The sequence below is a fragment of the Rhipicephalus sanguineus genome, chromosome 8 (assembly GCF_013339695.2).
Source record: "Rhipicephalus sanguineus isolate Rsan-2018 chromosome 8, BIME_Rsan_1.4, whole genome shotgun sequence".
Lineage (NCBI taxonomy): Eukaryota > Metazoa > Arthropoda > Arachnida > Ixodida > Ixodidae > Rhipicephalus > Rhipicephalus sanguineus.
The window spans coordinates 148,909,678-148,981,766 of record NC_051183.1 but is presented as its reverse complement, the minus strand read 5'-3'; the positions used below and the strand labels follow the sequence as shown (position 1 = coordinate 148,981,766).

The window sequence follows — 72,089 nt, the reverse complement described above, 5'->3', positions numbered from 1 at the left end:
CATCCGCAGTAGGCATCGTCGCTCGAGCTAGGATGAAACACGTCACGGTTGCAAACCGCTCCATAAAATCTCAATGGGTGCCCATGGGAGTGCGAACCACGACCACCACAATCTACGCAGGGCAAGGCATCACATGCAAGATAATAGTTTCCCCTCGCGCAAGCCAATGCTATGACTATACACAAGTCGCAAGGGGCCACGTACACCGAGGTTGTGTACGAATACGACAAGCGCCATCCCCTGAGGCTGGTCTACGTGGCACTCTCCAGGGCTACCAGCCTTGAGGACTTATACCTCCAAACGCGAAATCTGATTTCAAGTTTCATCACGTGCGTGGCTCCATCGACAGACAACTTGCGCACGAAGTGACCCGGCTAGCAAAAAGGCGGCTGGATATTGTCCCTGACCAGACTGACGCCTTCGTGCGGCGCCACAATAACAGACAACACATCACGCTCGCCACTCTTAACATCCAGTCTCTGCACGCGCACGTTCATGACCTTGACGAAGACACTGTGTTCCGACAAACTTCCATACTCGTCCTTTCTGAAGGCTGGAGCGATGAGCCCATTTTCATCAGGGGATTCCAACGCGTCGCCCACAGCAAGCGGCCTCATTGCAGATGCGCCGGCGTGGCCATATATAGGAACACAGCAGTGCGCAACTTCAACATTGCCGCCGTCGCACTGTGCCAACCTCCAGACCACGAAGACACAGACACAACCAGGCGAATCGGCGACCTGTGTGTTGTGCGCATAAAATACAACGACAGCGACATCGCGCTCGCCGCCATTTACCTGAGCCCCGGAGCGCAAAAGGACTCAGCGACAACCTTCATATCAGCATTTCTTGGAAATTACGCCACAACCGCTGTGAACACTGGCAACAACAACTCTGCCGAGAGAATTCGCACGCCGCTCATCATTGCCGGTGACTACAAAGTGGATGTCTCAAAACCCAACACCACCTGGTTCACACAGTATATGAAAGACGTCTTCGATGTGCACAGGGCCTGCCAAGATCTCGTGCCCACGACGAGGAACGGAGGTGTCATTGATCATTTGTTCATAAGAGGCATCAACGATTTTCAACAGCTCAACTATACATCATACTTCACTGTACATAGGCCCCTCATCGCTGCAATAGCGGACGGGATCTGATTACAACTCTTCTTCTGCTGGTGGTGCTCACTGATCACATTGATGGTGCCCAGGATAACGAAGTTTCAACAATGCGCTCCGCACATGGACGCGTATTCTTGACGCGTGTGTGCGTTAACTACCATGAAGGACGAATATAAGAACACCGTTTCATCCTACCACTGCTGGTGCTGGTAGCGCCGACGTAGTCGTGCCGTCGTTACGCAACTATGAAAACCCTTGCGTCGTTTCCAGATACGTCAATGCGTATAAAATTTGAAAATATATTTACGCAGTACTACACCCATCCGCCTGATGCTAAGTGGCTGAATGCATGATCATAAGTGGCACATGTGATGATAGTGATATTAAAAGAGCGACATAGAAAACATCCTTATGCATGCTTCGCATAACGTTGATTGCCACGGGACGTGGCATCTGCCAATTTTTTTCTTTGCGCAAGAACAGCGACACTTTCTGTAGCTTATTCATTGAATATCCTTAAAGCTTTTGATAAATTATTCTCTAAAATTACACCATCTCCCGCTAAAGGGGACCATGAGGCGATGCGAAGCCGGAGCACTTGCACGATCGCGTTCCGTTGGCGTTTGTTGTGCATGCTACCGATCTCGCGTCGTGGAACGCAAAGAGGGACGCTACGCGCGTCGTATCTTCCATCTAGCCTGGCCGTTAATTCTCACAGGGCGAGCGGGGAACGCGGTCGACAGGCGGGCGAGAGGGGGCAGCGTAGAAGAGGAGAGAGAAGGGGAGGGAACGCGCATGCGCTCGAGCTCAACGCGGCGTTGCGCAGGAGAGAATTTCGGCATGTCTAGCCCGCGTTTCAGAGGAAGAGTGGAAAGGGGGAGGGGAGAGGGGTATGGGAAGGGGGAGGGGAGAGGGAAAGTGGAGAGGGATATGGGAGAGGGTGAGTGGAGAGGAGGTGTGTGGAGACGGTATGCGCATGCGCAGTAAGGGTGGTCACGCCGCACACCACCACCACCGGATTGAGCTCCGCCTTAAGATACTTCGCATCTAAAATCGTTGATAACGCCCACGCAGCAACGGTTGCATGTGTTGTAATGCGGCCGCACGATCGCTTGAGGCTTCATTCTGGTATAGCCTATTTATTTATACAGACAGGCCAATGTAAGAGTGTTTGTAGCATAGTTCGCCCTCAGGAATTGCCTTCCTTTCATGCAAGAAGCTCGTTTGAGGATATCCCATCGCGGCGACAGCGTGCAATGTGCGCTCACTGTACATATTCTGCGAAGAAATTGCGCTGGTAAACAATTCTGCGCTTCTTTTTGTCAAATATTATTTTGGCTTTAAAGGCTTCCGTCGTTTCAAAGTATTCAAAGAAATGCCCAGGAGGGCTTCCATGTGGTGTTTTCGTAGAGCTCCGGTGCAGCAGATTGGCGTGGCGTTCGCTTTATTTTAGCTGGGAGTCGAAAGGTCATGTGAGGGTCTGTTTCCCGCACACGCCTAGGTCTCGGTTAGACCAGTAAGTTGTTGTGAACTCTCGCATAAGCGATCTTAACAAAGAGTTCACGTGACTTCGCGAATACGTAATTTTTACGAGAACGGCTCTGTCATCCGCAGCGGCTTTTGCTGTACCATCAGCTAGCACGTTGCCTGCCAAGCCACAGTGTCCAAGTGCCCATTGGAAGATGATATAGTGACCATTTCGTTGCGTGATATCTAATGCTTGTATGATTTCGGAAGCCAATACGTAATATTGTACATTTCTTGAGCATGAATGAAGGGCTTGTAATGCGGATTTCCCATCAGAGGCGTCGCCTTCACTCGACGCTACGCGCACCGTATCGGCCGTCCAGACAGCCCGAACTGTGAGCGCTGTCAAGTAGATGAAACTTTCGCCCCTATATTGTGCGACTGCCCTCTGTACGTGTCCGAACGGAAGACGCTGGCTTCAACGTTGGCCGGCATCGGTGTGAACACTCTAAGTGAAACTAATCTATTGTCCGCAATGTCCGACCAGACACCATCAACGACTGCTGCAAAGGCATTTATGGATTTTCTCAAGAGTACAGGACGTGACAATATACCTTAAGAAGACCACTGTGTTACGTGGTTATTGTGCATACGCATCACCTCTTCCTGTCCCCATCATCGTCTTCATTACTCTTTTTCCCCTTCCCCTTTTTCCTGTGCAGAGTAGCAGGCTAGAGCGCTCAAGCTCAGGCCGACCTCTCTGCCTTCTAATAAATTCGCTCTATCTCTCTAGAGCTCCGACGACAAAACCTATGAGGAGCGCGCCGGCGTTATTCTACCTAGCACGCAGCGGCGGGCTCCTCAGAGGTTTGGCTTTTGGCGTTCTACGAAAACAGCACACAAAAATGCTGCTGGACATTTGTGTAAATACTCCGAAACGAGGGAAGTTTTTACAGTCAACAAATAAACTTGGAGAAAAAAAAAGCCTAAAGTTCTTCACATACGCTAGCTCTTAACAGCAAGCATTCAGGGAACGCACATTCCGCGCGGTCGCGGCGATGGGATATCTGCGATCGTATTTTTGCGCAAAAGGCAGGTACACGCTGTGGCCAAAATATTTGACTACAGATGGCTGTCTGAATAACTAAATGGGGAATACCAGAATGCAGCCTCACGTCATCAATCACGTGTTCGCAGCATATGAGCGTTTAGCTGAATACAGAAGCAACAGTTTTTGCGTGGACGTCATCAAGCTTTTCGAAAATAAATTGGTTAAAACTTTGAGGCAATTGGCGCCAACGATAATATTTTCTGGCAAGCTAGTTGGTGATGCATAGTTCATAGGTAAAAACAGCACAAACGAAACGAAACACAAGGAAGACACGGGACACATGGGGCACACGGGAACTTTCCGGAAGGTTCATTTTTTCTCATAGGTTATTAGGCATTTCATTATCATTATTATATAATTGGCGTCACACTGTATATTTATGGGCCGATCCTCAGCAAGCAATTTTGCTGATCTTCTTTTTTTCTAAATCCAATAGAGTCATTGGCTGAGATGAGACGAACACGAACACATGCCGTGCCTCCATTTTTAACCTGATTCCTACCGCTCCTATTCTATTCCAGTGAACTTGCCAGGATCTACAGTATCAAAACGTTCATAAACCGCATCTTCGTGGCTACTGTTAGAAGAAGAAACAGGTTACGAAGCGAAACTTGCGGTATCATGAACGCGAAGGTGGACAAATGTCATATAACAGTGTTCGCTGTACCTGTTCACCAAACGACAGCAGTTGACAGCGACCCGGATGACTAAGTAATAGCGGTTAAAGATAGAGAAGTTGTTCCTACAACTACTTCGCAGCTACAAAGTGGTGTAAAAGCAAGATATAGACACTAGAATGCAAAATTTTAACGCGCCAGCGTTAAAAAGCTCGTTTCCCAGAAATCCTGGTGTCGGCGTCGGTGGCGGCGTCGTAGTTTGTGAGCAAAAATCGCCGTTTTCGTGAGTGAAGATGCAAATAAATAAATAATAACAAATTTTGATCCGAGTGAGAATCGAACTAGGGCCTTCTGCGTGGCAAGCAGGTGTTCTAGCACTGAGCCACGCCAGTGCCTTAAACTGCTTTTTACAAAAAACGCTGTAAGAATTTCATGTAGTGCGAACAGTGTCCTTTACGCATGTAATATTGCCTGCCAGATTCGTATAATCGCACCAGGCGTCAAAACATATGAATTGCACAACGAGTATATGGTTACAAGCTGCCCACCCATTACAAAGTGTGCAGATGTGCAGGTGCACATGGCACCTTAAGTACCCCTAGTGGGTACTTCGCAAGTTCGCTAAAGGAGGAATTATTGCGTAGTAGGCACTTCGCAACTCTACATGCAGTAGGCATTCTAGGATATTTTGAAATGTCCAACGTTACGCGCACAAACATTCCTTTCCTTGCCGTACGGTTGAAGGAGATGCGCACGATGGCCGATTACGTTATCGCGTTCTACTCTAGAAGGCGGAGCCCAAGCGTCCTCGAAGTTTTTAGTGCACAACATTAATTCCAGAGTTCTCCAGCATTTGCAGTGTCAAAATCGTGTATATAACGCGAAAAAGCGTGGCAGCTTTCCTTCAAGAATAACTACGAATTTAATATGGGAATAAATCTATCTAATTTCGGGGTCGATATGGAGGCAAGCTTGCGGCAAAAAAGCATCACTAACCGGGCTGAGTCCAGGGGGAGCGCCTCAGTGAGCGTTATCTGCTGGTCACCGAACGTCGCAGCCCCACGCCGAAGCAGAAATCTTCCTTGCGGAAGTGTGGCGGTACACACGTGCTGTAGCTTATGTCGCCGGAAGGATACAGGAGATTGTGTGACCGCGTTGACAAATCATTTTTCTCATGCGCCACATCTATCAAGTAGCTTTGCACCAACTAGCCCAACAAGGCATATTGTTTGCACCAGGCCCGTAGCCAGGAATTTTTTCGGAAAGGGGGGGGGGGGGGTACTTGCTGAAAACCTCGACTATTGGAGAAAAACACCAATTTTCATTATTTATTATTGGTAAAAACACCTACTTCACCAAACTTTCAAGGCTACGGGCTTGGTTTGCACAATCAAACATGGGCACGTCTCAATTTATGACCCCTAACATTTTATTTCCCAATGCTTGGGTGAGGAGGTACCGGGTGTGCCCCTTTTACGCGCAAGTGTAAATGCCCCATTTGTCAAATTATTGTCATAGTGTGCGTCAAAGCCATCCTGGTTAATGTAAAGAGGCGTTCTAGGGGCAAATCACAAGGGAATAGAACCAATTCGCTTGAACGTCGCCGACGATCACGGAGTGAAATGTCACTGTAACTTCTCGCATTACGAAGCCATCGGATGGTAGCCGCAGTGCATTTTTGCAGAGAAGCTGTAAATGTCTAGGATTCAGGACACTGTGTATCTGCGCCAACAAATAATTTGTTTTTTGCAAATAATTTTTTGCAGCACCGAGACGATTCTGTTTCAAACGGGATCATTGACACGCGTACTTTTTTTTTCAGTTGGTTGGGACCATATGTCACCGGCTATAAACTCAGTGCTGCCGCTCGGCGCAGGCCACGCCAGATTGCATGGCAATATTCATGACACTTTTTGGGCCTTCTGATAAGATTGCGCTTACGACGCGGTTAGCTGATTTAATTGTGGAACAGACGCGAAGACCAATAATGAGGCTAGAGTGTGCGTAGAGACTTGATAAATACCGACGTGTTTACACCCTGATCAAATTGTCCGCGATCGACGATCGCGCTTGCCGCTACCATCGTTCTGCGAGCTTTGTACTGTGAGATATATATTTCTGTCTTCAATTTCCCCTATTAAATACCTCGATGTTTACCTGTATGACTGCACAATTATTCTCCGTCACAACCATGTGCCTGAAGAATGTAAGTGAAGAAATGTTGAAGCTTCAAAAGAGTGCTAAGCCGGGCTAGTTGGTAAGCGTTCATAGTGAATTTACAGCGCGAAAAACGAGAGACAAAAGAAGAAATACTACACAGGACAAGCGCTGACTGCCAACTACAACATTTATTGCGCATAACCCATGCTTAAATAACATCGCTGCGTACCACGTGAACATGAGGGGGCGAAAAGGTAAAAACTTATTACAAAAAAACCTTGTAACCTTGAATTTTTGTAATAAGTTTTTACCTTTTCGCCCCCTCATGTTCACGTGGTACGCAGCGATGTTATTTAGGCATGGGTTATGCGCAATAAATGTTGTAGTTGGCAGTCAGCGCTTGTCCTGTGTAGTATTTCTTCTTTTGTCTCTCGTTTTTCGCGCTGTAAATTCACTATGTTGAAGCTTATCACATTTCGCATATTCCGAGGCAATATAACCCTTGTATTACGTTTATTTGCCTTAACGAGGCAAAGCAATCAATTGCGCTTCAAAGAAAAAAATATATAGGCAAATCTCCTGGTCATGAGTTCATCCAAAAATTTTGCAGGCAAACACGACGACGCGGACATACAGATACTTAGATTAACAGAGAGCTGAGCTAGTTGGTAAGTATGCATTCTTAAAAGACAGGGCGTGGAAACACGGACCCAAGAAAGAAGTGGTGTCCTGACTTCTTTCTTGTGTCCATGTTTGCACGCCCTGTCTTTTTAGAATGCATACAGATACCATGAAAATGGCGGGTATTGCATGGTCCTGATAATCTCCATATTTGCGGCTTAAAGCGTTTCCTTAGTTGTATTTGTTGCGGTGTATTCGCCTTCATTTGCCAATATTTCGAAGCAATATAACTTCTCTAAACGCAGCATAGATGGGAGACCTTCGGCAGACGCATAAGCGGTGCAGTTGACTGCGTTTTCAAGGCTACGTATGGCACAAAACAGAAAATTACCTAAAGCGCAATGATCTTTTTAAGACGCAAGGAATACGCTTATCCCCAAATTACACGTTTAGCCAAATTCCACCTTTCTGCATGAATTGGTGCGCCCACCGATATCTAAGACGGCAGTGCCAGAATTTCCCAATCGTTGTAGGAAACTCCACACAGCCCTATGGCACGGACGCGGTAATATGGAAACATTGAAAGCACCCATGCATTCATATGTTCACATGTTCGACGACATCGATGCCAACCGGCGCAGGGTGAATTGTCGACTGCAGGTAGGCGATAAGATGGCGTGATTGCACAGACTATCCGACAACGCGTAATACCTTTCGGCCGTCGTATCCACACGCTGCCTGACATTCCGCTATAATACGTGCCTTAAAGCCTAGCCGGGCTGCGTGTACACGAAATATCGGACTCGCGCACCGCCGCCTGATCGACAGGACGCAATATTCGCCGGCCTCATGCGCACCCAACTCGCAAGAGCCGCTCTAGCGCAGAGCGAGAGACGACGGTGACTCCACGAAGACGTCGCTATCGATAGCGCAAGACACGCGTCAACGTTCACGAAGCTGGAGCGCGAAGGGTGCAGCACGGGCCACTGGAGACGACGTGCATGTCTTCGTGCGCATTTTATTCCGTTACGCTCGGTCAACATCGGCCGGTCACTGCAACGAATATGCACTTGCGTATTCGTTCCGACACGCAAATGCGACATTTGCTCGTACGTGCTTCCACCGTTGTATACTTTCGCAAGACCATACGGCTAACTGCGGAGGAACAAGACCGAAACTTTTCGCGACATGCAGAAATCGTGGGCCGGCATCACTTCTGTCATTGTGTGTATAAGCTCAACTATATCGGGGGTTTGGGACGTTAAACCCCAACAATTAATAATTATTATTGTGTGTGGTGGCAAATAAGGGTAGCTATAGAAAGCCCAAGAAGACAGCTCGGGCTCGCTCCTCTTGGCCGCTGCCTGCTTTCCCATTGCTCTTGATACTATAAACGCTTTCCATACCTACACCGTTAAACGCACACTGTCAATTGGTGGAGTGCGCTGGTTTTTCTCACCCTGGAACTCCGTAGCAGGACTCTACCCCCAGCCTCGGAAATGCCCGACGACATGGCCCAGCAAACTGCTGCCCCAACCCCCTTTAAGTTTTTTACGTAATGTTAAACTCATATAGTTCTTTCCTTCCTTCGCGAAATTAAGCTCAATCAGTTTCACTTAATCCGCTTAATAGGCTCCGTATTTAGAGATGCTGTAACTGCAGAAGATTAGTTAAGTCCAAGATATATTTGATGGCTAAGCGGTACCACAGAAAACTGCGCAATGTCCGGCTGCAACGAATCAGCGAAGAGCCTTCAAAGCAGTTAACTGCTACGAGCGCGAAGAGCAAAGTACCTAGGCTAGTCTTTGTTTTCTTAAATTCTGAGTTTTACGAACGAAAACCGCGACGCGATTGTGAGACACGTCGTAGTGCAGTACGAGTGTTTTGTTTTAGTGCGAGAGCACTTCAACGCTACCGACGGAGATCTCGCGGGTGCCAGGAAAGAACACGAGGCTTCTGTTTGGCTCGGTTGGGGAGCTGGTCCCGGTCGATACTTTCTCGCCAGGCGTTGCTCGGCACTGCGGCTCTTGTAGACATTTCCTTCGGCCAGTCGGGCATGGCGTTCCACCCCCGTATCGGCAGAGTGCCTGTCACGATTGCACGTGTACTTCAAAATTCCAACGGCTTCTCGCGTTGTCCGCGGCTGTCGAATGCGCTTTCGCACAATGCCACGTTGCTTTCGGAGCCAAACTGTACCATATATATATTTTTTTTTTGCCACCAGGTTTCTGAATGTGCTACTAAATCAAAATATAGGGGCATGTTCGCAATTCCCGACTATGGAGATATGGTAGCCGTGGTTACAAATTGAATCCAACTGCGCCGTCTTGCTGTGTCGTGCAATGCCGTCACCAATCAGACACCAGGACGGCTCTTATGATTTTGTGCAAGACGCACTGTCTTCAGCCAGATATAAGTACTACCTACGCGAAACAAATATTCCTTTCATCTTCTATATAATTTTGGAATTCCTTACATGTTCTTTGTATCAATGGTTCAATATAAAGTTACAAATACTATCTTCGATGTAAAAACTTCCTCTCTTTCTAAGCTGTGTGATGGCATGGTTATTTCTTGCTATAAGCTATGCTAATCCTATATGCCACATTCCATTTGCTAACGTTGATTGTTAAACTGCTTTGTTGATATCTTGGTTTTCTTTTATCTCTGACAGCAGTTCCCACCTATGAACCTCTTCCTTCATGCGTAATCGTAATTTTGTTTCTTCACCTGAACCATAAATGTATAGCGTCGCATTTCGGAAATGTTTTCTTTACTTGCGGTATCATGTACAGTGCTCACTCCATTTTTTGCTCAACCACCATGTAACGTTTGTAAAATGATCTTTAGGCTTCGTCAATAAAAAATAGCACGGCAAACTTTATCGCACTCATTTGAATATACAATATTGACCAATGTTTGCGTCTGTAAAGACGCGACTTTCAAGATCTATGGGCAGATGAACACGCGTATGAAGGGTATCTGATGTATGTTTCGTTTTGTTAGTATTGTTGCTTCATAAACAATAATTTACTCGTTTCTCATCTCTGGATTTCTGTAATGGCAACAAGCAAAAGGAAAAATCTATGCAGCTAAAATGATGCCTTCATCGAAGCCATGGTGCTGTATAGAATGTTTTCCTTATTTATTTATTTATTTATTTATTTATTTATTTATTTATTTATTTATTTATTTATTTATTTATTTATTTATTTATTTAAGTTTGCGCCTGTAGAAGACCTGTATCGTTAACACGTCTTCCTTTATCGGGCTCTTCGCCACGAAATCCTACGTTGTTGGAAGCAACGTTGAAAGCAATCAACAACCTGGGCCCTCTGCGTGGGAGCCCAGTATTCAACCTCTGAGCCATGCCGGTGCTTGAAACTGCTTTGCAAAAAGGTCCTATACAGGCTTCATGTCGGGAAGGAACCACATTAGCATATGCAATATAGCGTGGTAGAAGATTAAAATAAGCACCAAGCGTCGCACAACGCGAATTCTGTAACCAGGAGTCAAACAATTGCGAATTGCGCAACGAGTAGGTTGTTGATTGCTTCCAACCCATTACAAAAGGGCTCTGCCATAATCTTCATCGTCATCATGCGCGAGGAACCCACTACGCTATAAATAATCGTAATTTTTTAGAAGTAGGGCATCAGGCACTGTGCCATTTTTCGTCATTCTACAGAGAGCGTTGGTACCTGCTAAACGCATGTAAGGGATTATGCGCACTTTGTTGATTCTGCGCCTGATGACGATGAAGAATTATGGCAGAGCCCTTTTGTAATGGGTTGGAAGCAATCAACAACCTACTCGTTGCGCAATTCGCAATTGTTTGACTCCTGGTTACAGAATTCGCGTTGTGCGACGCTTGGTGCTTATTTTAATCTTCTACCACGCTATATTGCATATGCTAATGTGGTTCCTTCCCGACATGAAGCCTGTATAGGACCTTTTTGCAAAGCAGTTTCAAGCACCGGCATGGCTCAGAGGTTGAATACTGGGCTCCCACGCAGAGGGCCCAGGTTCGAACCTCGTTCCATCCTGGAATTTTTTTCTTATTAAGTTTTTTTTTCTTATTTCGAGCGATACTGGTTACGGACACCGGCGGCGGCGGCGGCGGCGGACAACTACGGCGCCAAAAACTGCCGGAGAAACGATCTCATAACAGCTTTCGCTGTAAAACGAGGCATAGAACCGATCCTGACTCTTGTTTTAATGCAGCGAAAACCATCTCGGCTCTCAAACAAAGTATTCGCCCACGCGTAAAAGAAACGAATCACCGAAATCTAGAGTCTTTTTCTTTTCTTTTGCTCCAGATTATGGCGAGCGCTAAGTTTTTCTATTGTATCACCGAATATGACACAACATATAGGTACTTGTTATTCGCACTACCGCCATTTATTATTCGAATCTACCGCGACTTCCGCATCATTCGACTGGTCTCCTACATGCGCCACTCGGACGTGAATCTTAGAGAGAACCACTATGCGAGCCTCAACCTGTTACTGGACAAGGAGGCTTCTACAGACCACCTCTTATAATCCAAAGATACTCGAAAGGCAATCGAACCCATACCATGGGCGGTGGAATGGTAGCGGAAGGCGTGTGGAGTGGGCGAGACTCTGTGTATGCGTGCATATCTTAAAGATATATACATATATGCATCGTGGGCGGATAGCAACTCCCGATTAAGAAGTGTTCATAAATTTTCATAACGCTTAACTGATTCTAATGAAGCAAAAAGCACTGAGAGGTGAGAAATATTTCCTACACGGACTGGAGGCAACGTTTCGACAAGCGGGTTTCTCGTCTTTAAGGGTGCAAATGGCTACCGTAGCGCGTGTATGTTCATGTTTCGTACCCTTAAGCAACCTGAACATCCTCAGCCCGAGCGCACTCGATTATGGCCCAGTAGCGTGAGAGAAAGTCACATCCTAAGATAATGGCGTGGGAGCGCGATGAAAGAAAATACTAATAATTGTTGGGGTTTTACGTGCCAAAACCACGATATGATAATGAGGCACGCCGTAGTGGAGGGCTCCGGAGATTTTGTCCACCTGGTATGCTTTAATGTGCACTGACATCGCACAGCACAGGAGGCTCTAGCATTTCGACTCCATCGAAATGCTACCGCCGCGGCCGGGATCGAACGCGCGACCTTCGGGTTAGCAGCCGAGCACCGTAACCGATACACTACCACGGCGGACCGTGATGACAGAACAATGAATGGTATCGTGTATACAACGTTCTGAATGTTCACACGAACTCTTCAGACAGCGTCACTTCAAATGGACTGAGCACTTGCTGTATAAAGCGATACTCCGGAAAAAGGCGCTATAACTTTACGAATTCAGTGGCAAAATTCGGCGTCCATAACTGAAACAGCTGCACCGGTATCGACAAAAGCGACTGTAGCCATATCCTCCACAAGTACGTCAATAACGTTGGCAGACAGACAGACTACGAACTTTTTTTGATCCTGAGGAGTTACTGACAGGACCCCCTAATGGGAGGCCGTTGTAACCTCTGGCCGCGACCACGTAGAGGGCAGAACGCCGTGACGCTCCGCCTTTTCCTGGGCCCTCTGGATAGCCTGTGCTTGCTTTCGGAGTGCCCTGCTTCTGATGGCCTCCTCCCATCAGGTAAAAAAATTCACAGATCAATACGATACTGCCTAATGTGAATTGTGAGCACAGCTTTGTGTTGGTGCAAGGCCAACTGTGTGTGAAGTTTTGGTTTTTCGCAAAGTGTCGACTACGTCATAAATCATAATTTTTGTGAAGTAGGACAGCACCCACTACGCCATTATTCGTCTTTCTGCGGATAAGCGAGGTACCCGCTGCACATCTGTAAGGTACTATGTGCACTTTTCTGATGCAGCATGTGGCTGATGACAATGAGAAATTATGGCTGAGAACTTTGCAGTGGGTGGGAAGCATTGAACGACACGCTCGTTGCGGAGTTACCATTGTGTGATGACTGATTGTTATTTTACTGTTCTTCCACGCTATATACCTAATACATAAGTTAACGCGATTTTTTGCCCGACAAGACGACTTTATAGGGTCTTTTTGCAAATGAGTTTCAAGCACCAGCGTGGCTCTGTGGTAGAATTGGCAGAATACTCGACTGCCACGCAGAGGGTTCGGGTTTAAATTCCATTCGATCCGGGGTGTTTCTTTCTCTTTTGATTTTTTCTTGTCTATCGGTTGTCCCACCGACGGCAACGGCGACGGCGATGCCGCTCAACGCAGCAACGGGCGCCTAATAGCTGTGCTCTAAAATGATGACTTTGGAAAAACCGAAACTTGCGCAGTTCTTGCCTCGGGAACTGCGTCATCTACTTTCCCTCGTCAGTAGATGTGGGCCGTCGACACATAAGGGAAACCGATCAGCGACGCGGGGCTCTAGAGACCGATGTTGTACGCTATCTTCGCGCGGCCAGTGCTGCGCCAGATACTGACGAGATAAGCGACGTCACGTCGCGCAAGTGTATGCATAATATTAGGAAAATGATGTCAAGAAGTTTATGAAGGTGCTTCAATTCAAAGTCTGTGGAGAATCGTGTTCGGACATTCTTTCTGCTATGTCTAACGAAAATGCATGAAAACCGTCAATATGACGTTTACTGGAAGCCTTTGAAGGTGTGTAAAATGGAAAGAGTTCGGAGGATATTAGGATGGAACTGCAGGAAGTGTAAAGGCTGCTGGCAGGATTTGAATTGACCTTTGGTAGGCTGTATAGTAAGGACAATCCACAGACGTTAACTCGAATGTTACGGAACCTGTTTATCGAAAACCATCACAGGAAATTATGCACCTAAATTTCACTACTTCCTTCGCTAGAGAATTCTTTGCATTCCCGCAACATCAAGACTTCTGAATGCGGGTCACAACTTCACGGCTTTCCGCTTGTGCTAACTCGAGACGAAAGATGTGTTGAAGCAAGTATCAACAAGGCCAAAAAATTGGTTCAGTCGAAACATGCTAACGCTCGTGTGCGCAGCAGCCGCTGTAACACCAACACAGCGGCTTACGTGCCACTTTATTTTTTAATTTCCTCGGCTCATACCCTGCCTCCTTACCAACAAGCAGTGATTTATATTCAAAACGACAACGCTTCATCTCGCGCGCTGTGTGAACTAACAGCGTGTGCCTCTTTTTTTTTTCTTTTTTTGCACGCGCTATGCAAATACAGAAGAAGGTGGAAACTACTTCTATAATGAAACTGCGAATACATGCATCAGCAAAAATGCATCTTGCGAACATTGAGCGCGCGTGCGAACGGAAACATACGCATGCGCGAAAAGCGGATAATCCTCATTGCGATGCACGCACACAGTAAGCATACAAACCTGCACTGAGAAACGACTTCGCGCTGATTAAAGTTTAGAAAAATGCGCGACCGTAACGCAGCGCGTTCTGCAAGCAACATCAGATGCCGCGGGTACGCGCGTTATATTGGAAAAGCCAACCCGAGCGAAAAGAGTCAATATGTACTCACAAACAAGGGTCAATTACAGTCTATGTGAGGAACGAGCAGTAGAGCGAAAAGTTGTGTCAGATACGCATATGCACGGACACACAAAAAAAGAAAGAACGAGAAATAAAACTAAAGACGTGCACAGGAAAGTGGTAATGAAGAGAAGGAGCGCACGTTTCAGACTTCGGCGCACCGAACACCTCGCTTCCTGCACTTGATTAAATAACACCACTCCAGGCAAAATGAATGCATCTGTATGTTTTCTTTCAGTATTGTATCGATCTCTGCTGCTTAATTCTTTTACATGTTTACTCACTGTCACCGCCAGAGAATTAGTATCGAAAAACTGAAAAACTTTCCTAATGAATACGATTGGCAGTCGCTACGAAAGAAATCGTACTGGTTTCTCCATAACTATTTATTAAGAGTAATAAACGTCGACCACTAGCGAGTGAGTGAATGCCAGTGAGTTTGTAAGTGGAAGTAAGTCTGTGGGTGCGAGTGAATGAGCTAGTGTGTGCTTACATGCGTGTGTTAGTGGGTTCAGGCCAGGTCACACATACAACAGCTGGCCCGAAAATTCCTTTCAAAGCAAACAATAAGAAATAAAAATACTGACTATAGCACGTAGCGCTTCGCTTTAAAGACGATGAGAAATACAACGCAAGCGATGAATCTTCAGCAGATCCGGGCCGTATGGTCACCCTGCGTAAACGCTGTCATTAGCGGTGTTTTTCGTTGTGCACGCGCGGTTACTGCGCACATAATCGTGCGCAGGGTTCCCCATTAGAGGGCGCTAGGTTTCGTCGACACCCCCCCCCCCCCCCCCTCATTCTTGGTCGAGTCCAAACGACAACATGCCTCACAATGAATGAAAAATTGAAAATGAAGTGGTGGCGTGCTTCGCACAATGGCGCGTCTTTGGGCCCTGGCTTTCCGGCAGCAAGGATGAAAAGTAAATGCTTCTTGGAATGCAAAATCTGCCGCCATTATCATCAAAAAACCTGCGTCGCCATGACCCTGCTGTTTAGAAAATAATGCCAGGACACGTCCAAATGAGTAAAAGTATGCGGCAGACCTTGCGTCCCCGCCCCTCAGGTGAATAAGAGGGGCAGCCGTCTCACTGCTTTTTGTCTATTACCCCCTCATTCTTTCTCTGGAAGGCAGTGCATATCTTACCTAGCTTATTGGTAGCCGTAAAAACAACAATAACGCCGTATCTACTTCCCAGTTTGTTTAGCCTGTGAGACACGCAATGAATGTAAGGAATACCTGCGACACACTTGTTACTATTGCTTTCTGCGCCCACGATCGAACTGAAGGAAACGGGGAAACGGACTTCTTTACACTTTTAGCGACAGTGGCCACAGCCACGCGAGGATAACCTACATCTAACAGACGCGTAAACTAAAGATCGCGATGATTTTGGGCTCACATGACTTAGTGAGAGAAGACTTAAGCAATGACATGGCTATACCGTTTTTTAAAACATTACAATGCTTTGACGGGAAGTTTACCAGCGGTTTAGAAGACCTACGAGAACACTTCCAACACACGTGGTTCTTCAGAAACGTTAAGGAAACGTCTTGAAATTGTATTCCGTCATTCTGAGGCAATTCTTTAATAAAGTGCCTCCCTCCTCTCTTGAATACAAATTGTTCGCTCATCGAGGTGACTACGGATCCGTCACCACTACAAAAAATCAAGTAATTGATTTGGCAGCAGCGGTTGCAGCTAGCGGAACGCTGACTTATATGCACTTCTTTGTACCCGCAGTGTGAATGGCCCCTTTTTGAATGTGAACTTCAAGCTCTCGCTGCCTGGTCAACGCATCTGATTTTGCGCCCTATCGATCAAGCGTGGGACCCTTCTGCCGATCAGCGTCCTGTCGACCAGCGTGGATTACACTTGGATTATCTTCGTGTGTGGTCTGCCTGCGCACTGTCTTATCCCAGGCCACTTCAGTATAAAAGCCAACGCAAGGTTGGCCACGGCTTTCATTTTGCAGCAGCGGTTGCAGCTAGCGGAACGCTGACTTAAGCGCGAAGGAAATTTTATAGCTATGTAATCCATTGCAAAAACCCGCTGTGATGTACCCGCGGCACTGAACTGCACATGAATCTGAAAAACATTGCGAAAAGACGTTGTTAAGAACAGAACAGCATTCTTCGTTGCGCATCGCGCGGCCATTGGAATCAGTAAGTGATATAACGGTTTGTTTTATTGGGTTGACAGTTTTTCAAAATTTCGACGGGTTAGTAGAAAACAACGAGGAAAGCGTAGTGTTGAAATAGTCACGCTTGGCATTTTTCATGGAAAAGCGATACGTGGAAAGAGCTTAGCGATAAGCCTGCCAATGGAAAACACTGTTGTCGAGCTCAGCCGAGCGGAAGAGGCGTTTTTTCTTATTAAGAAGACTTTTCAGGTTTGCAGTGAACCATGGCGATCGCGGCTTTTTTATATAACTTCAAGCGGCACATGCCTGTCGACCAATGAAGCAATTTTCTTCTAAAACAACACCAATTCTGCACGACTGATCGGTCAAAAAAAAAAAAAAACAGGCATTTAGCTATCAATAAGCTGTTCAAGTTCCGTATTTATTGCAGCATAGTCCCCTTTTTTCCAGTTTCTTACGGTCTTGGTAACCTTAGTTCGGGGTGAAATATCAATATTTAAAGTGAATTGCAGGCAGCATTGGTCACTAACACCAGGAAAACAAGTCAGTGAGTTCAGTAACTTTGGAGTCGTAGTCAGGATTAAATCCAGTACATTAGCAGACGTAACGGCTCTTCTTCTTGATTCGGTGACCATTTGAGTTAAATTGAAATCTAAACATAAATTAACAAATGATTTATTCTCCGCTGTCGCCTCTGTGATAGGAGGACTGGTACCCGACCAATCAATTTTAGGAAAGTTAACTGTTGTTTGTGTTATTTTTTTTGTTCTGTGTTGGAGTGCCCTTGATCCTCGTCTCCCTAAGATGGTCATAGGGGTGGTCGTCAGGAAGAGTGCGTAGAACATCACGAACGACCATAGTAGTATGAGGCGGAAGCGCTCCAACGACATGGTCACACATGGTCACCTGCGAAGTGAGCCGATGACGGCGGAACAATGATTCTACGGTGATGAACTAAAGTTCCGAGTCAGACGACCAGAGCTCGGAAAGCTTGAGAGCGAAAATCTCGCGCTCGCGCGGTTTTGGCGATGATGACGGTATCTGATGGGAAGTCATGACTTTCTGGCTTCTGGAAAGACAGCGAAGACTGTGGTGCTCGAGATCCTGGCGCCTGAATCAAGTGAAAATTCAGCAAGCGAGAGTGATCGGGCGAAGTCAAGGCCACAAATTCGTGGAAACAGACAGACAGACGTCGATGCTGGGAGTCCAAAAATTATGCATCTTTCTCAGCCCTTTGTTCAGATGCGAACAGCAATAGGCGCAGCCATCTCGTGCTTGCTGTGTCGTCATCGCCTTCTCCTGTTCGGATTCTAGTGGCACGTACTAGCACGCTGCATATTCTATGAACACCCGTTGTATTCAATCAATCAATCAATCAAATCTTTATTTCAGTTTGTACATACAAACTAGGGATGGCGAGAAAAAAGCAGCGAATTTTACGCCGCTTGACGAGCCTGGCCATCCTTACATGTCAGCAGTAGGCACAAAGCAGAAACAACCACTGTACAGAGAGTTCGTGTAAGTATCCGTGCATGTGCAAAAAAACTAATAAAAAACTAAATAAAAATAACGACAAAAAGACCTATGTGTCATAATTGGCAACAGTACTGTGAGTGTAAAACAATAACATAAATTGATACAATATAAGAAGACATGAAAACATTTGATATTATGGTGGCACAGATTGCCGAATAATGCTACTGCGAATGGCAGAACGAGACATAGTATTTAGGCAGTCATAAAATGAGGTATTCAAGAACTTTGGCACAGTATAACTCAACATAGAAAAACCATAATTTGTTCTACACTTTGGTAATACGTAACTACTTTGTACTCTGGTGTCATATGATGAGTGGCGAAACACAAGTGGAAATACCTCCAGCCACAAATTCTTGGAGGAAACCCGACGTTTCGAGACCGGCTTGGTCTCTTCTTCAGGGGTGACTGTGCTGATCAGGGGGGCTTCGTCGCAGCTTGTTTTTGGCTCCGCCTTTCTCTTTCCCTCACGTTCCGGAGGCCGTGCACGTAGATCGGAGGCATTGTTCCGAGGGACCGGTTCACATTCGCAGGTGTGTTCTGGATGTGCCACGACTCGAGTAAGAGCCTCCTTCCCAGATTCCTTTCCGTTTCTATGATGGAAGCGCCCTCGAAGTCAATTTTGTGGTCGTGCTTCTCGCAATGCTCTGCAAGGGCACTGCGTTGTATTTCCATCTTTCTGACGTCGTTTTTGTGTTGGCGCATTCTTTCCGGGAAGCACTTACTCTCGCCTATGTAGCTCGCTGGACAGTCAGCACATGACACTTTGTAGACCACGCCCTGGTGTTGCTCCCGGGATGGTCGATCTTTCGGCCGCGGTAGTAAGCGAGCGAGCGTTGAGGCCGGCTTGTGAACCACCGTGACCCCCGCTTTTCCGAGAACCCTGGCGAGCTGTCCGCTAGTTCCCGGAACATACGGGATGACGACTCGTTGGGCTGGTTTCTTCGATACCATTGTATCCGGTGGGGTGGCCAGCGTGGGAGGAGGGTCACGTGTGTTGTTCGCAGATGCGTCTCCGCGGTGGGGAAGCTGATCTCTCGGCATGCGGCGTGCCACACGGCGGATGAAAGCTGTCGTGTATCCGTTCTTTCTTAACTCGGCCACGACCCTCTCTTCTTCTCTCTTTCTCTCTCCTTCTGATGTGCAGATGACTCTTGCTCGTGAAAAGAGTGCCGACACCACGGAAGCTTTGTGGGCAGTGGGGTGACTCGAGGTGAAATGCAAATACCTGCCGGTGTGCGTTGGTTTTCTGTACACCGAGAAGGTCATGCGTTCGCCTTGTCGTCGTACTAAAACATCGAGGAACGGTAGCGCTCCGTCTTGTTCTCTTTCCACCGTAAACTGGATTGCTTGGTCGACGGAGTTAAGATGTTCGAGGAAGCTGTCTACCGCTGTCCTCTTTATGATGCAGAAGCAGTCGTCCACATTCCTCACAAATACTTTCGGCCTTTCAATAAAGGAACGCAGTGCCGCCTCTTCTACGTGCTCCATTGCGATGTTCGCAGCTGTAACGGAGACGGCTGCTCCCATCGCGGTCCCGTTGGCCTGTCTGTAGAAGTCCCCGTTGGCACTAAAGTATGTTCCCTTGAGGCAGTACTCCAGTAGGCGGCACAGCTCATCGGTGCTCAGGCAGGTTCTTTCACTCAGGAGTTCGTCGTCATTCAAAGCTGCCCGTGCGCAAGACACCGCTAGTGTTATGGGCACGCTGGTGAACAGGGACACGACGTCGAACGAGACGAGGCACTCATCACTGCTCGCGGTCACTTCCTTCATGCGCTCCACGAAGTGGCTGGCGTTGCGTATGTGGGTTGGTGTTTTTCCCACGAGCGGCGCCAGAGTCCGGTGGAGATATTCGGACAGCGCACGGAGTGGAGAAGATGTAAAATCCACGATCGGACGTAGCGGGATGGTGGGCTTATGGATCTTTGGAAGCCCGTAAAATCCTGGTGCAGAGCCGTTCCTGCAGATGAGCTGGAGATAGATGGTTCTTGCCTCTTGGTGTCCTTTGAAGATATCCGCCAGAAGCTTGTTCAGTTCCCTTTGGACTCTTGGTGTGGGGTCTTTCGTGAGCTTTTCATAGGCCGGGCTTTGGAGCAAATCCTGAACTTTGTCGTCGTACGCCTCCCTATCAAGCAGGACCATCGCGTTGCCTCTGTCGGCCGGGAGGATGACAATCTTCTCATCCTTTCGGAGCGCACGGATCGCATTGCTCTCCTCTCTCGACAGGTTGTGCTCACGGCGTTTTTCTATTTTTGATAGTACACCGATGGCCTTGAGACGGATGTTCTCTCGAATTCCACTGTCGAGTCTCCTGATGCCTTCCTCGGCAGCCGCAATGATCTTTGGTAGTGGCGGACACGTCGTGGTCGTGTTAAAATTGTGTCCCTTTGCCAGCACGTCGTGCTCGGTCGGGGAGAGTTGTCTGGAGGACAAGTTGACGACGAAATTTCCGTTGACCGGACTGCGGTGGCGTTTCCCTTGAAGCGTCGCAAGCTTGCCTTTGTGAGCTGCTTGTTGCTTCCGAGCTGTTGTTGCAGCCACATCCCGCGCGAATTCTTCCAACGACGGAAAGATGTTGGGCATTCGATGTTGTAGCTGTCGTCGAAGGAAGAACAGGTCTAATTCCTTCTTCTTGATCACGCTGTGGCACTCATGGATTCGGGCTTTGAGCAGGCGTCGTTCAGCTTGTGCGACGATCTTGATGTTCTCCGGAACGTGAGGGAAAGAGAAAGGCGGAGCCAAAAACAAGCTGCGACGAAGCCCCCCTGATCAGCACAGTCACCCCTGAAGAAGAGACCAAGCTGTTCTCGGAACGTCGGGTTTCCTCCAAGAATTTGTGGCTGGAGGTATTTCAACTTCTTAATTCTTCCACCCAGCCAGACAGACTTCCGTCGAAATGTTTACATTTAAACACAAGTGGTACAATTTTAGAAAAAAAGGAATCATTTGTTGTTGCGATTGTTTTCTAAAAACATGCAAATCTGCAGTCGAATAATTGGTTTACAGGTACTATGTTATATTGTCGGAAGATATGCTTTGTGGGCGAATCATACGACCCATTTACAATTGTGCGGAGCATTTTCTTTTGCAGGGTTTGTTTGACAACGTTGTATTGCACCAGACTAGCAGGCAATAGCTGATGTGGGAATAAAACAATGCATAGTACAAAGTAAGCTTAATTTTGGTTGGAAAAATATATCTGTTACGCGAAGCGATTCCTGTTATTCCAGAGAGTGTTGAAGAAAGATTATTAACATGTGCATCCCATGACATTGTATTGCTGAACGTTATCCCTAATGATTTAAAGGTGTCTACGTACTCGATGACGGTGTCGCCTAGGTATAAGGAGGGCCGTAGAAATACTTGTTTTCTTTTAGGAAGGAAAAGTACTGCTTTCGTTTTCTGTTTGTTTATTTTGAAAGAGTTAACTGATGACCACATGGCAAGTTGTGAGAGCGCGTCGTTTGCGATTTCTGCTAAGTGTTGTATATTATTGGAAGAAAAAAATAACCTGGTGTCGTCTGCATATATATAATGTATTTCGCATGAGTGCTGATGTTAGGAACATCATTTATATATACATTGTATAGAAGTGGCCCCAAAATGCTACCCTGAGGGACGCAATTCGGAATGCTTAGAATCTGTGAGGCGTAATAGTTAATGACTACGTATTGAGTGCTGAAGAACGGACACGTCCTATGCTATCGTGGCTTAGCTGACAGAAGAGAACTAGGAGTGGGGCTCCTTATTCATAAAGATATAGCTGGCAATATAGAGGAATACTATAGCATTAATGAGAGGGTGATATGTATCGTAATTAAGTTTAATAAGAGGTACAAGATGAAGGTGGTACAGGCCTACGCGCCTACATCCAGCCATGATGATCAAATGGTTGAACGCTTCTACGAAGACGTAGAATCAGCAATGAGTAAGGTAAAGACACAGTATACTGTACTGATGGGCGACTTTAATGCAAAGGTAGGCAAGAAGCAGGCTGGAGATCATGCAGTTGGGGAATATGGCATCGGCTCTAGAAACGCCAGAGGGGAATTACTAGTAGAGTTTGCAGAACGCAATAATTTACGCATCTTGAATACCTTCTACAGAAAACGGGCTACTCGTAAGTGGACGTGGAGGAGTCCTAATGGCGAAACTAAAAATGAAATAGACTTCATAATGTGCGGCCACCCGGGCATTGTACAGGATGTGGAAGTAGTTAACAAGATCCGATGCAGTGACCATAGAATGGTAAGATCTAGAATTCAACTTGACGTGAGGAAGGAACGGCAGAAACTGATACGCAGGAAGCCGATTAATGAACTAGCTCTGAGAGGGAAAGTTGAGGAATTCAGAGTTTCACTTCAGAATAGGTACGCGGCTTTAACCGAGGAAACCGACCTTAGCGTTGACGCAATGAATGATAATCTGACTAGTATCATCAAGGAGTGTGCAGTGGAAGTCGGGGGTACAGTTGTTAGACAGGACACTGGTAAGCTATCCCAAGAGACGAAAAACCTCATTAAGAAACGTCAAGCTATGAAAGCCTCAAATGCAACAGACAAAATAGAGCTGGCGGAGCTTTCGAAGTTAATCAATAGACGTAAAGTAGCCGACATAAGAAAGTATAATATGGAGAGAATTGAGCATGCTCTAAAGAACGGAAGAAGCCTCAAAGCTATGAAGACAAAACTGTGCATAGGCAAAAATCAGATGTATGCATTAAGGGATAAGGAAGGCAAGGTCACAAACAATATGGATAGAATAGTTGAGGTAGCGGAAGAGTTCTACAGAGATCTGTACAGCAGCCGAGCCATTCAGGATGATAACGTAAGAAGGAGTAATAGCGCAGAGGAATCTGACATCCCACCAGTATTGACAGGAGAAGTAAAGAAAGCCCTAAAGGGAATGCAAAGAGGCAAAGCAGCTGGTGAGGATCAGGTAACATCAGACCTGTTGAAAGACGGTGGAGAGATTATGTTAGAGAAACTGGCCACCCTGTATACGAAGTGCCTCTCGACGGGGAGGATACCAGAATCTTGGAAGAATGCCAACATCATCTTGATCCATAAGAAAGGGGACGTCAAAGACCTGAAAAATTACAGGCCCATAAGCTTACTGTCGGTTGTCTACAAGCTATTTACAAAAGTAATTGCTAACAGAATTAATACGACATTGGAGTTCAATCAACCAAGGGACCAGGCAGGATTTCGTACAGGATTCTCAACAATAGACCATATTCATACTATCAATCAGGTGATAGAGAAATGCGCGGAATACAACCAACCCCTATACATAGCCTTCATAGATTACGAGAAGGCATTTGATTCGGTGGAGACATCAGCAGTCATGCAGGCACTGCGGAATCAAGGCATCGACGAAGCCTATATAAACATAATGGAAGAAATCTACAGCGGATCCACAGCCACTATAGTCCTCCATAAAGAAAGCGACAGAATCCCAATAAAGAAGGGCGTACGGCAGGGAGACACGATCTCTCCAATGTTATTCACCGCATGTTTACAGGAGGTTTTCAGGGCCCTAGATTGGGAAGAGCTAGGGATAAGAGTCAATGGAGAGTATCTCAGTAACCTACGATTCGCTGATGACATTGCATTGATGAGTAACGCGGGAGACGAATTGCAGCTCATGATTACTGAACTGGATACGGAAAGTAGAAGAGTAGGTCTGAAAATTAATATGCATAAAACTAAAGTAATGTGGAACAATCTTGGTAGAGAACAGCGCTTTGCGATAGGTGGCGAGACACTGGAAGTTGTAAAGGAGTACGTCTACTTAGGACAGGTAGTAACCGCGGAGCCGAACCATGAGAGTGAAATAACTAGAAGAATAAGGATGGGTTGGGGCTCATTCGGCAAGCATTATCAAATCATGAATGGTAATCTACCACTATCCCTCAAGAGGAAGGTATATAACAGCTGCATCTTATCGGTACTTACCTACGGAGCAGAAACCTGGAGACTTACAAAGAGGGTTCAACTTAAATTGAGGACGACGCAGCGAGCGATGGAAAGGAAAATGATAGGTGTAACCTTAAGAGACAGGAAGAGAGCAGAGTGGGTCAGGGAACAAACGGGGGTTAAGGATATCATAGTTGAAATCAAGAAGAAGAAATGGATATGGGCCGGGCACGTAGCACGTCGGCAGGATAACCGGTGGTCATTAAGGGTAACTGACTGGATTCCAAGAGATGGCAAACGCGTGAGGGGGAGACAGAAAATTAGGTGGGTAGATGAGATTAAGAAGTTTGCAGGTATTACGTGGCAGCAGAAAGCACAGGACCGGGTTGATTGGCGGAACATGGGAGAGGCCTTTGCCCTGCAGTGGGCGTAGACAGGCTGATGATGATGATGATGATGATGACGTATTGAGACCGTGAACCCAGGTATGACTTTAATAGGTTAAGGGCGTGTCCACGTACACCATAGTGCTCTAATTTCGCAAAAAGAATGTCGTGATTCAAGCAGTCGAAGGCTTTGCTGAAATCAACAAGAATACCAGAGTTAAGAGCTGTGTCTCAAAATTTTTTAATATATATTCCTTTTGAACAAGTAGCGCATGCTCCGTAGATGTGTTTTGCGTAAAGCAATATTGACCATCAGTTATTACGGAATGTTTAAGAAAAAAGCCGTTGAGACGAACGCGTATTAGTTGCTCTAGCCCCTTAGAAAAATACGGAAGAATAGACACTGGCCTGCAGTTTCCCGAAATGTTCATGTCTCCTTTTTTATAAATCACGGTCACCCTGGCTAGTTGCATATCCGCAGGGAAGTGAGCTGTTGTAAGTGCGGTGTTATATATGTATGTTAGACAAGGAGTAATTATATCCAGAACATACTTCACTGGCCGACTTTCAATATTGTGCGCATCAAGACTAGAGGTATCTTTTAACTTTCTGCATATCAAAAAACTTCCGTTTCATCCGTTGGGGCAAACAACAGGGATGGTATTAGCTTGTCGCCTAGAAAACTAGAGATTCCAGCATTGAAATCACTGTGGCCTACCTCAGAGAAAAAATTATTAAATGAGTTAGCGAGATGAGAGCCGGACGTTTCGTTGCCTTCAATTAGTAACCTTGTGATATTCCTGCCATGCGTGTTTCTATTTAAAAGTATGTTTAGGCATCTCCATTTTTCTTTTGGCTTTTTAGAAAGATTTTATGGAATAAATTATTGTAATAAGCAGTTCTAGCTACCCTAATTTCTCTATTGAAGCGGTTACGCAGCGATTTGTACTATGCTAGTACGTCTGCGTCTCTTGTTTTAATGAACATCGCAAATATCTTGTGTTTTTTTTTCACTTGTCGGGTAAGCTGACTGGCCATCCAGTGTTTACGAGCATTCTTAGATGCATTTATAGCAACAATGGGAAAGCACTCGTTGTATAATAAAAGAAAAATTTCTGGGAATTTGCGGTAAGCACCCTCAGCTGTGGTTTCTCTGTATACGGGAGCCCAATCTACTAAAGCAATGCGGTTCCTGAATTGTTCGAGCCTCTCTAAAGATATACGTTGCCGCTGAGCCTTTGCATTTGCTTTTGAACACATTTGCTTTTCCAGAAACAAGAAAACAGGCAAGTGGTCACTTATATCGACTGCAATGAGGCCCGAAAGGAGCGCACTATCGCTATTAGTAATTATAAGGTCTAGCACCGAAGAGCAAGTAGCAGTGATTCGTGTAGGACTATTAATTACATTGTGAAAACCGGTAGCCTGGATGAGCAATGACAACTGTTGCTGCGCTGGGCTGGAAGTGCTCATATCTATGTTGAAGTCTCCAGCTATACAAGAAGAAAGTTTTTCTGAATTGAAAAAGAACATCTCGCGTTCAAAGTAATCAAAAAATGTGGATAAGTTTCCCTGAGGGCGGCGATAAAGGACAGAAAATGTTTGACAGGCCGACTTCACAGTTAGCATTTCAATATCTGCGTTACAAAAGCAGTGTTCAGATAACAGTTGACACACTTACTTGTTTTTCACCAGTAGGGCGACGCCTCCCCCACGTTTGGCTGTACGGTTAACTTAAAATTATTTATAACCGGGCATGCGCGGAACATCAGTTTCCTGGCGATGTCACGTTTCGGTTAAACAGATAACGTCAAACGAGGTTGTTAAGCCTGCGAAAAAATAGGTCAATTGATCAACTTTGTTCACAGGAGATTGCATGTTGAAATGTATTATTTTCAACTCATTTTTCTCTGTTCCAGCATGTGTATTAAGCTGTGAGGGCATGAAAAGAGGTGTGGTACCCGGGCAATTTTCCAGAGGCGAGAAAAGAACAAACAAGTCATGCATGAGTACTTTGACGTCGGACTACGCCATTCTCAACAAATCGGCTTGACAGTTGATCAGAATGACATCGGAAGTCTCCGTTTTGCGTACTAGTATGCTGCCGTTCTTTGTCCACACGTATTTCTAAGACTACCATTCATGATTTGATAATGCTTGCCGAATGAGCCCCATCCCATCCTTATTCTTCTAGTTATTTCACTCTCATGGTTCGGCTCCGCGGTTACTACCTGTCCTAAGTAGACGTACTCCTTTACAACTTCCAGCGTCTCGCCGCGTGACGGGAAGACAGAAAATTAGGTGGGTAGATGAGATTAAGAAGTTTGTAGGTATAACGTGGCAACAGAAAGCACAGGACCGGGTTGATTGGCGGAACATGGGAGAGGCCTTTGTCCTGCAGTGGGCGTAGACAGGCTGATGATGATGATGATTTCCAAGACGTTTCCCTTTTCCTTCCGATGGCTGCGCCAAGAAGGCGTTTGTTATGTGGTGCAAATTGTTCATTGACGTAGATCCGCTCTTTGGGCCCCGTGAAGCCAATATCAGTAGTTGACAGGTTTGCTTTCTTTGCTGCCCCAAGAAAAAGGTTTCGTTTCGTTCGGGTCGTGAATCTGTAATTAGATTAGCATCATTACTGCTTTTGGTCTTGACGCTATGGGCGATGTCAATGTCTGCTAGGTCGAGAGGAACCTTGACAGTCTGGGCAATTTTCAAGGCCATCTCAGCGGCTCTGTCCTTAACGATGAGTGGCAAGCCCTTTATATTTATATTGTTGAGCCTGCTGTATTGTTCTAGTTCTAGGATTTTGCTTTCAGCTTTAGTTAGCCTTTCAGCTAGGTCCTTGTTTTCTTGCCTCAAAACAGCACAGTCCTCTCTCCTCCTCTTGACCTCAGCAGTCAAAGTTTGTAGCTCTGCCAGAGCGCTTTTGAAATCATCAGCTGTTCTAGAACAAAATGTTATGCTCTTATTCAGCGTGCGGATTTCGGCGCGCATTTCGCGCTTGAAGTCATCAATAGCCTTTACAACATCGGCCGTAGAAGGCATGGTGAGCATATATTACAAAACAAGCACTCAGTCGGCAGTGGCAAAGACAAATGAAAAAAAAAAATGAAGACTTCAAATAACAGTGGTGTACACCTGTGTACTGGTGCACTCACCTATGCAGCACAAATAGCATGGAACAGTTAGTCGCTTGCTCAACGTGCCACCGCCACTTTCCCTTCTGTAAGGTTCAGTGTTGCTTCATGTGCCTGAAAATAATTTTATTCTCGTACTCCAACGACTTTGCCCACCGATACAAAGCCGTGACGGTAGGAGTTCGTTGACAAGCGATAACACTGTTGCCGATAATTCCGACGCATCCTAATGCCGGGCCAACAGATTACTTCGTACCATGCAGCCTTCCTGCCATGTCAACACGTCCTTTGTAAAACGTGCTATGAGCAGTGCTTGATCAACAAACTTTACGAATGTCCACTCGACAGTGTCCAGTTTCGTGAAGACGCTCAATGCATAGGCTTTGCTGTTGAAATTCTGCTTACGTGGAGGATACGCATGTCCCGTTTTCTATTCAAAGAGCTCGTCTTTGTATGTTATGCAGAGACAGTTGTCGTGATTAACTCTAAAGAAGGGATGCGCGATTTAACGTAGGTGGCTCGCTTCAGAAATATTATCAGCTTGAGAGCATACAGCACTGGGAGTGTCGGTAAATATCCTTTCCAAAAGAAACTGTACACTGAGATAATGCAAGAAGAGACTGGACAAAACGCTTTGTCTTATCTCTTCGTTTTCTTCGTGTCAATTTCGCGTGCACATTCTCTCCGTAATGATTACATTGCTACTAGAACGGTGCACACATTGTACCAGCGGTGTTAGAGACGTGAACGACAAATAATAAATGGAAATCGAAACACTTGATAACTAATTGGTTAAATTGTGGAAAGCGTCAAGCGCATAGACGTAGCAGCTGTTTAATGTTGAACGCACCTTCTTCAAAGCCACTGTCAGATGGTATTTCGCAGAATTCCAAGGTGTCGAAACGCAAAAGAGCGAAATGTGAGAATCTGTTGGTGTAGCTGTACTATTTCACGGAATGTGGCTAGCGATGCAGAGCACCAATAGAAGTACTCGTACTCTCAGGGCGGCACTCATGTTACAGCAACTTCAATCAAGGCCTCCAAAATTTCATAGCGCAGAATTTCACTTTTTGGAGTGTCCAGAGCTCGCTGGTAACTGCGCATTTTTCCCGCATAAACATTAACAACCATTACGAAGATTATTATTTAAATAATAGACAACTACCGGCAGCTGTCATAGGAAAATAAAGAACAAAACAAAAACACGTTTTTATTTTGATATATATGGCAGAAACTTCGAAATGCCGCGTTTTGCCCCTTGCCCTAATTTGTTCTCAAGGAAAAATTGTAGCGCAAAGGAACACACGGACAGACAAAGAGCAAGATTGTTACTTTGCGCTACAATTTTTCCTTCAGAAGTCATGAACCAACTGGCCCAACAAAACGTTTTGCTAAGCCTTATTTTGGCCCGTCTTGCCGTTATCTGTTTTTTTTTCACCGACCAGCTTGGCTAGCTGAAAACCTCCGTATTCCACGGGGTTACATCATACTGAATTTGAACCAAACAAGGTATAGAATGTCAGTTCTTGCCATTATAACGCATCGTCTACAGCAGGGGTCGGCAAACTTTTGAGGAGAGGGGCCGAGTTGCATAAAGTGGGGGAAGGGAAGAGGGCTTTGCAGGGAAACAAAAAATATTCGGCGAATTGACAATAATGATGTAAAAAACTTGAATAGAAATCACGTTTGTGTTCTGCTCGCATGTCACAATGTCGGGTTTTATAAATATAGCAAATAATATACGCTCTTTGAATGCGAATTTTGGTGCTCAACATATTTAGCCAACTCGCAAGTTTCTACATCAAGGTTGCTCACCGACAGACGCAGGAAGTCGCGGAGGTGTTTATCGGTTAGCAGGGAAGTGTTCATGGATTAGATAGAGGACGTGAAGGGGAGGGGGGGGTCCTGGCGTTGAGCCGGGGGCCATATAATACCGCCCCGTAGGCCGCAGGTTGCCGAACCATGGTCTAGAGGATATATGAAAACCAGGGGTCGGAAACACCCCTTGGCTTGCGGGCTGCAGTTACGTAATTGTCCTTTAAATACACCAGAGATATTGCGTAATTCTGCACCGAATGCTGAAACTTTTATGAGGCCATACGATGATATTAGAATGTAAGAATTGTACTAATTAGGTAATGAAGTATACGAATATTTTATTTTTTCAAAACTGGAAGGTGTGGAATATGTTGAATTTAATCACACTGTCATTCGGCAGGAATTGTTATATACACAAGGTATAACGTACGCAAACATACGCGAACGCAGCCGATTTAATATTTACTACGGTGTCGATCATTGTACTGTAAATACAATTTTTATTTGTGTTTTGCGTTGTCACTTTATATATTCTTTTGATGTCATATGTGCTGCGAATGGTGCCGCCTTGACTGAAGTTATGTCATACCTGTGTGCGAAGCGAAACTGAGTATTTATAAAAACAGAGGTTATATTTTTCAACTCAACCAAATGCCACAATTATGCCAAAATTTGGATCGAAGTAGTGTCTGTACAAGTTTTAATGCTGTGGTGCGCAAAGGAACGAAACACGAAGGAAGGCAAACGAAACACGGCGTTTGCCTTCCTTCGTGTTTCGTTCCTTTGCGCACCACAGCATTAAGATGAGTTACCAACTCACCCAGCAGTCCGTACTTCTCAAGTGTACAAGTTGATGAAATTTCCATCTATCTAAATCGCAACAAATTCGACCACAGTCGGTGAAGCAGTAGTTTTATAACACCTTTTGGCATTTTGAACTTGTTCGTGCATGAAATTTTGAGTTTGATCCAAAGTGTGTGCGTTGTCAAGTCTAATTCCCTTTTTCGTGAAGTAATAGTTGAGACGCGAGAAATCACATTTAAAAAACCAGCATCTTCTATTACACGACGAGTGATTGCAAATTTTATGCAATTTTTGGATACTTTCATAGTAACTCGGTACTCCTACAGCACATTTGCTCTATTCCAGGCAAAATGCTGGAACGAGGACAACGGCTGCGAGACGATAACGAATCGTTCCGACATACTCAAACACTTTGACGAAGACTGTGTCCATCGCTCAACGCGTTGCGGTGCCTTCAATTTACACATATGCGTGGATGAGCGTGTGGTGCTGCTTTTACATTTCGCCGCACCCCTGAAGTCTGGAGCTGGTCTCGAAACGTCGCGACGTCGCTCTGTATATCTCCGGCGTAGACATGGCGCTGCGTAGCCAACGGCTGGGAATGGCGTCAGAGAAGACAATAGGCCTATTTGATCCGTGATTTCAATCTGACTCTGGGCACCAATCGGCGCTGGAATTTTTCACAACTAAGTGATCGCTCTTTATTCTGCCGTATCTATCGCGTGAGCGAAACTGATCGCCATTGAAGGTGACGGAATCGATTGCGTCCTATATACCGCGCACGAAATGTACCGCGAGGGCCGGCTTGGGCGTCAGCTCAGCTGTGATTTGTGACCACCTGGATATAGGCCGCCATTGTCGTCGGCCGCCCGGACGCTCGCTCACCGAGGATTCGCCGTGGTGACGAGCTGCGAGCTCGCGATATTGGGCAGAGGCCTCACCGCTGTTCTTCGGCTCGTCCAAACGCATTGCGGTCGCCGGCAACGAGATCGATTGTATGTCGCGTGCTTGAATTGCACCGGCATGGGGTGGCGGGTGCTTTAGCTAGCCGACTATATCTGCGCTTCGGAACTCTGTGGAAACTGGTCGGCATTAGCGTCGGCTTCCTCGTCGCTTGCTCGCAATCTGCTCGGCGCCGTTCAAGGCGGCGGCCCCGCGTTCGCTGGTTCATCTGCTCGAGATTCGCTGGCGCTAGCGGCGGCTGACGGGCTTGTTCTAGCTGTGCGATCAGGCTCGTAGAAAATTCGCCGACTCGTTGGCCGCACGGTGGTTGGCAGCGCCTTGGCGTGATGGCTGCGGCTGCCGCACTTGAGTTGTTGCGCTACGTGGCTCGAAATGCGTCTGTGATGACGTATGACATCAAGGCGAAATTATTTGTATGCCATAATTTAGGCGCGTGTTTTCCTTTCACCTCGCACGTAAGGCACTTTCACACCGAGCGCGGATCAGGCAAGCGGAGAGGGGGATCCGGAATGCGGACGCGGATTATCCTCAAACGCGGAAAACCCGCGGCCGCATGCCCTGATCTCTCCCGGGCCGATTTTCTCCGCGCGTATAAGTTGGCCGCTTTGACCGCAGCCAATCAGGGCCCCCCGAGGCGCACACGCGCAGTATTGCGTAGTCTCGCAAGATGGCGACACGTACACCGTGGATTCGTGGCTTGCTCCCTCCGCACGGCGCAACGGGCTGAAGGCAACGCGGTCGGTCTGAACAGCCGCGCACCCTCGCGGCCTCTCCGCTTTAAAAATCCACTTGCTCGCTTGCGTGCTCCGCGCTCGGTGTGAACGTGCCTATATTTGCCATGTGCGTGCGTTTTCATGCTCTCTGTGTCACGTGTGACTAACTATTTGCAATCATTTACAGCGAAAGCTGTTTTGAAATCATTTCACCGGCCGTTTTTGGCGCCGTAGTTGTCCGCCGCCGCCGCCGCCGGTGTCCGTAACCACTATCGCTCGAAATAAGAAAAAAAAACGAAATAAGAAAAAAATTCCAGGATGAAACGAGGTTCGAACCTGGGCCCTCTGCGTGGGAGTCCAGTATTCAACCTCTGACCAATGCCGGTGCTTGAATCTGCTTTGCAAAAAGGTCCTATACAGGCTACATGTCGGGAAGGAACCACATTAACATATGCAATATAGCGTGGTAGAGGAGCAAAATAAACACCAAGCGTCGCACAACGCGAATTCTGTAATCAGGCGTCACACAATGCGAATTGCGCAACGAGGAGGTTGTTGAATGCTTCCAACCCATTACAAAGGGCTCCGCGATAATTCTTCATCGTCATCAGGCACAGCATCAACAAAGTGCGCATAATGCCTTACATGCGTTTAGCAGGTACCACGGCTCTCCGAAGAATGACGAAAAATGGCATAATGCCTGCTTTCCTACTTCTCAAAAATTACAATGATTTATAGCATAGTGGGTTCCTCGCAAGTGCACTTGTATTGGTTGCCAAGGAAGCCCATAAGCGCATGATCCATTTCCTCGGGGTCTCAGTAAAGTTCTTCGCCCCCCCCCCCACCTCTCTCTCCCATGACAACGTATGTTATACGGCGTGGCGGGAGAGGAACATAGCGACCGGGCGTCACCTAATGCAAATTACATAACTGGTGGGCCGTTTAAAGCTTCCACCCCATTACAAAGGGTTGAGGCGTAATTCTTCATCGTCATCAGTCGTCGCGTCAACAAAGTGCACATAATGCTTACAGGCGTGTAGCTGGTGCCTCGCTTCTCCGCAGAATGACGGATAATGGCTTATTAGGTGCTTCCGAACTTCACAAACATTGTGATTTATGGCGTAGTGAGTACCTTGCTAGTGTACTTGTATTAGTAGCCCCAAGAGAGCTTACAACGGTGCTTTAGAAACGCCGCTCTTCCAGCTTCCGCTGTGACTGTGCTGCGGTTTCAGCGCAGGCCTGGCGTTTTTGTGCTTTGCAGGATGAAGCCGTTGTCCAGAACATGCAGGATGATGTGTGCGCTGCCGTATGCAATACTAGTTATCTGTCGCTTCCGTTGGAGCAGCTACACAAAAAGGACTGTACGAGATATGACAACGCGGCTGGGCCTGTAAGGGACCTTTTAAAAAGAATTAAATGATAGAAAGCAAAAACTTCATATGCATAGAGAAAAATAAAACGTTTCATTGTCTCACTTTTGTTTCTCGTTTTTGCTTTCACTGCGGATTCAGTGATACACGCATGACTAAATGTCTTTTTAAAGGCGAAACATTTCTAAGCGAACTTCTGCGACTTTGAGCGCATCTATCTATCTATCTATCTATCTATCTATCTATCTATCTATCTATCTATCTATCTATCTATCTATCTATCTATCTATCTATCTATCTATCTATCTATCTATCTATCTATCTATCTATCTATCTATCTATCTATCTATCTATCTATCTAGCCGCCTACGACATTGTGCTCTCCTGGTCGTTACGTTAATGGGATGTATAGCAAAATTGGTATGGCATAACATGACTATGAAGAACCTAAATGACTGGCCATAACATGAAAGTTATGACATATATGTCATGTACAGTATGATTTACATGACGTCGTCTGGGGGATCTCGCGGGTGTTTAATTAAATGTATATATACCAAAACTGGTATGACAGAAGATTGCTGTATGACAAACATACAGGAGGGGTGGTAAGATGAAAATCATGACATGCATGTCATGTTCCGCATGACGACGCTGCCATGCTTATGGTGCGCTTGCGGCTGTTTCGCTAGCATGACATGTCCCAAATTTTGTATTGCGTGGCGTGGCTGAATTACGAACATAAATCACAGGTGGTAACATGACGGTCATGACATGCATGTAATGTAGGGCATGATCTACATGCCACACTCACGGTGCGCTCGCGGCCTGTACGCTCGCTTGACATACACGAAAAATGCTGTTGCGTGAGGTGACTGTATCACGAACATGAATGATAGGTTGTAACATAACAATCATGACATGCATGTCATGTACACCATGATTTACATACCACGCTCATGGTGCGCTCGCGGCTGGTCCGCTACGTTAGTATACCCAAGGATTGGTATTTCGTGGCCTGACTATATGGCGAAGATAACTGACAGTTGGTAACATGAAAATCATGACATGCATGTCGTGTAGGGCTTCATTTAGATGCCACGCTCATGGTCTGCTCGCGGCTATTTTGCTAGCTTGACATACACCAATATTGGTATCGCGTGACGCGACTGTATGGTGAACACTTAAACAGAAATGACAGCGTTTAAGACGCAAATGATAACATGCATGTCATGTACGGCATGATTTACATGACACCGTCTTGTTGGTATGCTTCCGGCCGTTTTGTTAACTGGATATACGCCAAAACTGATATGGCGTGACATGAGTGCGTGAAGAACGACAGGTCATGCATTGTATATAACAGAATATACGTTGCATTATATAAACTATTCTACATGAATGCATGCATGACAAACATGGGATATATAGTGATCTCTGCTGGCTGCTTCGCATTACATCGATTCCCACAGTGCGTCGGATCTAGGTGTACATGTGAGGACCTAATGTCAGTCCATTGAGGTAATTTCTGGGGACTAACAGTTAGCTGCTCGGGGACTAACGGTTAGACCCGTACCGTTAGCCCTTAAAGGAAATAATGGATGTGGTAGCCCCATTAGTCCAGAAAGGAACGAACCACACACACTTTTACCGCCCTTTTGCCTTTGAGTGTGTCCTCGGTGTTCCTGGGTAGAAGTGTCAGTAACCCGTGGCGCATACCCGCATACCGCGACCCGTGGTATACAGGTATTTGCCAAACGTGTCTGGAGGAAGGGGTTTGACGACGTAAACGACGGGGTTTTCATATTATTCATGTCATGACCACACAGGCATATTCGCCAAACGTTCTTACCCCCATATAGATATGTGCGCCGGACACAAAATCACCGGCGGCGGGGCGCCGGTGTTTCGATCTCCAGCAGCGGCGCGTGAACGGCGCGGGGTTCATCGGACCGGCGGCGGCGCGGGGGGGGGGGGGGGGGGGGCTAATCAGTGAACGCGATAAGCACACGCCGTAATGTTACATGAACGAGGGCTAGCAGCTAACTCTTTTTGATCCGATCTCACTTAACTCTACAAAACGCTAGTGTATGGCACTACGGCCGCTTCCGGGAGAGAAGCGGTTTGCGGTCAGTTTGTCGTATCAGTGGTCCGAGTGCGAAGCAGTCAGATCACGACGCTCACAGCGTGTAGAAGGTATGTCTGGGGGATGTCTGCCGAAATAGCGTGCGTGCCAGCGCTCTTGACCGCGCCCGTATAGTCAAAGTTCACAGTTGCTGCTCGAGTTACGCAGTCCCTCTCCCCAGACATCCCTTCCTGCTCCTTCGGCCAGCAAATGACGGGCGGGGCGTTTCCTTCTGCTTGAGGGGCAATCAACGGCAGGCCTCGCAGGCGGGTTGATGTTATTCCGTGTGACGAAGATAACCAGCTTGTTTCATCTCAGCTTTAGCCATGTTCCTTGCCAACGCTCGCTAGCTTTCATTCGCGGGTAGAACATACAGCAGTGAAGTAGAGAGGAGGGCGAGTTGGAACTGATGCATTTTGAAAATTTTTCAGCGCTCGTCTTGTGTCCTCTTCTTCGTGCTCCGTCCCGTTCGCGCCGAAAAGTTTTCAAAATAGAACATACAATGCGCGGAGCGATGTTATCGATTTAGAGTTTATACGGAACATGAAGGCGATGGTGAAAGCCTGTCCTGAGTGTCCATACAATTGCTAACGCAATAAAATATATACGAAAAACCGTCGAAGCGGGCTCGCCCTTTTCCTGGAAAGCTGCATCGTCTCCGCTGTAAAGAGTTCGTCCGTTGGAAGAATCATATAATCCGTCACATTTTCCATTGGTTTCGTTCTCGCCTTCAATACCCTTCTTACAGAGGACATCTTGCCACTTATTGCTTCCTAAAGCAGGCGTGCAATAGTCAGCACTAAGCGTTGAACCTATCAGGAATTCGCGCTTGTCGGCTACAATCTGTTATCTCTGCATGCGCGGTCACAAACGCACAAAATGGAGCGAAATCAGTTAATCGCGCACGATAGCCGTGCGAGAGAGGGAAGAGCGGGTGGGCGGCTGCATAGCAAAGCAGTGTGGGAGAGAATTCACAACTGTTATTTCTTGTATATGGACCAGTCGAGTGTATGTACCCTGATGACATCACGTGAATCACTGTTCTGGCATCACGATATGCACCAAAAGACAAGAAACGCCAAGAGAGAATAACGCGCTCGTTTTTTTTTTTTTTTTCAGAGGCTGTTAGGGGGCCTTTTACAAAAACAGGCCGTGCAAACACGGACACAGGAGAGTAGTCAAGACACCAGAAACGCCGCTAACAACTGAAAAATCACACAGCGGCGGAAACGAAGGTAGACACAAATATTTACCTGCGCATTCCCACGTAAGAGGCCAGGGGCGTGGCCAGAAATTTTTTTCGGGGGGGGGGGGGGATTCAACCGTACTTTATGTATGTTCGGGCGTGCGTTTGTATGTGCGCGTGTATATATACGCAAGCAAAACAGAAAAGTTTCGGGGGGGGGGGGGGTTTGAACCCCCCCCTGGCTACGCCCCTGTAAGAGGCCGTATACCTATCAATCAAGTACGAGTAGTGGTCTACGTGAGAGATAGCTATTCGCTCTCTCGAATTTTCTCCTATGTCCGTGTTTCCACGTCATGACTTCATAACATGAATACCTACCAACTAGCTCAGCTATATTCTAAGTTTGCCATTCACTTTACTTCTGTATTTATTTATCAATTTACTCGAGTAGGAATGAAAGGAAAAAGTGTACTAACGCACCGAGACATATATATATATATATATATATATATATATATATATATATATATATATATATATATATATACAATATTAATGAGAACTAACAGACAATAATGCCAAGGAAAGTATAGGGGATGTTTTTTTAGTAATAAATGTAGGGTAATTGTGAAGAAAGAAAAGTGGACGAAAAGATAGCTTGCCGCGGGCAGGGACCGAACCTGCGACCTTCGAATAACGCGTCCGATGCTCTACCAACTGAGCTACCGCGGCGGCCATCCCCCCGTCCACTTTATAGGGTATATGTGTGCATTTAAACGTGGGAGCGTCAGTCAGCGCCGCCAGTAGCCATGACGGCGAGTGTGGAACACTCTTTTTCTGCCTTGTTGGCGTCACGTAGCACGTGAACTTATTACGAGCTGGCAGCTGACCAATAATCCCTCGCATACTACCTGAAAGCATCAAGTCTGCCAGAACGAGACCCTCGCTATGAATGAAGGAAAGAAGGATTAATTTCAAGGGCTCGTTTTCTTTGTTATACACAATATTAATGAGAACTAACAGACAATAATGGCAAGGAAAGTATAGGGGATGTTTTTTAGTAATAAATGTAAGGTAATTGTGAAGAAAGAAAAGTGGACGAAAAGATAGCTTGCTGCGGGCAGGGACCGAACCTGCGACCTTCGAATAACGCGTCCGATGCTCTACCAACTGAGCTACCGCGGCGGCCATCCCCCCGTCCACTTCATAGGGTATATGTGAGCATTTAAACGTGGGAGCGTCAGTCAGCGCCGCCAGTAGCCATGACGGCGAGTGTGGAACACTCTTTTTAGGGGCGAAGCTCCTTATAGCGGTACCCGTTCGTCCCTCGTAGCGTAGTATGTAACCAGTCTTACGCTTTGACCTGCAAGGTGGTGCCGGTGGGAGATTTTTCCTTTGCGTTGTTGAACAATAAAAAATTCGCAGCGTTAGCTAAAAGCCGACTTCTTCTGTCTCTCATTCCCATTAGCAGCCATTCTTTACCTCCAAGGTAGTGCCTGGTGAGATTTCTCCTGTGCGTGATTAAACAATAAAAATTTTGTTCAGAACGACGTTGATTGATGAAATAAACCAACAAAAGACGCCAGATGTTTTCTAAAAGCAAAACGAAAAAACGCCAGATGTTTCTAAAGCACAACGAAAAGACGCCAGCTGCTTCACGAAAGACGCCAGATGTTTTCTAAGCAATGGTGTTCTAAACAATGAAAATTCACAGCGTACATGTAAAATTAAAGTGCGCTGCAAGTCGTCATAACTCATCGAACCTTTAGTATAAACGCGCCCGATCCCACGTCGGTGATGTTGTACTGGGCAGAATTCAAGGAAGATTCGCGGTTTACCGAAGAACCTCCGCAGCTTCGCCCACTCATCATCATTCACTCCGTGGATATGCTGTGATTTTTTCTGCCTTGTGGCGTCACGTAGCACGTGAACTTATTACGAGCTGGCAGCTGACCAATAATCCCTCGCATAATACCTGAATGCATCAAGTCGGCCAGAACGAGATCCTCGCTATGAATGAAGGAAAGAAGGGTTAATTTCAAGGGCTCGTTTTTTTGTTATACACAATATTAATGAGAACTAAAAGACAATAATGCCAAGTAAAGTATAGGGGATGTTTTTTTATTAATAAATGTAAGGTAATTGTGAAGAAAGAAAAGTGGACGAAAAGACAGCTTGCCGCGGGCAGGGACCGAACCTGCGACCTTCGAATAACGCGTCCGATGCTCTACCAACTGAGCTACCGCGGCGGCCATCCCCCCGTCCACTTTATAGGGTATATGTGTGCATTTAAACGTGGGAGCGTCAGTCAGCGCCGCCAGTAGCCATGACGGCGAGTGTGGAAAACTCTTTTTCTGCCTTGTTGGCGTCACGTAGCACCTGAACTTATTACGAGCTGGCAGCTGACCAATAATCCCTCGCATAATACCTGAATGCATCAAGTCGGCCAGAACGAGATCCTCGCTATGAATGAAGGAAAGAAGGGTTAATTTCAAGGGCTCGTTTTTTTGTTATACACAATATTAATGAGAACTAACAGCCAAGGAAAGTATAGGGGATGTTTTTTTATTAATAAATGTAAGGTAATTGTGAAGAAAGAAAAGTGGACGAAAAGACAGCTTGCCGCGGGCAGGGACCGAACCTGCGACCTTCGAATAACGCGTCCGATGCTCTACCAACTGAGCTACCGCGGCGGCCATCCACCCGTCCACTTTATAGGGTATATGTGTGCATTTAAACGTGGGAGCGTCAGTCAGCACCGCCAGTAGCCATGACGGCGAGTGTGGAAAACTCTTTTTCTGCCTTGTTGGCGTCACGTAGCACGTGAACTTATGACGAGCTGGCAGCTGACCAATAATCCCTCGCATACTACCTGAAAGCATCAAGTCTGCCAGAACGAGGCCCTCGCTATGAATGAAGGAAAAAAGGGTTAATTTCAAGGGCTCGTTTTCTTTGTTATACACAATATTAATAAGAACTAACAGACAATAATGCCAAGGAAAGTATAGGGGATGTTTTTTTAGTAATAAATGTAAGGTAATTGTGAAGAAAGAAAAGTGGACGAAAAGATAGCTGGCCGTGGGCAGGGACCGAACCTGCGACCTTCGAATAACGCGTCCGATGCTCTACCAACTGAGCTACCGCGGCGGCCATCCCCCCGTCCACTTCATAGGGTATATGTGAGCATTTAAACGTGGGAGCGTCAGTCAGCGCCGCCAGTAGCCATGACGGCGAGTGTGGAACACTCTTTTTCTGCCTTGTTGGCGTCACGTAGCACATGAACTTATTACGAGCTGGCAGCTGACCAATAATCCCTCGCATACTACCTGAAAGCATCAAGTCTGCCAGAACGAGGCCCTCGCTATGAATGAAGGAAAGAAGGGTTAATTTCAACGGCTCGTTTTCTTTGTTATACACAATATTAATGAGAACTAACAGACAATAATGCCAAGGAAAGTATAGGGGATGTTTTTTTAGTAATAAACGTAAGGTAGTTGTGAAGAAAGAAATGTGGACGAAAAGTTAGCTTGCCGCGGGCAGGGACCGAACCTGCGACCTTCGAATAACGTGTCCGATGCTCTACCAACTGAGCTACCGCGGCGGCCATCCTCCCGTCCACTTTATAGGGTATATGTGTGCATTTAAACGTGGGAGCGTCAGTCAGCGCCGCCAGTAGCCATGACGGCGAGTGCGGAACACTCTTTTTCTGCCTTGTTGGCGTCACGTAGCACGTGAACTTATTACGAGCTGGCAGCTGACCAATAATCCCTCGCATACTACCTGAAAGCATCAAGTCTGCCAGAACGAGGCCCTCGCTATGAATGAAGGAAAGAAGGGTTAATTTCAACGGCTCGTTTTCTTTGTTATACACAATATTAATGAGAACTAACAGACAATAATGCCAAGGAAAGTATAGGGGATGTTTTTTTAGTAATAAACGTAAGGTAATTGTGAAGAAAGAAAAGTGGACGAAAAGATAGCTTGCCGCGGGCAGGGACCGAATAAAGTGGACGGGGGGATGGCCACCGCGGTAGCTCAGTTGGTAGAACATCGGACGCGTTATTCGAAGGTCGCAGGTTCGGTCCCTGCCCGCGGCAAGCTATCTTTTCGTCCACTTTTCTTTCTTCACAATTACTTTTTCTTGAAATAAACATTCAGTTGGCAGTCAGCGCTTGTCCCGTGGTCTTCGTTCCTTTGTCGTCCTTGTTTCATTGGCGCTGTTACTTTATTTGTTCTAATTATGAACCAACTAGCCCACATCAAGTTGTTACTATTCCGGTAATTTGCTCCGGTACAGCTCCTACTACACTTGACGCTGCAACAGAACCTCTCCACTCAGCCTGTGTAAAGAAGAACGTGCTGGTGCCACATTGCTTGGTGTCGGTAGTTGACGGACGCTCTGGAATATGGACGATGAATTACACGGCCCAGCCCATACTTCTACCTTCTGGTATGAAGCTCGCACTCTTCACAGAAGAAACACCGGCTTTACTGGCTGTACTCGAGGCTGCTGCAGACAAGTCCTTCCATTCGGGCCCCTCCGACTCGCAACTACTACAGATGGTAAGCAAGTCTCTTAGCACGAGTGAGCGTCACAAGTTACTGGCCATTTTATCCAAGCACTCGCAAGTCTTCGACTTCTCGCAGAATGATAAGGCGTCCTCTATTCCAGCGTCTCGAATACGCCATCGTATCAACACCGGATCAGCGAACCCTATATGACAGAAGGCGTACCGGGTATCACCGACTGAACGCAAGATAATTAGCGAGCAAGTTGAAGAAATGCTGCAAAAGGGAGTAATTCAGGAGTCTGCGAGTCCTTGGGCCGCACCTGTCATTCTCGTCAAAAAGAAGGACGGAAGTTGGCGATTTTGTGTCGATTACCGTCGGCTCAATGCCATTACTAAGAAAGATGTCTACCCGCTTCCGCGTATAGACGATGCGTTGGACTGTCTTCATTCGGCTTCTTACTTTTCTTCCGTCGACTTGAGATCTGGCTATTGGCAAATCCCGATGCATACCGAGGATAAAGAAAAAACGGCGTTCGTAACACCCGATGGGCTTTTTGAATTCAACGTTATGCCATTCGGCTTGTGCAACGCGCCCGCCACTTTCGAACGATTCATGGATGCCATTCTGCGGGGTTTAAAATGGGAGATATGCATGTGGTATCTAGATGATGTTATTATCTTTGGACGCACATTTGACGACCACAACGAGCGTCTAGGCATTGTGCTCAGCTGCATACAAAAGGCTTCTCTTGTGCTCAACTCCAAGAAATGCCATTTCGGTGAACGCCAAGCCTTGGTGCTGGGACATCTTGTGGACAAAGACGGCGTCAGGCCCGACCCTGCAAGGACAGAGGCTGTTGTAGCCTTTGAGCCACCTCAGTCGGTCAAAGAACTGCGCACCTTCTTGGGGCTATGCTCCTACTTTAGGCGATTCATCCCTCACTTTGCTGACGTCGCTTATCACTCGACAAGCCTCCTGCACAAGAATGCCCCATTCGAGTGGACGCCCGAGTGTTCAGCTTCATTTCGGCAGCTGAAGTTCTTGCTGACGTCACAGCCGATACTCCGGCACTTCAATCCTACCGCGCCAACAGAGGTCCACACAGATGCAAGTGGCGTCGGTCTTGGTGCTGTGCTGGTCCAACGCTTGGATAACAGGGAACACGTCATCGCCTACGCAAGTCGGTCATTAAGTAAACCCGAGCGCAACTACACGGTAACTGAACAAGAATGCCTCGCTGTTATTTTAGCTGTTCAGCGGTTTCGGTCATACCTCTACGGGCGTCAGTTTACGATCGTCACGGACCATCACTCTCTGTGCTGGCTCGTCAATCTTCGGGATCCGTCGGGACGCCTTGCACGATGGGCTCTGCGTCTGCAAGAGTACAACTTCACTGTCTCATACAAGAGCGGGCGACGACATGCTGACGCTGACTGTCTTTCCAGGACGCCTTTCCGTACAACGGAATGTGATGCAGATAGCTTCGACCACGTAATCGCAACCGTACGCCGAGATTTCCCTGACGTCGCCACCTTCGCGAGACTGCAAAATGAGGATCCGACTCTAGAGCCTCTTTTCTCTGCCGCGAAAGACTCAGGTCGTTTTTGTGTCCGCGACGGGGTGCTTTATAAGAAGAATTTCTCCGCGACAGGTGCACGCTACCTTCTGGTGGTGCCAGAAGCCCTTCGCTCTTCTGTCTTACGTATCGTGCACGATGACCCAACTGCAGGTCATTTAGGATCCATGCGGACACTCCATCGTGCCAAAGAAGGATTTTACTGGCCTCAAATGCGCAAGACCACGGAGACATACGTAGCCAGTTGCGCTGAGTGTCAGAGTCACAAAAGACCTGCCAACGCTCCCTCCTGTTGCCTAAAGCCTGTAGCACTTCCCAGCTCACCTTTCGAACAAGTAGGCATCGACCTGATCGGACCGTTTCCACGTTCATCCAAAGGCAACCGCTGGATCATAGTATGCGCCGACTACCTGACTCGCTTCTGCGAGACGGCAGCACTACCCTCTGCAACTGCTGGTGAAGTGTCGCAGTTCATGCTGCATTACATAATACTTCGTCATGGTCCCCCACGTGTGATACTTAGCGACCGTGGCCGTCAGTTCACGGCCGATGTGGTTGAAGAACTTCTACGTCTGTGTGCCTCCAACCTGCGGCATTCAACGCCTTATCACCCTCAGACCAATGGCTTGACTGAGCGCACCAATAGAACACTATGTACGTTAGCTCGGACCACAAGAACTGGGATGCAGTGCGTCCGTTCGTCACATACGCCTATAACACCGCGCAACACGAGACCACTGGATACAGCCCGTTTTTCCTTCTTTACGCTCGTCCAACGAGGTACACTTTGGATACTATATTTTCTTTCTGTAGTCATGACGACGCTTGTATCGCGGAGACCCTTTGCCGGGCGGAGGAGGCTCGGCGACTCGCTCGACTGCGTACTCTGGCTTCACAAGAACGGTCGAAATCGCGATACGATAGCAGACACCGGGAAGTAACTTACCAGCCTGGCGACTTAGTGTGGTTATGGACTCCTGTGCGTAAACGTGGACTGTGCCAAAAACTACTCGCCGACTATGTTGGACAGTTTGTCGTGACTGAGCGTCTTAGTGAAGTGAATTATAGAATTGCACGCCTCACTGCCAGTGGAAGACGGTAATCTAAGACCGAAGTCACCCATGTAGCCCGTCTAAAGCCGTTCACTCAGCGACTACCTCGCTGGCTTCTCGACGGGCGGGCACTTGCCGTCCATCCCCTGTAAATAAACCTCTATTTAACCTCGTTTACGAGTCCGTAACAATATATATATATATATATATATATATATATATATATATATATATATATATATATATATATATATATATATATATATATATATATATATATATATATATATAATATATATATATATATATATATATATATATATATATATATATAATATATATATATATATATATATATATATATATATATATATATATATATATATATATATATATATTACATATATATATTTCAATTATTTATGCACAGTGTACTAGGTCCAAGACTCCAAGAATATGTTATCCAGCGAGTTGGGTCGTCGCCTTTTAAGGCTCCAGGACGCGGCAGCGTCAAGGTCCGGCAATATATACTCGTGATATTTCTGGAGAAGGACAAGATACTAAAACTTCTGGGGAGCCAAAAAAACGCCAGGCCTGCGCTGACACCGCAGCACAGTCACAGCGAAAGCTGGAAGAGCGGCGTTTCTAAAGCACCGTTGTAAGCTCTCTTGGGGCTACTAATACAAGTACACTAGCAAGGTACCCACTACGCCACAAATCACAATGTTTGTGAAGTTCGGAAGCACCTACTAAGCCATTATCCGTCATTCTGCGGAGAAGCGAGGTACCAGCTACACGCCTGTAAGCATTATGTGCACTTTGTTGACGCGACGACTGATGACGATGAAGAATTATGCCTCAACCCTTTGTAATGGGGTGGAAGCTTTAAACGGCCCACCAGTTATGTAATTTGCATTAGGTGACGCCCGGTCGCTATGTTCCTCTCTCGCCATGCTGTATAACATACGTTGACGTGGGAGAGAGAGGTGGGGGGGGCGACGAACTTTACTGAGACCCCGAGGAAATGGATCATGCGCTTATGGGCTTCCTTGGCAACCAATACAAGTGCACTTGCGAGGAACCCACTATGCTATAAATCATTGTAATATTTGAGAAGTAGGAAAGCAGGCATTATGCCATTTTTCGTCATTCTACGGAGAGCCGTGGTACCTGCTAAACGGATGTAAGGCATTATGCGCACTTTGTTGATGCTGTGCCTGATGACGATGAAGAATTATGGCGGAGCCCTTTGTAATGGGTTGCAAGCATTCAACAACCTCCTCGTTGCGCAATTCGCATTGTGTGACGCCTGATTACAGAGTTCGCGTTGTGCGACGCTTGGTGTTTATTTTACTCCTCTACCACGCTATATTGCATATGTTAATGTGGTTCCTTCCCGACATGTAGCCTGTATAGGACATTTTTGCAAAGCAGATTCAAGCACCGGCATTGCTCAGAGGTTGAATACTGGGCTCCCACGCAGAGGGCCCAGGTTCCAACCTCGTTCCATCCTGAAATTTTTTTCTTATTTCGTTTTTTTTTTCTTATTTCGAGCGATAGTGGTTACGGACAACTACGGCGCCAAAAACGGCCGGTGAAATGATCTCATAACAGGTTTCGCTGTAATACTAAAACTTCTGGGGAGCTATTCTCGATGCGTTCATCCAAAGAAGATGTCCACAGTCTATTTCGGCAGAGCGCATTCAGTGATTCGGAAAAGCGGTGAGCAGTGATGTCACCTCGCTCTTGACCACGTCGCCACACCGAACCCGCCAGCACATTCCTAGAGTAAGAGAGTGGACGAAATGCACAGAAACAGGAACTTTTCAAGTCTGAATTTGCATATGAATGTGTCCCAGATGTTTGAGAACGATGCAGGGAATGCGTACCGACCTTACAGCTGCGTTAGACGGGCGGCCGCATTAAACCTAAATCGATGGCTAACACGACCAAAAGACATGTGCACCGAAAATCGGATCTCTGAGGGCTGCGTTCGTTGCATTGAAGCGCATTCCGTTCCAATCATTTGTGCCGAGAGTGTTTGAAAGCTTCATGATGGCATGATGGCGCTGCAGAACAAGAACCGGAAACAGGAGGCACGCTTCTCGCCGAGCTCCCGCTATGCAGCGGCCGCTGAAATTGACAGTCCATTACATGGACACATCGAAAAGAGCTCCTCCGACAAAGTGCTGTATTTTAGTTCCAGATTCCCCATTTGGATTAAGAGAAAAGACTAACGGCGGGCCACCGCAATTATTGCGCGGCGGCGGCGGCGACGTGATCTCTCTTGGGACTTCGGCGGCGGCGCGAGCGGCGTGACCAAAAACAGCCGGCAGCGGCGGCGGCGGCGGCGGCGGCGCGGCGCGGCGCGGCGGCGCACACCTCTACCCCCATATACCAATTTTGGTCTACGCCAAGTTAAGGAGACGATCATGAGAGCACCCAGACGTAGGCAGATAGATAGATAGATAGATAGATAGATAGATAGATAGATAGATAGATAGATAGATAGATAGATAGATAGATAGATAGATAGATAGATAGATAGATAGATAGATAGATAGATAGATAGATAGATAGATAGATAGATAGATAGATAGATAGATAGATAGATAGATAGATAGAAACGCTGAAAGTGCCTCAGGTTCGCTAAGAGACGCTTCGCATTTAAAGAAAAGAAAGAAAAAATTCGGCAGATCCCACGCCATGTGGGAAATGGTGTTATGCGAAGCAATCAGCGAGTAGTTGTCTATGCTGCATGTTTGGCTTGAGTCAAGTGTTAGGAGGTGGATCGACGTGTTTTTGTAAGCGTAGTAGTTGGGTGCTCATCGGGGCCTTACCAGGCACGCCGACTACACTGGCGTTTAAAGCGTAACTTAAGGTCTGACGTAATGTCAGCACTCGCTTTAGGGCACAGACGTGAGTATTATCGAAATGAAGTGCGCTTTGCGGAGCGATGATGTGAATATCATACGTAACTTTCGTTAGCGTATTTTCCGCCGTCGAGCAATGCTTGTATACAGCTTGCTGAATCATAAGAATACACGCGTAATGTTTATTAGACTTCTATGAAAGCGCAACCAAGACAGGAACCACAATTGACGTTAACCCGGCATGACGCCTTTGTCATTTGAGTACATATGTAATGTTTACTGCTTTGTCATAAAATTAGGTAGCCAGCACTGCAACAACAATTGACGAAGCACCAATATTAGGCCTGCATAGGGTCTTTTTCTAAAGCACTCTCAACACGTGGTGTGGCTCTGTGGTAGAATACCTGACTTCTACGCAAAATGCTTGGGTTCGATTCCTGTTGGGACCCTGATCTTTATTCTTTCCATTCGTCGGGTCAACGCTTCCATTTACCTAAATGTAACACCAACTATGGCAAAATGACGTCCGCCTTCGCGGTCATTAAATTGTGGAATAACCTGCCCTGTACACTAAAATCATCATCATCTTTTCATGCATTCAAACATGAACTTAAAAACCTCATCTTGCATAACTAGGTTGATAACTATAATTATTTCTCATATGAAATCGGAAAGATTTTGCAAATTTAGGTTTTTGTCTTATGGCGTGATTATGTCTACTTGTATATCTTATTACTATGTTCTTGTGTTGCATTTAGGATGCTTTTTACAGCGAAAGCTGTTATGAGATCATTTCACCCGCCGTTTTTGGCGCCGTAGATGTCCGCCGCCGCCGGTGTCCGTAACCACTATCGCTCGAAATAAAAAAGAAACGAAATAAGAAAAAATTCCAGGGTGGAACGAGGTTGGAACCTGGACCCTCTGCGTGGGAGCCCAGTATTCAACCTCTGAGCCATGCCGGTGCTTGAATCTGCTTTGCAAAAAGGTACTATACAGGCTACATGTCGGGAAGGAACCATATTAACATATCCAATATAGCGTGGTAGAAGAGTAAAATAAACACCAAGCGTCGCACAACGCGAATTCTGTAATCAGGCGTCACACAATGCGAATTGCGCAACGAGGAGGTTGTTGAATGCTTCCAACCCATTACAAAGGGCTCCGCCATAATTCTTCATCGTCATCAGGCACAGCATCAACAAAGTGCGCATAATGCCTTACATGCGTTTAGCAGGTACCACGGCTCTCCGTAGAATGACGAAAAATGGCATAATGCCTGCTTTCCTACTTCTCAAAAATTACAATGATTTATAGCATAGTGGGTTCCTCGCAAGTGCACTTGTATTTGGTTGCCAAGGAAGCCCATAAGCGCATGATCCATTTCCTCGGCGTCTCAGTAAAGTTCTTCGCCCCCCCACCTCTCTCTCCCACGTCAACGTATGTTACACAGCATGGCGGGAGAGGAACATAGCGACCGGGCGTCACCTAATGCAAATTACATAACTGGTGGGCCGTTTAAAGCTTCCACCCCATTACAAAGGGTTGAGGCATATTTCTTCATCGTCATCAGTCGTCGCGTCAACAAAGTGCACATAATGCTTACAGGCGTGTAGCTGGTGCCTCGCTTCTCCGCAGAATCACGGATAATGGCTTAGTAGGTGCTTCCGAACTTCACAAACATTGTGATTTATGGCGTAGTGGGTACCTTGCTAGTGTACTTGTATTAGTAGCCCCAAGAGAGCTTACAACGGTGCTTTAGAAATGCCGCTCTTCCAGCTTTCGCTGTGACTGTGCTGCGGTTTCAGTGCAGGCCTGGCGTTTTTTTGCTTATTTGTTGTTCTTTTTTCTAAGTTTACTGCTCATTTTCACTTGTGTTGCGTATTTTACATGCTGTTATAATTAATCCTTTTAATGTTATTGTTAACCGAGGGTCCCACTGCAGTCGCTTGGACCCTCGTCTGGATACTAATGTCTACTAATTTTGTATTTTGAATGAATAAACTGAAACTGAAACACTGCCGATGTCAGTTTTTCTTTACGCTGTCGCATGTAAATTAGCAATGTCTGTTCTCGCCTTTCCTGGGAAGATATAAACTGTCAGTCTCCTGTGGCGCATACCCGCTTACCGTAAACGAGTGTGCGCCACATGTGTCTGGAGGAAAGGGTTTGACGACGCACGCGGCAGGATTTTCACGTTATTGATGTCATGACCAGAAAGTCATATTTGTCAAACCCTCTTACCCTCCTATTCCAATTTTGGTCTGCATAGCGTTAAGGAGGCGATCATGAGAGTGCCCAGACGTAGGCGGCTAGATAGACGGATAGATAGATACGTAGATAGAAACGCTCAAACTGCTCAAGGTTCGCTAAGGAATGTTTCGCAATTAAAAACAAACGGGAAGGAACAATATGCATTCCTTCAATTCTGTTTGCCGTGCTCATCGTGCCTGCGCTGTGAAGCGAGTGTCCGCAGACATTTTATGTTACACTTTCTTCTTTATCTGCGCCCGCATGACATCGGGCTTACCAACTAGCTCAGCTCTCTGTTATTCTAAACATCGGGCTTGTTAAAATAACAGAGAGCTGAGCTAGTTGGTAAGTATTCATTCTAAAAAGACAGGGCGTGCAAACACGGACACAAGAAAGAAGTCTGGACACCACAAACGCCGACTAACAACTGAAGAGACGCACAACGGCTGAAAAGAAAGAAGGCACGAGAACTTATCTGCTCATGCCCAGGCAACAGGCGAACCTGTCAATCCGGCACCTGTGGCGGTCTACGTGGAAGATAACTGTTAAGGCATTTGATTTCATCTTTATGCAAGTTAATCGACGGTTGGCTCACGCATGCGTTACCACTATTCTCGATATGCCATGCTTCAATCATCAGGCGCATTTCTTCATTTCTATGCCGATACAACACTGCGCATTCATCAAATTTTGGCATGCACTTACAATCTCGACAATGTAAAGATAGATTAGAAGGTGAGCCTCCTGTTAGCGATCTCTTATGTTCCAACAATCTCTGGTTGATGCATCGGCCCGTCTGTCCTAACCGAATTACCTAAGGCGCCTTCCAAAAGATTGTCAATCTTGCTAAGGTATAAATCACTAAGAACCGGAGCAACTTTAGAACCAATACAAATCCCTGATTTCTACACATAAACGCCTTCCTTCCAACCTACCAGCGTCGACTTTAAGTACATGGAAAGGATTTCTAGAAATGCCCCGGTAGAAACGCCACATTTTTAGGTGAAAACCGTCTGGTGCTCTTGTTCATTAATACATTCATTAACACATTTTAACAAGTCCTCATGCGCCAAAGAATAATACAGGTCTTCAATATCCATACTAAAGGCCTTACAACAGCCGGGGTTCTCCTCTGAGAGGAACTGAACTAGCGCCTGAGAATTACGCATACGAAAACGGTCTGAAAAACTCAAAGAGGTTAAGCGATAGGAAGAAACGTGTCGTAGGTATACCGTACATTCATCTGCGTATCTCACAGGCTAAAGAAAGTAGGAACTAGACACGGCGTTAATGTTGTTTTCACGGCTGCCAATAAGCTAGGTAAGATTTGTGCCGCTGTGCAGAGGAAGAATGAGGGAGTAAAAGACAAGAAGCGGACCGATATTTGTTTCGTAAAACACACCAACAAAGTCACTGATTGCCGTACGAGAGTGGTGTATAAGATCCCTTTCAGCTGCGGCCGCTTCTACGTAGGACAGACGGGCCGATGCATCAACCAGAGGTTGTTGGAACATAAGAGATCGCTAACAGGAGGCTCACCTTCTAATCTATCTTTACATTGTCGAGATTGTAATTGCATGCCAAAATTTGATGAATACGCAGTGTTGTATCGGCATAGAAATGAAGAAACGCGCCTGATGATTGAAGCATGGCATATCGAGAATAGTGGTAGCGCATGCGTGAGCCAACCGTCGATTAACTTGCATAAAGGTGAAATCAAATGCCTTAACAGTTATCTTCCACGTAAACCGCCACAGGTGCCGGATTGATAGGTTCGCCTGTTGCATGGGCATGCGCAGATACGTTTTCGTGCCTTCTTTCTTTTCAGCCGTGGTGCGTCTCTTCAGCTGTTAATCGGCGCTTGTGGTGTCCTGACTTCTTTCCTGTGTCCGTGTTTGCACGCCCTGTCTTTTTAGGAGGGCTTTTTAATGTACCTCATGAACATTTACTACAATATATAGAGTCAAGAAAGATCTGAAAGACAATTTAGTGTGCATAGACCTGGAGCAGTATTTACCAAACAATCTGACGCCGCGGAAACTTAGATATAGCGCCAACTTTCCAATATTTAGGGCGAACACATTATCGAAGGCCACCGAATAATTAGGAAACGCTGTCTACGATTGAAAACTTTGGTAATTCGACCAAAGAATATTTTTATGCTCTCGTACTGGCGGTTAGAGCAAGTGTTTTGAGTGCAGTCATATCTTGTACGCACGGCCAAAAATGCTGGGACTGCGGCTCTGCTTACGTCTCAGCTGATGCAGAGCCAAAACTGGCACCCGACGTGCCATACAGTGTTATAAAAGTACTCTACAGAGAAACCTGGCTGTAGTTTCTATCGCAGCTGCAACGCATGGCGTTTCAGACAGCTTGGGAATAATTAGTAGTGCATTGATTTGCTCAAGCTTCGTTCTTTCGGCTCCGTGTGGCTCTGTGTGGCCTGCAGTGCCTTTGTAGCGAGACGAAGTACTGCAGGTTTTCAGTAGTCCCACTTCACCACCTTGACCCTTGTAGGCTTCACAACTGAAATCAGCTCACGGCGTTCATAACGAGTCATTATTTTATCCGAAGGTAAGCCAAAACACGACAATAAACAAAGCCACAACTGTGTTCAAAGCCGCAAGCACAAAGACTAGGCAAATCCATGTACTACTCGTTCTTTCCATTGTGGCTGGGCGATCGCAGAGTCACAGTTCCCTGTAGTAAATATTGTGGGAAACTTTATGGCGATAAGGACAGGCCGGCCGCTGTAGTGTTTATTCGTTCCACATGACGAACAGCACCCTTTCAAAAATGCCCGCCTTTTCAAGCGACGAAAATTCTGGTCAATAGCTGTCTCGTACAATCTTATTTCTGTGTATGTATGATTTTGTCATCGAACGAAATTGACTTTTCTGTACCACGTTATCGTGAGGCTGGCGAATACAGCAGCCAAGACGCGAGTTTGAAACTGAATTATTTGACGGGCAGCTTGTGCCTATAGCAAGTAACACTAACAGTACGGCGATACCAGCGAGCACGCCCGACGGCTGTCGTAAATCTGATTTACAGCTGATATGCGTCAGCTATGTATACGCGAGCAATCGTATAAATTACAGCGCAAGTGATCCTGATCACGTACGCTCCGGAATAAACACCACTATTCGCGTCCCGCATGCGATGCCATCTGATTACAAAGAAGATTGCTTAGGTATAGAATCGGCGATAGCATACGAGAATGCTTCAATACATGAAATGCGCATCTCGCACTAAGCATTATAACACTTAACAAATGTCAGTGTATAAGGAGGAGAAAGAAATAACTTTATTCAAAAAATATTTGAAGCCTTTGTAGATGGTCGCTTGCCTGCGGTGTCCTCTTTCGCCCAGGCAATGGTTGCGTTTTGTAGTTTTTCTTCGGGCGACCGCATTGAAATCTCCCATGTCGTTTTTCATGGAGCCTGCGAAAGCCCTCAGGGAGGGGTAAGGCACTCGCAGTCCCAGAGGATCAGTATTTGGTTTACTATAGAATTTTCATCGTAGTTTTCGCATACTGGGTGAACCTCTCCGTTTCTGAAGACCGCTGAGCGGAGAGTGGTAAGGGTGTGACATAGGTCACTGGGAAGTATAAAGAAAAGCACACCATGTAATTATAAAGCTTAACAAGCTTCCGCCCATTAAAAGGGCAATCGGACTCGCACAATATCGTTGCGCAATGAATATTGCAGGGCCCCATGCAATATGCTCAATCGAGGCAGGACGCCTGCTTGAAGCATGCATTATTTTTCTTCTATCTACTTAACTATGACTGACAATAGTAAGACGGGGCGTCCTTGCTTAAACAGCTTACAATTTACCTACATCTTGCTCTGTTTTCAAAACAACCATTAGATGGCGTGCATTTAAGGCCTATCTTGCGATAATGGTGCCGTTGCGCATATTCGCAGCTATTGATGTTTAGATTATATGCAGCGGCCCCTATATGTGAATAATGGCTGGGATGGTGCTACATAAAAACTCACTGCCTTTTAATCCCGGTGGCGACAGACAAATGTCACATATATTGTGCGTTCTTTTCATCAGATCGAAATTTAGCATTTCGCCAACAGCATCTTTATCTCACAGTCGGAATCAGAATCAATTTTATTGTGATTGGTACAAAGATCACATAGTGATTAGACCGTTTTGATTAGACCGCTAGTGATTAAATCGTTTCCATTTCTTTTTCAACACTTCTGTTCGCAGAAATACTCTAATCGTCCCGCTTCATCATACTCAGCAGCAGCATCCTGACTGCGCCCACTGCAAGGCAAAAGCCTCTCCCATTTTCCGCCAATAAACCTGTCCTGTGCTTTCTGCTGCCACGTTCTACCCACAAACTTCTTCATCTCATCTGCCCACCTAACTTTCTGTCTCCCCCTCGCGCGTTTGCCTTCTCTTAGAATCCAGTCTCCACCCGCCACGGTGGTCTGGTGGGTATGGTGTTCGACTGCTGACCCGAAGCCCAGAAATTCAATAAGCCAAAAAGTTTTAACATGTGTATTACCTATCAGGGCCATATATTAGTACAGGTCAAGACCGTGAAGTTACTTGGTTTGTGGTTTCAGGAAGACTTATGTTGGAATGAACATATAGCAAATTTAACGGCAGAATTAAGTAAAACATCCGTGCACAACCGTTCACCGGCCACCCCGCATATATAGGCACTGGATCCTGACCTGCATTGTAGTGCCGGTGGAAGATTGTCCTTGTGCGTAGTTGAACAATAAAGATTCGCAGCGTGCACGTTAACTGAAAGCGGACTGCGGCTCTCTGTGTCTAACATCGCTTCTGACTCTCATTGCCCATTAGCAGTGATTTTGCTGTGTGAAACACCGGCGCACACAGCATGCTTCAGCCCTTCACAGGTTTTACGTTAATGAAGCTGAAACACCCTTCCTTGCATGCTTCGCCAATGCCCAAACTTTCTTTCTCGTTCCTATAATTTGTATTTGCAAATTGTTTCTGATGGCCTGCGTGGCTCACTGCATTTGGAGCAAAGGCCTTTTGTCAGGCTGCTAAGTCTTTTGCCTTTGCTCCATTTTCTGTAGCAGAATCGCGAGTTCGGCTAGTTGGTGGATGTTCACACGGACAGAAAGAAGAAAAGGACACCGCGCGGTGTCCTTTTCTTCTTTCTCTCCTATTTTGACCCGTTGCGCTGTAAATTATTTTACGATGAACCATTTTCTGTTCTTGTACAAAAAGAAAAAATAAGGAATGAATGAGCGAAAGGCCGCGGCATGGAATCCCGGCAGCTGCGGCCACATTTTCGATGGAGGCCACTGTGCTTGAGGACCGTGTATTTAGATATATGTGCACGTTAGAGAACCCCAGGTGGTCAAAGTTTACAGAGCCCTCCAGTACGGCGTCTCTCGTAATCATACCGTTGTTTTGGGACGTTAAACCCAAATGTTAAACCCAGTATGTTACACCAATGTTTATCTTGCCTAAGCTCTACATGCCCTGCCCATGCCCATCTCTTCTGGATTTCGACTAAGACGCCTTTAACACCCGTTTGTTTCCTGACCCACTAGCTCACCTCCTGACCCTCTAGGTTACATATCTATCATTTTCCTTTTCATTTCTCGCTGCGTCACATTCAATTTAAATTGGACCTCCTTGGTAAGCATCCAGGTCCCTGCCCCGTAGGCAAGCCCCTCTTACGCTGCTTCAACTCTTTAGACCTTACCCGCCACGATGTTCAAGTGGTTAGGGTTCTCGACTGCTGACCCGAAGGTCACAGGATCAAATCCAGGCTGCGGTGACTGCAGTTCGATGGATGCGAAATGCTATAGGTTCGTGTACTGAGATTTAGGTCACGTTAAAGAACAACAGATGGTCGAAATTTCCGGAGCCCTCCACTACGACGACCCTCATAATCATATAGCGGCTTCGGCGCGTTAAACCCCAACAAATGTTGAACACATTAACCCTCTTTACTGATAAATTCTTCAAGAGTAGCATGTCATAGAACGGGTCAAAAGATAAGCAGTGAGTTCACATATTTTTGCATTGGACAGTGGAGACGCGCAATGCAAAATATAGGTAATCAAATATGCGAGTCATAAATAAGTTTTATACAGTTATGTCGCTGACCAAAGGCTCTTTGTCGACAGCACCCTGTTCTTCAATGTCTTCATGGAATAGCTACGAGCGTACTTCAAATTATTTCATGAATTGTCTGTTTTATTTGAGTCGAAACTTAAGAACACGAACGCCAGTGATGAGTGAAGCTAGGTTAACACAGGGCTAGGCTAACGACGTGAGGCTAGGTTACCAAACATAAAATATAGATGTATATATAAAGAAAACGGAGGACTGGAGGACTCTATAGAGGCGCTTCTCCGGGAACCAATTAAGCTGTCACTCGGCTCCTGTCGACATGCCTAAGGGTGATCCGTCACTTGGAGCACTTCAGTACCGAACAAGGGCAAAGTCAAAGTATATAGTAGATCACAGCAACAAAACGAAAAGAAAGAAAGCGTTGAGAGACGAGTTACCTTAAGAGGACGACACGATCTAATGAACCAGTGAAAAGTGCCGTCTTATCGTCTCCGACATTCATTGTTTAGCTGAGGACTGCGTGAGCCCGCAGACAGAGAACCATTGCACGACGTTGAATAAAAGAAAAAAAAACAGGAAAAGAAATTTACCAATCAAACGTCCAGTCACTAATGCCTTTATTTCTTCCTCTCTCCGAAGTCTTTGTTATTCCCTCTACTGGCTTGTCGTAATGAGCTAAAGACGAAGCCAATCCACGATTAGTCGGGGCCGCTTTCCGTAACCCCAATTTCTTAGTGAATTTATTCCTCGCGTACTCTTTACTACCATAGCTATTCAGGCTCCTATGCCACTCGCATTATGCGCACGGCTGGCTGCCCACGTTACTTCAATGGAGAGGACTCGGGCCTCTCAGTATTGATCGTCCATGTTTTATGCTTTATCATGCTTTATCCATGCTTAGTCTCGGTTTCACTGCTATTTCTTTAATGCTCGTCTCCTGCACACTTCGCTTTCACTTTGTTCCGCAGCATCGCATGTCTCACTGACGGCACTCGCCACACAGCCAAAGATGAGCCGAAGGCAAGGAAACCTTTTCTTCGGCCTCATGTGCACTAAAAAAAGATACTACTTTACATAAATCATAGGTAAAAATTTGCGGGAAATTTTCTTAAGGGGTACGGTCGCAGTGTGCGGAACATTTTATCAGCGCGATAAAATCGTGACAGTAAATTATAGGTAGGTTTTTACGAGCCGCAACCACGACATGATTACGAGCCACGCCGTAATAGGGGACTCCGGGTTCGTTAGACCCCTTGGGCCTAAATTGACGAGCCCACAAATCTAAGTTGACGGGTGTTCTTACATTTCGCCTCATCGAAATGGGGCCACCATTGGCGGAAATGGAAGCCGCGTTCTCGCGGTTAGCAGTGCTGCAGCTCGAGTAGCTACCGCAGATTGTTTAGATCGTCGCTTCCAGTGTATGCCCTTATGCCTAATTAGCGAAGACCTTGGCTCCAACACAGCATAGAGGAAGGAGCAACTTCGACAAAAAAAAGGAGTAACTTTCACCTGATTAACTTGTTTGTTTAACTCCTCTCGTAGCAGGCACCGCTCTTAAGCAACGGAAGATTTACAACAATATACTGATTACCCATGGCAGAAACTTATTCTCGAAGATACTTCTTTTTTTTTTAACTCACTCAACAACGTAAGCCGAGCACAAGCTCGTATGCGCTACAAAATAGGCGCTGCCATTGGGTGCGCCCACACTCGCCATTCCCATCTTCCGCCTGTGATATACGCACCCACAATCTCCCGCTATCCATTCGTCTTTTCACGTGTTATCCCGAATGCTCTGACGAAGTGCGCGAATTCGGTGCATCGGACAATGCAAACATCCCTTTAATAGTGAATGTCGGATTTCCACACCTCTAAAACCTCGGCCGAATTCGCAAAGCCATTCAATTACGAAGCAGGGAACATTGCCAGCGCAGGCAGTCGTTTCTCATATCCTCACTCCCCACCCGTTTTCTTTGTTTCTTTTTTATTTCATTTTTTGGCGCTCGCACGCATCAGCGCGCGCAACGACTCCCCGCGAAACGCAAAATGCCGGTCGGTGGCTGGCGGCCACCTGCCACTTGCAGGCAATAACAGAGCTGTCTTAATTAGGCGCCAAAATAAGAGAGAATACTGCGTACATACGGGCAACACTGCAAAGCCCTACTAATGAGCGGCACTCCAGCACCGGCATGCCCAGCTGCGTCCAGCCTCCAGCAGCTATACAGAATGGCGCAGATATGCCGCTGCTTCACATAAGGACGGCTGGCCGAAAACACAACACTGAGCACGCGATACACACGCACCTCGACTTGCCGACGACGCTGTTTTCGAAGAAATGCGCCCGGGGCGCTTCGAGAAGTCATCGTTATAAGCAGCAGCCTTACTAAGCGCCATTAACACGGCGGCCCACACAAAACGCGAGCGAAATGTTTTCATACCTGCAATGGCGTTAGCCCTGTAACGAAAAAAAAAAACACACTGACAAAAAAAACAAGTATACAAAAGAGGGGTGCGTACCACTCCTCTGCACAAACTTGGTGCCTCAGAATCCTGGCTTGAGCTAGTTGGTACTGGTTCATAAATGACGAAACATTTCAGCGCAAATTCAACGACGACACGTTGGCGCCCGTCCTGTTTCTTTTTCTTATGTGCCGTCGTTGAATTCTCGCCAGAGAGTTTCCTCAATTGCTGCCTCAGTTCATAGCCTTAAACTGTGTGCGCGTGAGGAAGTATGAAAAACTACTAACCAGACCCTTCGAAACATTAAAAATTACGTACACTGAACAATCAGGATCTCGTTTCCTGGGCGAGTGAATATTGTACTTTGAAGGCGGCACCGCGAAATTATTTATGTTTCCTTAGCGTCATTTGTGCTAGTTTAGCGCTGGCTTCTTCAAAAATATGCACGCGTTTTACTGTGAGCACTGTCGCAAAATAGTGCGGAATAGAGGAACCTGGAGTGTGGCACTATGTCGAAGAAGAGGAAACCGAGGAGGCATCGTGGGCACGCGCACGTGGGCGGTGCGGCAGTTCGCCTTCAGCACTGGCAATAAACAGACGTCTGTCTTTTACGTCCGGGGAACCAGTCATTTCGCAATATTAGATGCGAAGTATCTTAAGGTGGAGCTCAGTCCGGTGGTGGTGGTGGTGGTGGTGTGCGGCGTGACCACCCTTACTGCGCATGCGCATACCCTCTCACACACATCCTCTCCACTCTCTCCCCTTCGCCTCTCCACTTTTCCTCTCCCCATTTCCCTCTCCACTTTCCCTCTCCCATACCCTTTCCCCTCCCCCTTTCCACTCTTCCTCTGAAACGCGGAATAGACATGCCGAAATTCTCTCTTGCGCAACGCCGCGATGAGCTCGAGCGCATGCGCGTCCCCTCCCCTTCTCTCTCCTCTCCTACGCTGCCCCCCTCTCGCCCGCCTGTCGACCGCGTTCCCTGCTCGCCCTGTGAAAATTAACAGCCAGGCTAGATGGAAGATACGACGCGCGTAGCGTCCCTCTTCGCGCTCCACGACGCGAGGTCGGTAGCATGCCCATCGAACGCCAACGGAACGCGATCGTGCAAGTGCTCCGGCTTCGCATCGCCTCATGGACCCCTTTAGCGGGAGATGGTGTAATTTTTTACTGGTGCAGAAACCCGGGACCGCCCCTCGAGAGACGCCTTCACACCACGTCCATAACGAACTCGGATCAGCTGTCGAAGGAGCGTGGTGCGCCCGGGACTGGTGTTACGCGACCTCTAACACAGTTAACGGACCTGCTACAGCAAATGGACCCCGACCTCTCGGAAGTTAGCGTGGAACTCAATTATCTCAAGGACAAGAGATCAACATTGTCGAGACTGGACGACGCAATTGTTGCAGTAACAGATCAAGACAAGCTTGGCCACGATGTCGAAACGGCACAGGATTATAGCGAGAAGATCAGGTAACCCTTCGCGGGCGCCGAGCACTGGCTGCATAACGTCAGCAGGCTACCAGGACGCATGCTCAAGCTAATGTCTCCGGATCGAGCAACCTAGACCTGCCGAATTCCGTCGATGCTCCGGACCCGGTGATAGAGCGGCGTCAGCGATCGGATGTGCTACTTAGACTGCAGATTCCATTAGAATACAGACTACATTCGACGGCAATCTGCGTGAATTCCAGGACTTTTGGGACCATTACGACGCTACAACCTACCAGAATAACGAATTGCCCCGCATCAAAAAGCTGAAGTATTTGCTTATGTACTTGATCAGCAGCGTGGAGCTGTTCATTGAAGGCATCCGGTTAGCCAAGCATAATTACGACCTCACAGTCAAGACGCTTACGGCTCGCTTCGGATGGCGAGATCTTCTCATTATTGAGCATGTGGATCATCTTTCGGCATTGATTCCCGTGAAGAGCTCGTCAGATGTTGCCAAGCTTCGCGCACTCCCCGACAGTGTGCAGTTCCGAGTGAGCGGATTAGAAAGCCTCGGAGTAACACTTGTACTTCCAAAGTGTATATACTAAAATTGGAACGATTCAGAGAAGATTATTGATAACATTACAAAATAAATGGCTTGCCAGACGTAAAAGAAAGACGTCTGTTTATTGCCAATTCTGAAGACGAACTGCCGCACCGCCCACGTGCGCGTGTCCACGATGCCGCCTCGGTTTCCTCTTCTTCGATATAGTGGCACACTCCAGGTTCCTCCGCTCCGAACTATTTTGGAACAAGCACATGTTTCACAGCGAAGCCGTATATGCCTAGAGTCTGGCAGATCGCAGCGGTCGTCAAAAGACGCGTGGAACAATTTCCTGCTCCCTTCGCGCATTACCCCCTCGCCACAGGTTCACCTCACACCTGTCTCCTCGCCGTTGCCGATCGATGCCCCCTTCACAAGAGTGGCGATACTGCCGGCTACACTTCCCACTAATGGTTGTGCCCCCTTTTCTCGTGACGTAGAGATTGCACTAGCTGTGTTATCAGCTCTTACCCCTTTTGACTCTCTATTGGACGAATGCGCGTCGTTCGCCCTGACGAAGAACATTAGTTATCGAAGGAGCGTTAACATGCAGAGAAGACGTACGAATGGGCGCGAACACGACCTGAACCTGCTGCCGCAGAATGTGCAGCTGAAGGTAAACATTAGACAGAAGTCTGTCTGGTTGGGTAAGTAAACTGAGATAACTGATATTTATTCTCCAACCAAAGTTACGAAGACACGTAAAAACCCGACGTTTCGGAACCAGCTCGGTTCCTTCCTCAGGGGGGACTGCGGCGGCTTGGCAGCGGCCTCTTTAAGGCACTCTCGCGGCGGTTAACGACCCCACGCATTACCGAGGAGCGTAGCCCATGCGCATACACCGGGGGGAGAGTTCCGAGTGAACGGTTGATATTTTGAGTGGTCCTCTGTATATGCCACGACTCCAGTAGTAACCTCCTCCTCCACTTGGTTTCACTTTCGAGGATGGAAACATCGGACTCGCGATCTCGGCGCCGAAAACCGAGGCCCTCGTCGTCCACCCTCGTGCTGAAGCCCGACGACGTCTTCCGTGCCTTCAGCTGGATGGTGCACCAATAGTTTGGAGTAGCAACGTCCGCTACCTCGGCCTCACGATAGACAATCGCCTCCGATGGTTCCCGGCGGTGCGACGTGTACGACAGACGACGCGTCGCGTGGAATCGGCCGTGCGCCAACTACTCGCAGGCGGCAACGGCTGCCCCGCTGCCTTCGCCTGCACCATCTACGAGGCGATGGCTCTGTCTGCCATCCACTACGCACTGCCGATCTGCAAACTCCAGGCGCCACAGTGGCGACTGATCGACCAGGACCACCGCCGAGTCATCCGCATGTGTCACGGAATGCCTCGTGGCTCTCGTGTGGCCGAGACCCTCGCGGAGGCTCGTGCGTGGCCTGCGTCGCTCACGGCGGACCTGCGCGCATTGTGCCACTTGCAGCGTCTCCACCGAGCGCCTGATGCAGGTCCCCTCCTCTCGCAGGTACGTGCTGTGCCAAACTCACGTGTCGGCCAACTTATCGACGTGTACGACGGTGTTGTGGCTGACGACCCCGCACGCCTTTCGCGCTGGCCACCCCCTCACCGTCGAGTGCCCCTTCGAGTGAACTTGCACCTGCCGGGCATTCGATCCAAACGCCACACCCCCATCAGTGCCATTGCTCAGGAGGCCGCGGCGCGGATGTATGAGGACCTGGCCGGGAGGACGCAGGTGTTCACCGATGGGTCCGTCCTGCAGGATCGCTCAGCCGCGGCCGCCTGCATAGCCCCTCAGCTCAGCTCGGAACGACAGTGCCGCTTGCGATACTGTGCATCCTCAACAACAGCTGAGCTAGTCGGGCTCCAGCTGGCTGCAGACCTCCTGCGCAATTCGCCGGCCGTCACGAGCGCAGCAATCTTCTGCGACTCGAAACCTGCACTCCGCCAGCTCGCGAGGGAGGAACGAGGCCCCCTTCTTGCTCAGCGTGCCGCTCTCAGCCTGCTGGCCCTCCAGGAACGATGCTGTGATGTGGTCCTTCAGTGGCTCCCTTCACACGTCGGCATCGCGGGCAACGAGGCTGCAGACGAACTCGCAAAACGAGCACACTCCGCCGAGACTTCGCTGACGGATTACGCCAGCTCGTTCGACTCGGCACGCAACAACCTTCGCCGGGAGCTGGTGCGCGAGCATCCTGACGCACGGGTCGCCTCCGGACACCCCCCTCCTCCCATCCCAGCCACTGGTTTCACTCGCCGCGAGCGCGCGCTTCTTCTTGCCCTGAGGACCGGTTCTGTGTGTCCCGCGGAACGCAGGCATCGTCTTCGCGGCGCCGCTGCACCGAACTGCACCGATTGCGGCGCGATCGAAACCCTGTGCCACCTATTGTTTGACTGTCCGTCTCTCAACACTGCGCGGAAGCGGCTCGCCATGAAGTACCGCCTCGTCGGACTGCCGTGTGCGACCCTACAGGACTTGCTCCATCCCACCGGCCACGTACACCGTCGCCGATCAGCCCTTGCGGCCCTACTAGCTTTTCTCGAGGATGCCGGCCTAGTCGAACGAATTTTCTAGCCGCTCACCACGGTGACTCGGACGCCCGTTCTCCTGCCCCCCCCCCCCACCCCCTCACTGTTTTTTTTAAGTGCGAATGCACTTTATAAGCGACCCTGAATCCGCCGTCCCATAGCAACGGCGCGAGGAGCGGAGAGGAGCGTCTGTAGCAACGGCGCAGCGACGTCACGCCCCACGTGACTGCGCGCGCTCCGCCCTCCGCTCGGTGGCTGCGCGCGCCCCGCGCATTGCCTGTGGTGATGAAGTCCGGCGGCGAGACGCCGAACGAAAGCGTGCGAAGCGAGCCGAGCACCCCGAAGCCGATCTGGCGCGGGGACGCGCGATGCGTGAGCGAGCGCGGGCCCTCGAATTCGATCGGCCGGACGCCGGACGCGCACTTCAAGCGAGACTTCCTGGACCGCAGCTTCGGATATAGCTGCGTGGTGTGCGATCGACTGTGGTTCGACAACAACCTGAGCCCCATCTCGGGCGTGCGCAACGCCGCCAACAAGTTGAAGGCGTTGCGCGTTCTTTGGAACGAGTTCGGAAGACAGATCATCATCATCAGTAAAAGTGCTTTGCACTTAAAAACGGCCAGACATCCGCGGGTCGGCTGGCGCGTGCTCTCTCGCTGCCGTCTCCTTCGCTCGGCTCTGCAGTTTAGTCGCGCCCCCCCCCACCCCCCCCCCTCATAGCATCACCCCGTGCTTCGCACTTCCTCATACTCCCCTTCGGGGAAATGCGGGTTTTTTTTCACTCATACCTTTCTTTTTCTTCTTTTACCATACTCTTTTCACTCTCACTGTCCCTTTAATCCCCAATACCCCGTGAGTGTATCGGTTGAGGTGTCCTCACTTGAGAGACAGTTATCGTGCACTCCACACCCAATTTCCATTTTCATTTCCTTCTTCCTTTTAAGAATCACCTCCCCCCCCCCCGTTGAAGTCTATTCTGTGGTCAAACGTCTCTGCGTGCTCGGCGACGGCGCTGCGTTCTTTGTTGAGTTTACGGACGTCGTTGACGTGTTGCCTAATCCGTTCGGGGAAGTTTTTGGTCTCGCCGATGTATGACGAGGGGCAGTCGGCACACGGTATTTTGTAAACGACGCCGGGCGCCCTGTCTTTTGTTGGTCGGTCTTTCGGGCGGGGAAGGAAGCGGCCCAGCGTGCATGAAGGCACGTGCGCGATGTGCACGCCTTCTTTCCTAAAAATCCGAGCCAACGCCTCGCTGGCTCCCTGGACGTATGGGACCGACACGCGTTTTGGAGAGCTGTTCGTCAATGCTGGCTGGGAGTCGCGTAACCTCTTTTTCTCTGCGCGGCGGGCGACGGATCGAATGAAATTTCTGGGATAACCGTTTTTTTTGAGGTCCGCAATTACGGGGGCCTCTTCTTTCCGGCGTTCCGTGTCAGTGGAACATATCTTTTTGGCTCTCTGAAGTAATGTGGACACAACGGAGGCCTTGTGGGTGGAGGGATGGGACGAATCGTATTGAAGGTACCGGCCGGTGTGCGTCGGCTTCCTGTAAACGGAGAACTCCAAGTCACTGCCCCTTCTTGCCACCTGGACGTCGAGAAAGGGGAGGGTGCGGTCGCGTTCACACTCGACCGTGAACTGTATGGCTGGGTGAACGGAATTTAGGTGCAGTCTGAAGTTTTCAATTTCAGATGTCTTCACGACACAAAAGCAATCGTCCACGTAGCGAAGAAAGAGCTTGGGTCGCGGCGAGAAGGAGCCAAGTGCTTCCCTTTCTATATGTTCCATGGTCAGGTTTGCCATTGTGACGGAGATGGAGGCTCCCATTGCGGTTCCACTGTTTTGCCTGAAGATTGTTCCTTTGTAGGAAAAATACGTGCTGGACAGGCAGAATTCCAGTAGGCGGCAGAGTTCGTCAACAGTGAGTGGGGTCCTTTGACTCAAGCCATCGTCACCCTCAAGAGCAGCACGGGCACAGGATACAGATAAGGGTACCGGCACATTGGTGAACAAAGATACGACGTCGAACGAGACCAGGCTCTCGTCTTCGTCGATGCTCACCTCTGATGCCAGTTGCACGAAATGGCTGGAGTCGCGGACATGAGTTGGGGTATTCCGGGTGAGAGGGGCGATGATTCGGTGCAGGAAGCTTGAAAGGGCTCGGCATGGAGAGGAAGTGAAGTCGACGATCGGTCGGAGGGGGGCGCCAGGCTTGTGGATTTTGGGTAGTCCGTAGAAACCCGGTGCGGAGCCGTTGCGGCAGATTAGACTTAGGTAGAGTGCTTTTAATTGTGGGTGGTGCTTGAAAATTTCGGAGAGTAGCTTGTTTAGCTGAGTCTGAGTTTGCTTCGTCGGATCCTTTTTTAGCTGCGTATATGCGTCACCCTCTAAAAGGGCCGAAATCTTCCGGTCATAGTCCCGGCTGTCCAACACCACCGTTGAGTTGCCCTTGTCAGCGGGGAGGATGACAATGCTCTGATCTTGTCGGAGTTCCCGAAGGGCTTTGCTCTCTTCTGCGGTCAAGTTCTTTTTCCCTTGTGACGGCAATTTCGAAAGGATTCCAATTGATTTTAGTCTAATTTCTTCTCTGGCGCTTGGCCTCACACTCTGGACGGCTTCCTCTACAGCCGCGACGACTTTCGATAAACGGGGCGTCGTTGACACGTTATACCCGTGTCCCTTTGCCAGAACAGAAGTTTCCTGATTAGTGAGTGGGCGGGATGACAAATTGGTGACAAACCTGGGATTTGGGTTGCCTTGGGGCGAACCCCGGTCCAACAGGTGAGAAAGTTTCCTATCCTGCGCGGTCCGATGCCTGTCTGCAGACGACGCCGCCACGGAGTCCGCGAATGCGTCGATCGGAGGCATCAATCCAGGGATGCGGTGCTGCAGTTTACGCTTGGCGAAGAACAGGTCTAATTCCTTTTTCCGTAGAGAGGCGTTGATTTCGTGCAGGCGGGCGTTGACCAGCCGTTGTTCTGCTCTCATAACGATTTCCATACCTTCGGGGGTCGAGACAGGGCGTTTCAGGCGTAGGTTTTGAGGGACGACTTTCCTATCTTTGCAGGTGCGATTGAAGTCCAGATGAGTTTTGAAGACTGATATTCCCTCCTTGATGCGTATGTAGCGCTTGACTAGCTGCATGGTATCGCGGCCGAAGTCCTGGCTGATTGAATTGAAGGTAAACATTAGACAGAAGTCTGTCTGGTTGGGTAAGTAAACTGTGCTGCTCTTGAGGGTGACGATGGCTTGAGTCAAAGGACCCCACTCACTGTTGACGAACTCTGCCGCCTACTGGAATTCTGCCTGTCCAGCACGTATTTTTCCTACAAAGGAACAATCTTCAGGCAAAACAGTGGAACCGCAATGGGAGCCTCCATCTCCGTCACAATGGCAAACCTGACCATGGAACATATAGAAAGGGAAGCACTTGGCTCCTTCTCGCCGCGACCCAAGCTCTTTCTTCGCTACGTGGACGATTGCTTTTGTGTCGTGAAGACATCTGAAATTGAAAACTTCAGACTGCACCTAAATTCCGTTCACCCAGCCATACAGTTCACGGTCGAGTGTGAACGCGACCGCACCCTCCCCTTTCTCGACGTCCAGGTGGCAAGAAGGGGCAGTGACTTGGAGTTCTCCGTTTACAGGAAGCCGACGCACACCGGCCGGTACCTTCAATACGATTCGTCCCATCCCTCCACCCACAAGGCCTCCGTTGTGTCCACATTACTTCAGAGAGCCAAAAAGATATGTTCCACTGACACGGAACGCCGGAAAGAAGAGGCCCGCGTAATTGCGGACCTCAGAAAAAAACGGTTATCCCAGAAATTTCATTCGATCCGTCGCCCGCCGCGCAGAGAAAAAGAGGTTACGCGACTCCCAGCCAGCATTGACGAACAGCTCTCCAAAACGCGTGTCGGTCCCATACGTCCAGGGAGCCAGCGAGGCGTTGGCTCGGATTTTTAGGAAAGAAGGCGTGCACATCGCGCACGTGCCTTCATGCACGCTGGGCCGCTTCCTTCCCCGCCCGAAAGACCGACCAACAAAAGACAGGGCGCCCGGCGTCGTTTACAAAATACCGTGTGCCGACTGCCCCTCGTCATACATCGGCGAGACCAAAAACTTCCCCGAACGGATTAGGCAACACGTCAACGACGTCCGTAAACTCAACAAAGAACGCAGCGCCGTCGCCGAGCACGCAGAGACGTTGACCACAGAATAGACTTCAACGGAACCGCCATCCTCGAAAGTGAAACCAAGTGGAGGAGGAGGTTACTACTGGAGTCGTGGCATATACAGAGGACCACTCAAAATATCAACCGTTCACTCGGAACTCTCCCCCCGGTGTATGCGCATGGGCTACGCTCCTCGGTAATGCGTGGGGTCGTTAACCGCCGCGAGAGTGCCTTAAAGAGGCCGCTGCCAAGCCGCCGCAGTCCCCCCTGAGGAAGGAACCGAGCTGGTTCCGAAACGTCGGGTTTTTACGTGTCTTCGTAACTTTGGTTGGAGAATAAATATCAGTTATCTCAGAATGTGCAGCTGCTCGTTTCGCTAGATACCATCTTCCAAGTTCTAGGAGGGCTCCGTTCGTTGTTAGCAGAAACACCTTGCCGAGCGATGACGTCGCGATGCGGCGCCACCAACGCATCGGAGGAACGAAAGGAGGAGGAGAGGTGAATAAATAAATAAAACAAAATTAAATTTCATGATCAGGTGGGATTCGACCCCGACTACCCACGGCATTAAGGCGAGAGTTGTAACCCCCCTAATGTATCCAGGCGCGCTAGCAGAACAAGCATTCATGGGTACCATATGATTGCGTTGCTATGAGCCTAGAAAACGAGAAAAGGCATGCTTGATCCCTCCTTCATAGGCCAAAGTGAAGTATTGGGCTATTTGGTTTTTCATGATTGTAAAAACTGTGCTACAGTTACTGCGAAATATGAAGTTAGGGGGAGACACGAAACGAAGTGGACAATACAAGCGCAAACTATCAACTGAAATTTATAGAACATAACTTGAAGGTAAGAAGACATCCCCCTACCCTCTCCGTAAACCGTTCTTTCCTTTCCTGGATGTCTTCTTACCTTCAAGTTTTGTTCAATAAAATTCAGCTGATAGTTTGCGCTTGCAGTGTCCACTTCGTTTCGTGTCTCCCCCCTAACTCCGTATTTCGCAGTAACTGTAGGGCAGTTTTTACAATCCTTCGTAGGAATCGGTATAACGTTAAAGTGAACCCTGTCTTCACAGGCGTACAGTGGATTGTTTATTAAGGCGAAAGCCTTAAATGCCTCATCAAACACGAAAATTGACAGGAGTCCGGCGTAGGCATCTCCCATCGGCGTCCACACGAGTGATGCAAAAAAATCACCATGTGATGACCTGACCAATGATGTCATCATGACTTAACAGATCGCAAGAAGTGCGACATCATAATGACGTCATAATGACAATAATTACTGTCAGCATTTAGTTCTGAGCAGCTTTAAAACACGCAGATCGTCTGAAAGATGCAGCTTTTCTTGTCTTGGTGGCACAAGCCGTCGGCCGACGGTTTATCACGCAGATAAAAGGTATTGATATTCGTAGCCAGATATTGGATCAAAACCACAAAGTGGCTGTTATGCCATATGTACACGGGCTGTCGCATCGGCTGAAGAAGACAGCTCAACGATTTGGACTCCAGGTGGTTTTTTCCTCTAGTAAATCTAAGTAGGCTATGTTCCATGGTCGGCAATAGTCTTGACAACGTCGTGACACGTGATTGCACCATTAACCACAGAGTTAGGTTCGTGCCATGTATGACGAACGTCGTGTATCGCATCCCTCTGTCCTGTGCACCTGTCTACGTTTGCCAGACAGGCCGATGCGTGAATGTGCGAATAATGAAGCCTCAGTCTTCCTTGCAGGTAAGACAACTAACACACATGGCCACGCACTGTGTTGAGTGCCGATGCGAAGCGCAATTTGCTGCAATGGTAATTTTCTTCAAACACCGAGATCGCATGACACGTGAACTTGCGGCAGCATTTCATATTAACCTTAAGGCGTCCACCTGCATCAGTCACCCATCTTCGGCCATATCTGCCAAAGAAGTGACACTGCTCGAGGAGAGGAGATAGTTGGAAGGAAGGGGAACGCATGCCACGTATCTTAGGTGTTTTTCTATGACCAACGGTGCGCATGCGCGGGTAATAGGCGATGATAAGGTTTGGTAATATATTTTTGTTTTAAGGAATAGAGCCTTCAGCTGGTGAGTAAGCGCTCGTGTTGTGCCCTTTCTTGTCCCTGTCATCTTAGCGCTTGTAATTAATATGTACCAAAAGAACAGCGTGTACAAAATACTCGATGAAAGGAAAAAATCCGTCTTTCTGAAAATGGTCGCGGAAACAATGAACGTCTACTTCAGCGGCCCTAAATCGATTATCACTATCATTACTCTAAAGTAATAATAAAACGTACCGCCCCTCAAAAAATATCAGCATGTGTGGTGTTTGCTACAGCTTCGCTGGACATTCACGTTCGCAGGGCGCGATGACGGCCAATGTTTAAGTTTCTACTCTATTTTCCTTAATTTTGACATCATAGGTGCACTAGAAGGAGAGAAAATTCAGGTCATATTGTGATATTTAAACTGCGCGTTCAAACCAACAGCACCTCAATGTATGATGTCGAGAAGTGCCGAGTCGGTTCGATATTTTGGCTACAATGCCTAACAGAATTTTCTGAAATTTACCCTGTGTGAAGCCCCTTGCTGCAATAGAACAAAAGGTAATGTAATCGATATTTGGACGGAACCCGTCTGGTCAGAAACAGACAAGATGACAATTAAAACAACACTCTGATTACGATTAAAAGCAAATAAAAGCACGACGTTTCGGCCCCCGTACGGGAGCCTTGTTCACAAGTGGAAAATGACTGTGTGAGCAATGCGGTTATGTATGTTATAAAATGTGACGTAAGGAACGTGTGTAGGCGTGTGGAAAGTTTCCGTCATTTCGATTGAGTGTGTGCGCCGTTGTCTGGATCGTGATAGATTCGAGATGAAGCCGAGATGACCAGTCTTTGCTCTTTCTGTTATTCTTGCGTTATCCCAGTCTAATTTGTGTCCAGACATTTCCGCGTGCTCGGCCAGTGCATTCGATCCAGACAACGGCGCACACACTCAATCGAAATGACGGAAACTTTCCACGCGCCTACACACGTTGCTTACGTCACATTTTATAACATACATAACCGGACCGCTCACACAGCCATCTTTCACTTGTGAACAAGGCTCCCGTAGGGGGGCCGAAACGTCGTGCTTTTATTTGCTTTTAATCGTGGTCAGAGTGTTGTTTTAATTGTCTTCATCAAAAGGTAATGTACCTTTACCCGTGAAGCCTATAATGCAAGCTCAAGCAGACGCCATCGAAAATCTATGACGTCACGGGGAGTTGGCGTGGGAACACGACGACGTCACCGCAACTGTCGCATACAGGTGTCGCACGGTGGTTTGCCAATAGCAATTAAGCCTGATTGGGATAAAAACTATACACAGTGATCAGGGGCGTAGCCAAGGGGGGGTTTGGGGGGGTTCAAACCCCCCCCCCCCCCCGAAATTTTTCAGTTTTGCTTGCGTATATATACACACACACATACAAACGCACGCACGAACGTACACAAAGTATGGTTGAAACCCCCCCCCCCCCCGAAAAAAGTTTCTGGCTACGCCCCTGACAGTGATTGGCTCCCTTCTGCAGCTTGCGTGAAGGAAGTCAATCACAATCACGAAATTCGACCTGAATCGGGGCCAATCGCGATCAAAAGTAGGAGGAATTAAGGTCTACCAAGCATCTTCTCATGGCAATAGTGTCACGTGGCAGTGACGATGAAGGCAGTGAGGTTTTCGATATTAATAATAGACAGCATATAAGTACACTGTAAAAGTATTTTGATAATTTCGGGGAGTCTTGACATGCCACGTATTCAACCCTCTTTAAAGAAGCACGTCAACTCTCTTTCCGGATCATTATACTCTTCGGTGACCCATAAGAGAATTAACGTGGCTCTTTAAAGAGAGTAATCATGCGTGGCAAGTCAAGACTCCCCGAACAGAGTCACACATACTCTTTTTAACGCGATAGCGTTAAAGAGCTCATATCGCAGAAATTCCGCCGTCGGCGTCGGCGCCGTTGGTTGTGAGCGAAAAATCATCATCTTGTCCGTGATCGAAAAATCGAAAAAGCTGTAAATAAAATAAATAATAAAAATGTTGGGTCCGAGTGAGAATCGAACCCAGGCCGTCTGTGTGGCAAGCAGGTGTTCTATCACACAGCCACGCCTCTGCTTGGAGCTACACTGAAAGCAACTTTCATGCTTCCCAAAAATACGCGTCCTGTATACAGGTGTCACAGTACGAGATTTAATATCGCAGTAGTATTGCGTGATACAAGCGTACATTGCCATCGTGCGTCACACCTTGTCAATATCATAACGACTTGGTGGTTTAAAGACAGCCACCCATTACAAAAGGCACACAAATTACTGCGCATATTCCCTTAAGACCATGTAGTGGGTGCATCGCAACATCGAAAAAGTTTCTCGCGCATAATTGCTCCTGGTTTAAAGCATGCTACCCATTTCATAAGGCACACACCTTAGTGCGCGCATTCTGGTAAACACTCGTAGTGTTCAAAGTGCGCACTAGGGGCAGGATATCGCTATCGCGTTCAACTTTTAAAGGCGAAGCTTAAGTGTCCCCCAATTTTTTTTTCTGAGAGTCTACTAGAGCTTGTTTTCATATTCAGTGCCTACCTAACGTGCACTGGGCTCAAATACAGGAGCTGTTTGTTTTTCCTGCTTTTTTCGACACGGTTCGAATGACTGTAGGCGCAGCAGATGGAATCGAACAAGCTGGTGGAATCGAACAGGCCAGATCACCAGCGCAATGACGGGCGTATACACTCAGCTGCCGCAACGGGCTAAATTTACTGGAATTTCTGACGTCATACGCTTATAATCGGAGTCATGGTTTGGAAGAGAATCTAGAAAAACAACAGAAGGTTATCGTGACGAACAAAAGTACCGCTTTCCTGTTCTTCAGAAACGATCAACCACTTTCCGGAGAAGAAACAAAAAGTGGTGTGTCAAAACTGAACAATTGCATCACGATTTGGAGCTGCTGTTTTTGGTGCGGTCCTTGTCCCAAGGTTACAAGATAAAGTGCCGAACGCAAGAGATGTCTTCTGAGAAGGATTCGAAATTGGCCTCTTTAACCGGAAGACGAAGAGGGATAGGGCAGAGAGGAAATCTTTAATGCTGGCAGCTGTCAACTGAAGGTTCAGCGCCGCTCACCCACATTAAAAGAATGTGAGTTGTATTGCGCGACAGCTGAATCTAACGAGAAAAGAATAAACAAAATGAAAGTGCGCACAACACTCGTTAAAGCCATTTTCAACGAAGTCCTCCTTTCTTCATGCTTCCACTACAGCGGAAGCTTCGCGAGAAGCATTATATCATTGATTTGTCGTTCACTTTTGGAAGCTGCCCACTCAGGGGAATAGGCCATTTCCTCCAACGTAGCTCTTGTTCTTCACCTAATCATCACTCACACACACTTGGGGGACTGCTAAAGAATTGGTTGTAATTGGAATGGCTAAGAATATAGTGAAATAGATATTTATTGTACATTTATTTCGCGTTCTACTCGATTAAGAATCACGCAGATATTGCTCACCATTGTGTTTTAGTGGCAGCAGAAAGTACACCGAAGGAATTACAGCGAATACCAGTGTTGCAATTCGTATTGCTAATTCCAAAACTGATAACAACATTACATATCCCCAGATGCATTGTTGTCAGCGTGCGTTTCAAAATGCTTGGAGGGCGCTCCAGCTTGGCATTTAAAAGTGGGACGCGATAGAAATATCGGGCCCTGTTGACATGACGTTTTATTTTGCGTCTAGTACTTGGCTTCTCAGTGAATACCTCAGGCGTGCCGTGAGGGAAGAAACGTCTATGCGCGTCACATTTGCCCTTATGAACT

At 47.4% G+C, this 72,089-nt stretch overlaps 1 protein-coding gene and 1 pseudogene across 1 annotated transcript; one reads left to right on the top strand and one right to left on the bottom strand.

Annotated features, from left to right (window-relative positions):
• Positions 1 to 18,424: 18,424 nt before the first annotated feature.
• On the bottom strand, positions 18,425 to 27,322 carry LOC125759505 (uncharacterized; annotated as a pseudogene).
• A 14,558-nt stretch (positions 27,323 to 41,880) lies between these two features.
• On the top strand, positions 41,881 to 59,001 carry LOC119403574 (uncharacterized). The gene is made up of 4 exons (XM_037670501.1): positions 41,881 to 42,444; positions 43,108 to 43,459; positions 56,033 to 56,084; positions 58,704 to 59,001. Exons 1-4 carry the CDS (start codon positions 41,881 to 41,883, stop codon positions 58,999 to 59,001), a joined length of 1,266 nt encoding a protein of 421 aa, XP_037526429.1.
• Positions 59,002 to 72,089: the final 13,088 nt, after the last annotated feature.

What these genes read in the sequence shown, in the direction of transcription:
- LOC119403574 (XM_037670501.1), top strand. Translation starts at nt 41,881, where the DNA reads ATGTGGTATCTAGATGATGTTATTATCTTTGGACGCACATTTGACGAC. An exon ending in GCGCACCAATAGAACACTAT is followed by an intron (nt 43,460 to 56,032) that starts GTACGTTAGCTC and finishes TTTGTTCCGCAG; the next exon opens with CATCGCATGTCTCACTGACG. An exon ending in CAGCCAAAGATGAGCCGAAG is followed by an intron (nt 56,085 to 58,703) that starts GCAAGGAAACCT and finishes TTACTGGTGCAG; the next exon opens with AAACCCGGGACCGCCCCTCG.